We start from the raw sequence: 71,355 nt of genomic DNA on the forward strand, positions 1-71,355 counted from the left end.
TTGCTCTTTGCATTTTTTTTGTTCTTCCTCCTTCTTGTACCCTTATTTTTACAGTGCTGTACCCTGCATCTCAAAAACTTTATCTCTGTGATACTGTAATTCTTGTTCTTTGATGATATGAACGTGTAACCAGTCGAAATCTATTGAGCAGTCAGTACTGAAAACAAATGGAAAGCACAATGTTCAGGGCCATACAATTTGTTTATTATACCATATACAGCCTACAATGCACTGTGCTACAGTATACAATGAAAGTGACAAAAATCAAAGGACTAAACATGTGATCAATGGGCTTCTTCTTGTCTTTGGGCTGGGTCAGGCCAGAGCACTTCATCAACATCACATGCAATATTTTCCCTCCTGAGGCAACGGGGGAAAAAGCCTCTGGTGTGCCGTATCCAGCCCTGACATGATTCCTCACCTATATCACCACAGGCTAAATCCATGGCTTGCAGCAGATTTACTCTGGTGTAGGGCTGTCTATCATACACTTTCCATCTCCAAGAGGAGAAAAACTCCTCAATCGGATTCAGGAAAGGTGAGTATGGAGGGAGGTACAGGTTCATAAACTGCCCATTGATGGTAAACCATTCCCTCACTTGAGCAGCTCGGTGGAAGCTGACATTGTCCCACACTATTACATAGGTGGGCATGGGATCTAGCTCTTGACCCTGCTGCTCTTGACCCTGCTGCTCTTGAACCTGCTGCTCAAATAATACATCTCTTAGACTGACAAGAAATCTGAGAAGATGCTGGGTGTTATAAGGCCCCAATGTAACATGGTGATGTATAACACCATGGTTGCTGATAGCAGCACAGATTGTGACATTGCCACCTCGTTGACCAGGGACTTCAACAATGGCCCACTGTCCAATAACGTTTCGGCCTCTCCTTCTCCTCTTTTGAAGATTGAAGCCTGCTTCATCGACAAAGATGAACTCATGGGGTCTGTTCAAGGATTCCAAGTCAAATATTGTCTGTGTAGAAATACAATATACTGTATGTAGAATTGTGTAAGTTGTACAGAGACAGTGCTATGCTGTAGAGTACAATTAGGCCTAATGTATGCACTTCTGATTCATATACATTGTACTGAAGAGTAATGTCATTCACATAGTATGTGTCGACAATCTGGATTACAGTAAATGTGTCTGGATGTACACTTACTTGCACATACTGAGCTCGCAGTTCTTTCACCCTTGGTGAGTTGCGCTCAAAAGGTACTCTGTAAACTTGTTTCATTCGCATCCTGTTACGATAGAGGACACGGTCAATTGTGGAAATGCTCACACTGTCGATTCCCTGGAAGTGTGTGTTGTCTTGTATCACTCGTTCCTGGATTTCTCTGAGTCGTATTGTGTTATTTTGAAGGACCATGCCCACTATAATGGTCTCTTGCTCCTGAGTGAATATAACTGTCCTTCCACCTGCACGTGGCAGCCTTGCAATTCTATAAAAAGTAGATATGCAGTTACAAAAAACATTCATGCAGTGCAATACAGTGATGAATTTTACAAATATCTATTGGAACAGCTGCATATACTGTAGTACAGTAAATTTATAATTACAAAAATACAGTAGTATACTGTACCTGTTCTCTTCTCTGAATGTCCTTACTATGGTGGACACAGAAAATCGGCTCAAACTGGGTTGCACTCTAAGTCCTGCTTCCCTCATTGTCAGTCCATGGACAACAACATGGTCTATGATTGTTGCTCGAATTTCATCGGATATTTCCACTCTTTGTCTTCCTCTTCCTCTTCCTCTTCGTCCTCCTCTTTCTCTTTCTCATACGCACTCGTCCTCGTCCTCTCACATAAATTCTTCTATCCATTCTCACACTTTCTCATTCCCACCTTCAACAACCTGTTTGCTCTCTGAACTGGCTTATATTGGTTGTCACATCATTTGAAACAAGTGAAATCAATTTTGACTGATTGTGTTCAATCAATGACATTTCTGCTCTCTTTATATGTAATTGTTGCCACTTGTGTTTACCAGTATGGATGACATGTGCATAAGAGTGCAGAATGTGTTTTAAGAATGAGAATGTGTTTAGAGTTTTGCTAAACCATGTGAAATGGTTTAAGGTATTGACAACAGACTGAACAGTTAGCTTAATGAGTTCAAGCAACTGAGAACTTTCTTCAGCCAATGGATTTTAGTGTTTTAGCAACTGAGAAAAACTGTAATATGAACATCTGTGGGTGGTGCCCACCTGACACTCACATGATTAGGATATATCACCTGCAGTTAGAGGGATACAGTATGTTCAGATTAACCTGGATGCTGTCCTCTTTTTCTCAATGACTGATACTTTAACAAACCATCCACAACCAGAAACTCCAGATTCAAGATGTGAATGCGAGTGAAGCTTTCTGGTGACTGATATCCAGACTGTGTTGTAAGTGGCTGATAAGTGATGCCTCAGTCTACCTCATCTGTTCAGAAATTGGGGTTTATGTAGATGGCTTCTTGTACTGCTCTTTCAAAACCATTTGCCTCTGGCTAAAATGTAAACGTTTTCTTTTTTCAGCAGACGATGCTTCAAATGAAATCTTTTTATTATCAAACTTCTTTGACAATTTTATTTATACAAAGCCTTTAACAACATGTTGTACACTTTTACAATTTGTTAGTGTCACCTCTAAAGTAAGAAAGAAAAAGTTGTAATGTATATGAATTTTTCACAATATTTCTCCACAGATGTTTCAGGACAATGTCTTCTCAAGCATCGAAAAAATTACTTCCAACAAACGCTTCCCACATGTTTTGCAGCATCACAGCCTCTCACCTGTGTGAATTCTCATGTGGACAGTCATCTGTCTTCTATCGCTGAAATATTTCCCACATGTTTGGCAAGGAAAGGGTTCAACATCTGTGTGGGTTCTCATGTGGAGAGTTGCCCGATCTCTAGTACTAAAACTTTTACCACATGTTTGGCAAGGATACGGCTTTTCACCTGTGTGAGTTCTCATGTGTGCAGTCAAAGCACCACTATGACTGAAACATTTTCCACACGTTTGGCAAGGAAAGGGTTTCTCACCTGTGTGACTTCTCATGTGGACAATCAAAGGACTAACATTGCAGAACCTTTTCCCACATATGTTGCAAGAATACGGCTTCTCGCCTGTGTGAGTTCTCATGTGGTTTACCAAATTACAGTTTTGACTGAAACTTTTCCCACATGTTTTGCAAGAATACGGCTTCTCATCAGTGTGAGTTCTCACGTGGCTTTTCAAAGAAAAGCTTAGACGGAAACTTTTCCCACATGTTTTGCAAGAATACGGCTTCTCACCTGAGTGAATTCTCAGGTGGTCTTTCAAAGCACAGCTTTGACTGAAACTGTTCCCACATGTTTTGCAAGAATATGGCTTCTCACCTGTGTGAGTTCTCATGTGTTTTTTCAAAGAAGAGCTTACACTGAAACTTCTCCCACATGTTTTGCAAGAATATGGCTTCTCACCTGTGTGAGTTCTCATGTGGACAGTTAACTCACCATTTTGACAGAAACTTTTCCCACAAGTGTTACAAGCATATGGCTTCATGCCACTTTGGATCTTGTGATTATTCTTCATTTGTGACATATTTTTTGGGACGGTTCGAAAAACATCCAATTTACTGTCCGTCGGTGTAAAGTTGTTTATGTTGTTAATGTCACGTCCCATATTTGACTTCAGCTCTGCATTTCTACTCGATTCTGGATGTACGTGCTGCAGTCCTTCCTGATCCTGTTTCTCTGGAAAATTGTAATTGGCGAGGTGGTCACCACTTTGTTCTGGTTCACTGTGGTTAGTTTCCTCATAAACTGGAGTCACCATCATGGTATCAGGCTCCTCCTTCGGTACGAGCTGCTCTCCCTCTTGACTGGTGCAGATCTCCTCCTGTTCCTCTTTAATCTGTGGAGGCTCTGCTTCCTCCTGGTTCACACTGGAGTTCATCTCCTGGTTACAGAGCTGCTGGTTAGTGAGAACCTCCTCCTCCTTACAGACATGTTGTTGTGGAAAGTCTACAAGGACAAAGAGAAAGAAGGAGTTGTTTAAAATGACAGACAGCAGGTCAAGTCAGCTATAGTTAATTTATAGTAATTCTATGACTTAAAGTGACAACAGAGCAGTAAGACAAGGGGAAGCTTAGAAAAAATAAATGAAAAAAAAAAAAAAAATAGCTTTAGAGTACTTTGTTTTAGAGTAAGTTAGTCACATTTGTTATTTGGGAAAAACTAAAAGGCTGCAATGCTGTGACTGACAATATACTGTTTTACAGACAACTAAGTTTCTGTGAAGGTCTACTGGATAAATCCTTTGCATAATAAGGACCATGTCTACAGTAAGGTGTAAACAGCTTTGGGAAAAGCCCTTATGAGGTTTGCTATTATCTTTCAACCCCATTCTGGAGGACTCAAGTCAGAACTGTGCTGAAGGTTGGAATCGTGGACTGTTAAAAAAAAAAATAAAAATGGATAACATGTCGCCACTTCCTTCCATTGGTCAAACTGATGCTAGAATTCCAGGGATATGGGAAGCGCCATCTTGTAACTTTGGAGCAAGAGTCAGCACAGTAGTACTGTCTGAGAGTAGAGCCAAGTTATACTCTGCTGTGCTCTACCTCTGCCAGTTACAAAGAAATGTTGAACTATACACTGTAGCTATGTTTTCCTACTCTCACAGCGTACAAAGAGCTTCACAGAGCATTTATCACGACAACCGTTAGTGACCATGATGTCACATCCTGTTTCTGTAGTGTGCAAAACGAAACTTCCCAGAAAACACTGGATTCTTGAACACACGACAGCATTATATTAACTACCTAAAATGACAGAAACCATCGTGTACTTCAGTGTTTCAGTTTGGCCAAAGTCCCATCCACTAACATGGAAGAGGTGGAATTATGACCTATTACAGCCAGTCACCGAGGGGAGTTTCTTCGTGCTTTGGTTCAACTTTTTAGAAGCTGTCATAGCGTCCATCATTTAGTCTATGGTGGGAATCACGTCCCAAAAAGTAAAGCCAAAGATAGTTGAGCTCCCCTTGGTGGCTGGGTGAAGTATAGCATAGGTCATAAACCCCGCCCCCTCCGTGATAAATAATAGGACATGAGCCAAATTAAAAAGTCAAAACACAAGTTAACTAAATGTTTCTCAAAGATGGTTTCTGTCATTTTATGTACTACATAAAATGTCAGAAACCATCTTTGGGAAACATATGTTGTTGCAAGTCCAAGTGTTTATGGAGAACCTTTAATTCAAGTTGTTATTTGAAGCTATAATAACTGGAAGTAACATCATGATGGAACTGAGTGAAGGTTGTTTTTACGGTCTATGGCTGGAGTAATCAGGCGGACAGTGACACCTAAAGGAGAGGAGTTTGGGTGTTCGGCTTCACATACTAATGTGGAAGATGCAGCTGCCTCCTCGCTTTATTTATCCTGAGCTCTTTCATCCTATGTACAGTGTCGTGGGTAACGCGTTAGAGTAGGCTACTCTAATTACTTTTTTCGTGTAACTTGTAACGTAACGCGTTAGTTTCGTGCGTTAAGTAATCAGTAACTTCGTTATTTTTTTAAAAAAGTAATCCGTTACTTTAAGAATTTCTCCGGATAAGGAAAGAAAAATTCCGACTGCAGCCTGCTTTTTGTCAGTTTAACAAAACACCTTGTATCCAAGAAGCACCACTCCATCACCCTGGTATTGTTATCCTGCAGAGTTAATTTGGTTGGATGAATGACGTTATTCATTGTCAGCACTTCTCAGTGCATTTAAAGGAGGCTGTGTGCCTCTGAGTTGCAGCATGTGCGAGGCGCTGTAAACGGCTTTTCATTTTTGGTAACGCATGAGTACTCTTACGCGTTACTTTTATTCATAGGTAATGCTGTAACGTAACGGATTACTTTTAATTGATGGTAACGTTGTAACATAACTAACTACTTTCCAAAGTAACTATACCCAACACTGCCTATATATATATATATATATATATATATATATATTAATACGCATAGCTACAACAGCAAATCACAGCACATGCACCGAGGTCAAAGTGGAACATCCTTTCACAACGTGCAACATTCGTACGTACGCGTCTTTGTTAGCTCCCAACTACAGCTCTAGTTTCTAATCTCTGCAGTAAGTCAGCTTTTAACGTGCTTTATACATATTAGCTACTGTTTATGTTTGCTTTAAAAAGAGACGCGTTCATGTCATTTCTGTCTGAAAAGTAACTTCAGTTGAACCATCTAAGTTAGTTTATGAAGACCATTATATGTTTACATACCTATTCTGTGTAACTTTATCACGGGTTTTAAAATGGTATCCAGCAGTCTGCGTTGACGATCCATCTCTCCCTCATACTGGGCGATCATGTCTTCTGCGACTAGTAAAGAAGACAAATCAACAGCAGCAGTTCGTCTCTTCTTGGTGAACTCTCTTCTTTGCGGTTGGTAAAGTTTCTTAAAGGCGCATTACCGCCACCAACTGGACGGAGTGTGGAGCATAAACAGAAAACAAACAAAAAAACAAGGATATTTTATCTAAATTTGACTTGAAATATGATGATGTAACTTCTTGTTCGGTCATTTGTCATGTTTAAGATGCCACATGATGAAAAATCACAATGTTTAATCCTACTCAATGACTGAAATAAAATGAAGAATGACATGTTCAATGGTTTATGGTTGGCTGCAGTGTGAACACTTTCCTATACGGTGTTTCCCTCTTCTACATAATGAGTAATTTAGACCAATTTTCAGACGACCAATGATATTTTCTTCTTTTCTTTTCTCCCAAACCCCAACTTGTTTTTTGTATCTTGTAAGTGTCTTCCTGTTTTATTATTATCCCAGTGCTCCTGCCAGACTGAATGTGAATATGATTTAATTAGTGACTTTGCTCAGAACTCTGGGCTTACTGTATGCTACTTCAAAGGATGCATACAGTTCCACCGCCCTGCCCCCGCTGGGACGGTCAGATCACAACCTGGTGTTGTTAACACCTGAGCATGTTCCTGCAGCAAAGAGGCAGCCTGTCCCCACAAGGACAGTTAGGAGGTGGAGTCAGGAGGCTAGCGACGCTCTGCAGGACTGCTTAGAGACCACCAACTGGGACGTGCTCCGCCAGCCCCACGGGAATGACATAGACAGCATGATGGACTGTATCACAGACCGTAACAACTTCTGCGAGGATACAGCAATCCCTACAAGGACTGTCTGCTGTTATCCTATCAACAAGCCCTGGATCACTAGCCAGTTGAAGGATCTGCTGAACAAGAAGAAGCAGGCCTTCAGATCTGGTTAGGGACAAGTTGAAGAGGATACAGTGGCAACTCAAGGTCAAGCTGAGGGAGTGTAAGAATGCCTACAGGAGGAAGCTGGAAGCCAAGCTCCAGCAGAACAAGGCATGAAGCTGATCACCACTTTAAACAACAAAGCCAAACAGCAGGATGTCAGCCCAGACAGAGCCAACGTGCTGAATGTCTTTTTCAATAGATTCAGCACTGGACCCCCTACTGGCCCTCAACTCCCCCATCATTCCAGTCTTTACACCCCCCCAGACCGCCAATCCACAACTCACCACCGACCCCTTCCTGCCTGTCACCTCTGCTCTTCCCCCAACTCCCACCCCCACTGAGGAGGCCAGCTCTATGACTCTAGCTCTATCAGCCTCATGTTGGTGTAGTAGATGATGCAAAATAAAATAAGTAAAGACTCTGAATCTGAATGAATCTGAAAACGTCACTATTTTTCTACATTACGTGGATATGTGGTTTAAAGTTGATTATAAGAAAATGATACATATATAACAATGAAATAAATAATAAAGAACAAACGAGAATCGAACACTTGTTTCGCTAACGAAAGACCGGTGATTTCACAGTGTACCACGAACCTCATCAGTGATGCGCCTGTGTCGGTGGACCATTTTGATTACGTCACTCCTACACTCTATGAACCGTTGCTAATTTACACTAATGATTATGTCAGCGCTTACATCAGCTATTTTCATTTGCTCTTGGTATCATGGTTTAGTAGGCCTATTGTTAGAGAATATTTGTATTTGTACTGAATGCAACAGTGCCAAACCAAATCTCTCTTGACTCATTATTTGCTTCGAAGACTCATCTCATCTCTCCCGAAGAGCCGAGACAACCAAACCAGTGACAGGGTTTCTGAATGAAGCAGTGAAATGGTTCATACGTCACAAAACACGTGATTTGTCCTAACCAAAACTACACGCACTTCTGACTATATGTCTATATCTTATCTGTATCTCTCTCTCTCTAGCTTATCTATATATAACGCTATTTAGAATTATCTATGTAACTATGTCTATCTATCAATCTAGTAATAATTTATCTACCTATTTCTCTCTGAATCTTGTCTATCTACCAATCTAGTAATAATTTATCTATTTCTCTCTGAATCTTACGATCTATCTCCACAAAATACGCAACTAACTCCAACTACAGCAACAAACCAACCTACTATGCAAAGAAACATTCAAATGAGCACCACTAAATAGGGATAGGATATCCGAGATATCCCTGAACACACTCGATCCCACCAAGTGATTCACATGACAAACCGAACCCCTCAGGTGATTCGTTTGCCGCTGAAGCATTCGAAGCACTTGAACTGCTTCGAACGTCACTCAAGTGCTTCAAACGTCAGTCACGTGACCGAACCACGCCTCGGCACAGTGGTTCGATACAATTGCTTCATGAGCTACGGCGCATGTGTCGGAGCCTCGGGTGTCAGAGGGCCATCACTAGGTGTGTCTGACCACTGCACAAAGTCTTCTCCAGCACATCCCAAAGATTCTCAATGGGGTTAAGGTCTGGACTCTGTGGTGGCCAATCCATGTGTGAAAATGATGTCTCATGCTCCCTGAACCACTCTTTTACAATTTGAGCCCCATGAATCCTGGCATTGTCATCTTGGAATATGCCCGTGTCATCAGGGAAGAAAAAATCCATTGATGGAATAACCTGGTCATTCAGTATATTCAGGTAGTCAGCTGACCTCATTCTTTGGGCACATAGTGTTGCTGAACCTAGACCTGACCAACTGCAGCAACCCCAGATCATAGCACTGCCCCCACAGGCTTGTAGGCACTGGGCATGATGGGTGCATCACTTCATCTGCCTCTCTTCTTACCCTGATGCCCCCATCACTCTGGAACAGGGGAAATCTGGACTCATCAGACCACATGACCTTCTTCCATTGCTCCAGAGTCCAATCTTTATGCTCCCTGGCAAATTGAAGCCTTTTTTCTGGTTAGCCTCACTGATTAGTGGTTTTCTTAAGGTTACACAGCTGTTCAGTCCCACTCCCTTGAGTTCCCTTCACGCATGGAAATGCTCTTACTTTCACTATTAAACATAGCCCTGAGTTCTACTGTTGTTTTTCTTCTATTTGATTTCGATCACCAATCACAATCAATCCGGAATTCTCTCCAACCACATTTCTTCTTCGAAGACGATGGTTCCCCACTATTCCTCTGGTTTTTAATAATGCGTTGGACAGTTCTTAACCCAATTTTAGTAGTTTCTACAATCTCCTTAGATGTTTTCTCTGCTTGATGCATGCCAATGATTTGACCCTTCTTAAACAGACTAACATCTTTTCCACGACCACAGGATGTGTCTTTTGACATGGTTATTTGCTATTTGCTTAGTTAAATCCAGGAGGTGACTTTTTTTTTGGCCAGGCAGTTCATTTCTAAAGGTGCTACTGACATGAAATTGATACCAGATGTCAGTATGCAAAGACAACAAATTAAACCATAGATGTCCATAAAGTTATGTGTTAAAAATGGAATGACACAGCAAGAAAGTATTGAACACACTTAAATTTAATACTTCATACAAAAGCCTTTGTTGGTAATAACAGCTTCAAGATGCCTCCTGTATGGGGAAACTAGTTGCATGCATTGCTCAGGTGTGATTTTCCCATTCTTCCACACAAACAGTGTTTAAATCTTGAAGGTTCCGTCGGCCTCTTTAGTTCAGACAATGCTGATGCAAGAATCTGAACACTTAAAATCTTTACGAAGTATCCTCAAGTTTTTAGGATAAATACTGATGATTGCCATTACATCTAAAGCTCAAAGTCAAATTCAGTATAAAAATATGGGCTAAAGCGTCTCTTCATGTTTCTTGTAAAAGTGTAAAAATACAGCACATTTGACTTCAACATCATGACCAGCATGTTGAAATTCATTGTCAGGGTATTAGACATTGAGGTGCACTGAAGGTAGAAAATTCACACTATTACTGCAGAAGCACAGTCTAAAAGGACTTTAAATATGAACACTGTACTTATGGCTTAATGTACATAAATTCTTCACAGTATTTCTCCACAGATATTTCAGAACAATGTAGAAATACAGAAAATGACTACCAACATTGAAACTTCTCTCCCATGTCCGGGAAAAATAGAGCTTCGCATCTTTGTGAGTTCTCATGTGGAGAGTCTAACTATCTCTTCGACTGAAATGTTTCCCACGTTTTGCAAGAATACGGATTCTCACCAGTGTGAATTCTCATGTGGGCAGTCATATGACACCGTCGACTAAAACATTTCCCACATGTTCTGCAAGAATAAGGCCTCTCACCTGTGTGAGATCTCATGTGGACAGTCAAACAACTATTACTAATGAAACTTTTCCCACATGTTTTGCAAGAATACGGCTTCTCACCTGTGTGAGTTCTCATGTGGACAATAAAAGTAAACTTACGACTGAAACTTTTCCCACATGTTTTGCAAGGATACGGCCTCTCACCTGTGTGCGTTCTCATGTGGCCAATAATATTACCCTTACGACTGAAACATTTCCCACATGTGTTGCAAGGGTACGGCTTCTCACCTGTGTGAGTTCTCATGTGGACAATAAAAGTACCTGTATGACTGAAACTTTTCCCACATGTTTTGCAAGAATATGGCTTCTCACCTGTGTGAGATCTCATGTGGACAGTCAAATCACTATTTTTATGGAAACTTTTCCCACAAGTGTTACAAGTATATGGTTTCACACCACTTTGGATCTTGTGATTTTTCTTCATTTGAGACATATTTTTTGGGAAGGTTCGAAAAACATCCAATTTTTCTGTGTCAGTAACAAAGTTACAGTCTGTCGGTGTAAAGTTGTTTAAATTGTTAAAGTCAAGTCCCTTATTTGGCTTCAGCTCTGCATTTCTACTCGATTCTGGATGTACGTGCTGCAGTCCTTCCTGATCCTGTTTCTCTGGAGAATTGTAATAGACGAGCTGGTCACCACTTTGTTCTGGTTCACTGTGGTTAATTTCTTCATAAACTGGAGTCACCATCACGGTATCAGGCTCCTCCTTCAGTACGAGCTGCTCTCCCACTTGACTGGTGCAGAGCTCCTCCTGTTCCTCTTTAATCTGTGGAGGCTCTGCTTCCTCCTGGTTCACACTGGAGTTCATCTCCTGGTTACAGAGCTGCTGGTTAGTGAGAACCTCCTCCTCCTTACAGACATGTTGCTGTGGAAAGTCTACAAGGACAAAGACAAAGAAGGAGTTGTTTAAAATGACAGACAGCAGGTCAAGTCAGCTATTGTTAAAAAAAAAATAAAAAATGTCAGCAGGCATAACACATGACACCAAAACATAAAACAAGTAAAGGGTTAAAGTAGGCAAGAAGCTAAAACTTACATAGTTGAAAATTACAGTTGTTATTCAGGCAAAACCAGAAGGCTGCAACGCTATCATCACGTTGTTGCGTGTTCCAGTGTTCATTTTTCAGATAACTTTTGATTCAAGTAGTTATTTGAAGCTATAATAACAGGAAGTGACATCTTGATGGAACTGAGTGAAGTGAGTTGTTTTTATCGTCTGTGGCTGGAGTAACAGTGACACCTAAAGGAGTTTAGGTGATGAAGCTGCCGCCTCGCTTTATTTATCCTGAGGTCTTTCATCCTTTTTAGATAAAAATCTACTTATTTAATATACCCACAGATGAACCAGAAAATCACAGCACATGCACTGAGATCGAAGTTCAACATCCTGTCACAACGTGAAACAATACCTGTCTGTTATGTCTGTATTATCTGTATTGTCTGTCGTATACTTGCTTGTATTTTTATTTTTACTACACTGAACTTGGAGGAATGCAGTTTCCTTCTGCTGTACATTCTTGTACAATGGTCTGAATGACAATACATTTCTCGATCACTGGTCATTTTAAATAAAAAGGCACGTCGTCATTTCTAGGTTTGTGTGGTCTTTGTTAGCTCCCAGTTACAGCTCTAGTTTCTAATCTCTGCAGTAAGTCAGCTTCTAATGTGCCTCATACATACTGTGTTTAAGGTTCAACGTTTGTTTTAACAAGACATGCTTTCATGTCATTTCTGTTTGAAAAAATACCTTCAGTAGAACCACAATTTTGTTATTTTATCAAGACCATTATATGTTTACATACCTGTTCTGTGTATTTTTATCTCGGGTTTTAAGATGGTATCCAGCAGTTTGCGTTGACGATCAATCTCTCCCTCATACTGGGCGATAATTTCTTCAAAGACGACAAATATTTCTTCAGCAGCAGCAGTTAGTCTCTCCTTGGTGAATTCTCTCAGTCTTTGAACTTGAGACATGGTTACTTTAACAACTAAAATATTTAACTCGCAGGCGACTAAAGAGCTGAAGATCTCCTTCCTCCTTGTTCTCGCTTTTCTTCTTCTGATTTTTATTGGCAGTGTTTGACGCTACCTGGCGTTATTGCCCCCTGCAGGATAAAAGTAATTACTACAACCGTTGTAACCATTGATGGTGTTAGTATCTCATATTTAAGAAGGCTGCTGTTTCAGAGATAAAAGGATAAACAGGAAGTACAGCTTGGCACACATGACACATGCACTACTTTTTGCAAATATCCTTAGTATGTTAAAAAAAAAAAAAAACTATGTTAAAACTAACACAACTGGACATGTTCGAGTTTTGTCAAAGACCTTTCACCACTCGTCCAAGTGGCTTCTGCATTTTTTAATGACTGATTGAAAGTTAGGGTTTTAATATGAACATCTGTGGGTGGTGCCCACCTGAAACTCACATGATTAGGATATATCACCTGCAGTTAGAGGGATATGTTCAGATTAACCTGGATGCTGTCCTCTTTTTCTCAATGACTGATACTTTAACAAACCATCCACAACCAGAAACTCCAGATTCAAGATGTGAATGCGAGTGAAGCTTTCTGGTGACTGATATCCAGACTGTGTTGTAAGTGGCTGATAAGTGATGCCTCAGTCTACCTCATCTGTTCAGAAATTGGGGTTTATGTAGATGGCTTCTTGTACTGCTCTTTCAAAACCATTTGCCTCTGGCTAAAATGTAAACGTTTTCTTTGTTCAGCAGACGATGCTTCAAATGAAATCTTTTTATTATCAAACTTCTTTGACAATTTTATTTATACAAAGCCTTTAACAACATGTTGTACACTTTTACAATTTGTCAGTATCACCTCTAAAGTAAGAAAGAAAAAGTTGTAATGTATATGAATTTTTCACAATATTTCTCCACAGATGTTTCAGGACAATGTCTTCTCAAGCATCGAAAAAATTACTTCCAACAAACGCTTCCCACATGTTTTGCAGCATCACAGCCTCTCACCTGTGTGAATTCTCATGTGGACAGTCATCTGTCTTCTATCGCTGAAAAATTTCCCACATGTTTGGCAAGGAAAGGGTTCATCATCTGTGTGGGTTCTCATGTGGAGAGTTGCCCGATCTCTAGTACTAAAACTTTTACCACATGTTTGGCAAGGATATGGCTTTTCACCTGTGTGAGTTCTCATGTGTGCAGTCAAAGCACCACTATGACTGAAACATTTTCCACACGTTTGGCAAGGAAAGGGTTTCTCACCTGTGTGACTTCTCATGTGGACAATCAAAGGACTAACATTGCAGAACCTTTTCCCACATATGTTGCAAGAATACGGCTTCTCGCCTGTGTGAGTTCTCATGTGGTTTACCAAATTACAGCTTTGACTGAAACCTTTCCCACATGTTTTGCAAGAATACGGCTTCTCATCGGTGTGAGTTCTCACGTGGCTTTTCAAAGAAGAGCTTAGACGGAAACTTTTCCCACATGTTTTGCAAGAATACGGCTTCTCACCTGAGTGAATTCTCAGGTGGTCTTTCAAAGCACAGCTTCGAATGAAACTTTTCCCACATGTTTTGCAAGAATACGGCTTCTCACCTGAGTGAATTCTCAGGTGGTCTTTCAAAGCACAGCTTCGAATGAAACTTCTCCCACATGTTTTGCAAGAATATGGCTTCTCACCTGTGTGAGTTCTCATGTGGACAGTTAAATCACCATTTTGACAGAAACTTTTCCCACAAGTGTTACAAGCATATGGCTTCATGCCACTTTGGATCTTGTGATTATTCTTCATTTGTGACATATTTTTTGGGAAGGTTCGAAAAACATCCAATTTACTGTCCGTCAGTGTAAAGTTGTTTATGTTGTTAATGTCACGTCCCATATTTGACTTCAGCTCTGCATTTCTACTCGATTCTGGATGTACGTGCTGCAGTCCTTCCTGATCCTGTTTCTCTGGAAAATTGTAATAGGCGAGCTGGTCACCACTTTGTTCTGGTTCACTGTGGTTAGTTTCCTCATAAACTGGAGTCACCATCATGGTATCAGGCTCCTCCTTCGGTACGAGCTGCTCTCCGAGAACCTCCTCCTCCTTACAGACATGTTGCTGTGGAAAGTCTACAAGGACAAAGAGACAGAAGAAGTCATTTAAACTGACAGGCAGCAGGTCAAGTCAGCTATTGTTAACTTATAGTAATTCTATGGCTTAAGGTGACGACAGAGCAGTAAGATAAGGTGAATCTCAGAAAACTTGCTTTTAATCTAATAGCAGATTCACAGCCTCCAAAAGTAGGAGTGTTTTTTTTTTTGTTTGTTTTTTTTTAAATATGACAGAAACCATCGTGTACTTCAGTGTTTCAGTTTGGCCAAAGTCCCATCCACTAACATGGAAGAGGTGGAGCTATGACCTATTACAGCCAGACAGCGAGGGGAGTTTCTTCGTGCTTTGGTTCAACTTTTTAGAAGCTGTCATAGCGTCCGTCATTTAGTCTATGATGGGAATCGTATCCCAAAAAGTAAAGCCAAAGATAGTTGAGCTCCCCTTGGTGGCTGAGTGAAGTATAGCATAGGTCATAAACCCCGCCCCCTCCAAATAATAGGACATGAGCCAAATTAAAAAGTCGAAACACAAGTTAACTAAATGTGTTTCTCAAAGATGATTTCTGTCATTTTATGTAGTTCCCATCATGTTGTTGGACTTGCAACAACATGATGGGAACTACATAAAATGACAGAAACCATCTTTGGGAAACATATGTTGTTGCAAGTCAAAGTGTTTACTGACAACCTTTAATTCAAGTAGTTATTTGAAGCTATAATAACTGGAAGTAACATCATGATGGAACTGAGTGAAGCGGGTCGTTTTTACGGTCTATGGCTGCAGTAATCAGGCGGACAGTGACACCTAAAGGAGAGGAGCTGTGTGCTCGGCTTCACATACTAATGTGGAAGATGCAGTCTACATCTATTTATTTAAAAAAAAAGATGATTTCTTTTTAAATATAGATATTTAAAAAAAAAAAACTACATTTTTAATACGCACAGCTACAACAGCAAATCACAGCTCATGCAGGTCGAAGTAGGCTATAGGAACATCCTTTCACAACGCGCAACATTCGTACGTACGCGTCTTTGTTAGCTCCCAACTACAGCTCTAGTTTCTAATCTCTGCAGTAAGTCAGCTTTTAACGTGCTTTATACATAGCTACTGTTTAATTTAATGTTTGCTTTAAAAAGAGACGCTTTCATGTCATTTCTGTCTGAAAAATAACTTCAGCTGAACCTTCTAAGTTAGTTTACGAAGACCATTATATGTTTACATACCTATTCTGTGTAACTTTATCACGGGTTTTAAAATGGTATCCAGCAGTCTGCGTTGACGATCCATCTCTCCCTCATACTGGGCGATCATGTCTTCTACGACTAATAAAGAAGACAAATCAACAGCAGCAGCTCGTCTCTTCTTGGTGAACTCTCTTCTTTGCGGTTGGTAAAGTTTCTTAAAGGCGCATTACCGCCACCAACTGGACGGAGTGTGGAGCATAAACAGAAAACAAACAAAAAAAACAAAGATGTTTTATCTAAATTTGACTTTTTTAAAAACATGATGATGTAACTTCTTGCTCGGTCATTTGTCATGTTTAAGATGCCAGATGATGAAAAATCACAATGTTTAATCCTACTCAATGCCTGAAATAAAATGAAGAATGACATGTTCAATTGGTTGCAGTGTGAACACTTTCCTATACGGTGTTTCCCTCTTCTACATAATGAGTAATTTAGACCAATTTTCCATCGACCAGTGATATTTTCTTCTTTTCTGTTCCAGTTTACTTTTCTCCCAAACCCCAACTTGTTTTTTGTATCTTGTAAGTGTCTTCCTGTTTTATTATTATCCCAGTGCTCCTGCCAGACTGAATGTGAATATGATTTAATTAGTGACTTAGCTTCATTTGTGTTTATTAGAATTTGAAGTTCTATATTTTCATGCCTCACTGCTTGTTTAGCTAATATATCTACTTCGTCATCCCCTTCAACACCAACATGAGCATGGACCCAGATGAAGCAAGTAGATAGTAGTAGTAGTACCCTTTCTTTCCATGCTATATAATATTTGAAATATTTCAGTTATTAGATCTGTTCTGACTAATGACCTACCAGATTTGATGCTTTCAACTGCAGAGAAACTGTGTAGTGCTAACATTATTGCTAAAAGTGCTGTGGCATAAACAGATAAATCACCATTAACCCTTTTCTTTATGGAGACGGAAGATTTCTGCTCTCTTGAGGGTAGGTTAATCTTCCTGTTACCATTCACTCCATAATTTCACATAGACGAGATGTCAGGGTTATCGGCCGGTAACTTGACGGATCTGAAGGGTCTGTCTCTGGCCTCAGAATATGTATTAAAGAATGCAACAGTCCAAACACCCAGAGGCCCTCGTCGTAATTTCCATATCACCTTGGACACCGTTTTGCCCACTCTCCACCAGTTTGTTCATTGTACGACTCGAGAAAACAGAACTCTGGATTTACTGTATGCTACTTCAAAGGATGCATACAGTTCCACTGCCCTGCCCCCACTGGGACGGTCAGATCACAACCTGGTGTTGTTAACACCTGAGCATGTTCCTGCAGCAAAGAGGCAGCCTGTCCCCACAAGGACAGTTAGGAGGTGGAGTCAGGAGGCTAGCGACGCTCTGCAGGACTGCTTAGAGACCACCAACTGGGATGTGCTCCCCCAGCCCCACGGGAATGACATAGACAGCATGATGGACTGTATCATGGACTGTATCAACTCCTGAAAGGATACAGCAATCCTTACAAGGACTGTCTGCTGTTATCCTATCAACAAGCCCTGGATCACTAGCCAGTTGAAGGATCTGCTGAACAAGAAGAAGCAGGCCTTCAGATCTGGTTAGGGACAAGTTGAAGAGGATACAGTGGCAACTCAAGGTCAAGCTGAGGGAGTGTAAGAATGCCTACAGGAGGAAGCTGGAAGCCAAGCTCCAGCAGAACAAGGCATGAAGCTGATCACCACTTTAAACAACAAAGCCAAACAGCAGGATGTCAGCCCAGACAGAGCCAACGTGCTGAATGTCTTTTTCAATAGATTCAGCACTGGACCCCCTACTGGCCCTCAACTCCCCCATCATTCCAGTCTTTACACCCCCCCAGACCGCCAATCCACAACTCACCACCGACCCCTTCCTGCCTGTCACCTCTGCTCTTCCCCCAACTCCCACCCCCACTGAGGAGACCAGCTCTATGACTCTAGCTCTATCAGCCTCATGTTGGTGTAGTAGATGTTGCTAAATAAAATAAGTAAAGACTCTGAATCTGAATGGATCTGAAATAAGTATTGAAAACATAACTATTTTTTTTCAGTAAATATACACTACCTGACCAAAAAAAAGTTGCCAACAAAAAAAGGTCAAACAATCGCTTACCACCTTTAACTTTGATTCCAGCACGCATTCGCTGTGGCATTGTTTCAATAAGCTTCTGCAGCATCACAACATTTATTTCTATCCAGTGTTACATTCATTTTTCCACCAAGATCTTGTATTGATGATGGGAGAGTCTGACCACTGCGCTCCACTCCTTCTCCAGCACATCCCAAAGATTCTCATTGGGGTTAAGGTCTGGACTGTGGTGGCCAATCCATGTGTGAAAATGATGTCTCATGCTCCCTGAACCACTCTGTTACAATTTGAGCCCCATGAATCCTGGCATTGTCATCCTGGAATATGCCCGTGCCATCAGGGAAGAAATAAATCCATTGATGGAATTAACCTGGTCATTCAGTATATTCAGGTAGTCAGCTGACCTCATTCTTTGGACACATAATGTTGCTGAACCTAGACCTGAGCAACTGCAGCAACCCCAGATCATAGCACTGCCCCCACAGGCTTGTACAGTAGGCACTAGGCATGATGGGTGCATCACTTCATCTGCCTCTCTTTTTACCCTGATGCCCCCATCACTCTGGAACAGGGTAAATCTGGACTCATCAGACCACATGACCTTCTTCCATTGCTCCAGAGTCCAATCTTTATGCTCCCTAGTAAATTGAAGCCTTTTTTCTGGTTAGCCTCACTGATTAGTGGTTTTCTTAAGGCTACACAGCTGTTCAGTCAAAATCCCTTGACTTTACTTCACGTATGGAAATGCTCTTACTTTCACTATTAAACATAGCCCTGAGTTCTACTGTTGTTTTTCTTCTATTTGATTTGGATCACCGATCACAATCAATCCAGAATTCTCTCCGAACACATTTCTTCTTCGAAGACGATGGTTCCCCACTATTCCTCTGGTTTTTAATAATGAGCTGAACAGTTCTTAACCCAATTTTAGGAGTTTTTTTCAGTCTCCTTCGATGTTTTCTCTGCTTGATGCATGCCAATGATCTGACCCTTCTCAAACAGACTAACGTCTTTTCCACGACCACAGGATATGTCTTTTGACATGACTGAAGAAATGAGAAGCTACTCATTGCATCAGTTGGGATAAGTAATATGTTGCCAGCTGAAAGATAATCACCCATGCAGTAATTATCCAATAGGAGGCTCGTACCTATTTGCTTAGTTAAATCCAGGCGGTGACTTTTTTTTTTGGCCAGGCAGTTTATTTCTAAAAGTGCTACTGACATGAAATTCATATCAGATGTCGGTCACAACCCATGCGACCCACAAATGCAAAGAAATTAAACCATAGATGTCCATAAAGTTATGTATTAAAAAATGGAATGACACAGCGAAAAAGTATTGAACACACTTAAATTTAACACTTAATACAAAAGCCTTTGTTGGTAATAACAGCTTCAAGATGCCTCCTGTATGGGGAAACTAGTTGCATGCATTGCTCAGGTGTGATTTTCCCATTCTTCCACACAAACAGTGTTTAAATCTTGAAGTTCAGACAATGCTGATGCAAGAATCTCAACACTTAAAATCTTCACGAAGTATCCTCAAGTTTTTAGGATAAATACTGATTATTGCCAGTACATCTAGAGCTCAAAGGCAAATTCAGTATAAAAATATGGGCTAAAGCGTCTCTTCATGTTTCTACTAAAAGTGTACATGTCTACTAAAGTCTTCAAACATAGTTTCCAAAATCCATTATTGCCAAAAATAAAAATACAACACATTTGACTTCAACATCATGACCAGCATGTTCAAATTCATTGTCGAGGTTAACATAGATCAAAAAAAAGATTGTATTAGACACTGAGGCGCATTGAAGGTAGAAAATTCACACTATTACTGCAGAAGCACAGTCTAAACAGGAGTGTCAAACTGATCCGTGAAAGGGCCACTGTGGCCACCTGTGCTTGACACCTGTGGTCTAAAAGGACTTTAAATAAGAACACTCGACTTATGGCTTAATGTACATGAATTCTTCACAGTATTTCTCCACGGATATTTTGGGACAATGTAGAAATGCAGAATATGACTACTGTTGAAGGAAAAAACAATCAAATCTAGTTCCAAGTTTGCTGAAGTGGTGGAGGTTTATTGGAGTTCCAGGTCATGGTGAGCCTACCAACACAGAGTGGATCTGAGACCAGAGACAGGCACAGATATACCCTGTCCCTGGGTGTGGTTGCAGACAGTTCCTGATGAGATCGTATATTGGTCAGTTGAGGGCAACTTTACACAGGAGGGTGAACTCAGTAGGGGGCAGGGGTGGCTCAAAACAAAAGGACAAAAGGACAAAGGAGTGACACTCAGGTCGTATGATCAAGGCTCTGATCAGCAGGGGAGAGGAGATGGGGAGGGTAGAAAAAGGAGTATGATCAGGAAATTCTGATCGGCAGGGGAGCAGAGACAGGTGAGATCAACATATGGTTGGAATTGCCCCAGACGTGTCAATTCCAACGTCCCTTCAAAGTTTACTTCTTCACAACCAACATTGAAACTTCTCTCCCATGTCCGGGAAAAATAGAGCTTCGCATCTTTGTGAGTTCTCATGTGGAGAGTAACTATCTCTTCGACTGAAACGTTTCCCACGTTTTGCAAGAATACGGCTTCTCACCCGTGTGAATTCTCATGTGGGCAGTCATATGACACGGTCGACTAAAACATTTCCCACATGTTCTGCAAGAATACGGCCTCTCACCTGTGTGAGATCTCATGTTGACAGTCAAACAACTATTACTAGTGAAATTTTTCCGACATGTTTTCCAAGAATACGGCTTCTCACCTGTGTGAGTTCTCATGTGTACAATAAAAGTAAACTTACGACTGAAACTTTTCCCACATGTTTTGCAAGAATATGGCTTCTCACCTGTGTGAGTTCTCATGTGGCCAATAATATTACCCTTACGACTGAAACATTTCCCACATGTTTTGCAAGAATACGGCTCGAGTTCTCGAGTCAAATCACTATTTTTATGGAAACTTTTCCCACAACTGTTACAAGTATATGGTTTCACACCACTTTGGATCTTGTGATTTTTCTTCATTTGAGACATATTTTTTGGGAGGGTTCGAAAAACATCCAATTTTTCTGTGTCAGTAACAAGGTTACAGTCCGTTGATGTAAAGTTGTTTACATTGTTAAAGTCATGTCCCTTATTTGGCCCCAGCTCTGCATTTCTACTTAATTCTGGATGTACGTGCTGTAGTCCTTCCTGATCCTGTCTCTCTGGAAAACTGTAATAGGCAAGCTGGTCACCACTTTGTTCTGGTTCACTGTGGTTAATTTCCTCATAAACTGGAGTCACCATCATGGTATCAGGCTCCTCCTTCAGTACGAGCTGCTCTCCCACTTGACTGGTGCAGAGCTCCTCCTGTTCCTCTTTAATCTGTGGAGGCTCTGCTTCCTCCTGGTTCACACTGGAGTTCATCTCCTGGTTACAGAACTGCTGGTTAGTGAGAACCTCCTCCTCCTTACAGACATGTTGCTGTGGAAAGTCTACAAGGACAAAGGGACAGAAGAAGTTGTTTAAAATGACAGACAGCAGGTCAAATTCTATGGCTTAAAGTGACGACAGAGCAGTAAAACAAGATGAAGCTCGGAAAAATTGCTTTTAATCTAATAGCAGATTAAGAGACTCCAAAAGTAGTAGTGTTAAATAAAAAATGTCAGCAGGCATAACACATGACACCAAAACATGTAAAGGGTTAAGGTAGGCAAGAAGCTAAAATTTACACAGTTGAAAATCACAGTGATTATTCTGGCAAAACCAGAAGGCTGCAATGCCATAATCACGTTGTTGCATGTTCCAGTGTTCATTTTTCAGGTAACTTTTGATTCAAGTAGTTATTTGAAGCTATAATAACGGGAAGTGACATCTTGATGGAACTGAGTGAAGTGAGTTGTTTTTATTATTTATGGCTGGAGTAACAGTGACACCTAAAAGGAGAGGAGTTTAGGTGATGAAGCTGCCTCCTCGCTTTATTTATCCTGAGGTCTTTCATCCTTTTCAGATAAAAATCTACATGTTTAATATACCCACAGAAACCAGAAAATCGTAGCACATGCACGAGGTCGAAGTGCAACATCCTTTCACAACGTGGAACATTAGTCTGTCTGTTATGTCTGTATTATCTGTATTGTCTGTCGTGTACTTGCTTGTATTTTTATTTGTAAACTTAGACTTAGATAAACTTTATTCATCCACATGGGAAATTGCTTGGTCACAGTAGCAGTAACACTCTTAAGAACCACAGATAAAAGAATGATTAAATAAGATAAAATAAAATAAAATAGTATAAGCAAAATGTACAAATTAGCATATTAGTATATATAAATGTAGAAGAAATAGAGATAGAAGAATATATATTATATACACAGGGATGATAGTAAGGTGCAATAATGTCCATTACCATGACTAACACAGAGTTATCTGTTACAGAAAGGTGAGTTGTTGTACAGCTGGACTGAGAATGGTATGAAAGTAGTCCTGTAGCGTTCAGTGTGGGAGCAGAGCTGGATCAGTCTGTTCGAGAATGAGCTCCGCTGCCCCTCTATTGTCTGGTGTAGTGGATGTGACGGATTGTCCATGATGGAGAGCAGTTTGTCCAGTGTCCTCCTGTCCCTCACTGAGACAAACGTCTCCAACTGACTGCCAATGACATGATCAGCCTTTCGGATCATTTTGTCGAGCCTACTTATGTCCTTTTTGCTGGTGCTGCTCCCCCAACAAACCACAGCAAAGTGCAGGGCGCTTTACGACACTGAACTTGGAGGAAAGCAGTTTCCTTCTGCTGTACATTCTTATAATATGGTCTGAATGTCAAAACATTTCTCGATCACTGGTCATTTTAAATAAAAAGGCACGTCGTCATTTCTAGGCTTGTGTGGTCTTTGTTAGCTCCCAGTTACAGCTCTAGTTTCTAATCTCTGCAGTAAATCAGCTTCTAATGTGCCTCATTCATAGTGTTTAATGTTCAACGTTTGTTTTAACAAGACACGCTTTCATATCATTTCTGTTTGAAAAATACCTAATTTTTGTTAATTTATCATGACCATTATATGAGACATGGTTACTTTAACAACTGAAATATTTAACTGGCAGGCGACGAAAGAGCTGAAGATCTCCTTCCTCCTTGCTCTCGCTTTTCTTCTTCTGATTTTTATTGGCAGTGTTTGACGCTACTGGGCGTTATTGCCCCCTGCAGGATAAAAGTAATTACTACAACCGCACGTCAGATCTCTGTATGTGTCCATTTATCATGCAGAAAATATGTTTTATAACCAGTTACTGATTCTCATTAGGGCCACATAGCTGGTAGAATGGAAACTGATAAGGCTGCCATTAGAGGGTTTCATGGGAGGACCATATCCCCTGCACAGTCTCATGAGTTGATAGCAGACTGGGGAGGGGAGGGACACACAGCAGTAAACATTCTATATAGTAATAGCACAGAATTGCATGACCAGTAGTAGATAGGAAATTAGAGGGCAAGAGCTCTGTGCCAGAGAAAAGAAAGTGGAAGATGCGAGAGAAGAGAGAGAAGAAAGATGGAGGACATGTGTTTGGTGCATCGTCCCCCAGCAGCCTAGGCCTATAGCAGCATAACTAAGGATGGTTTAGTCCAGCCCTAACTATAAGCTTGGTCAAAAAGGAAAGTCTTATGCCTGACCTTTAAAATAGAGAGAGTGTCTGCCTCCCGAACCCAAACTGGGAGCTGGTTACACAGGAGAGGAGCCTGATAGCTGAAAGATCTACCTCCCATTCTACTTTTTGAAATTCTAGGAACCACAAGTAGGCCTGCACTTTCAGACCGAAGTGATATGTTGGGATGATATGGTACAATGAGGTCTTTAAGATATGATGGAGCTTGGCCTTTGAGGGCCTTGTATGTAAGGAGGAGGATTTTAAATTCTATTCTAGAGTTTAAAGGGAGCCTCGCCGCGGCATTTTGAATAAATTGGAGGCTTTTTAAAGAGCTATTTGGACAGCCAGACAGTAATGAATTACAGAAATCCAGTCTGGACGACACAAATGCAAGAACTACTTTTTCAGCATCAGTCTGAGACAGGATGTTCCCAATTTTGAAAATATTACGCAGGTGAAAGAAGGCAGTCCTGGTCACTTGCTTCATGTGCAATTTAAAGGACATATCCTCGTCAAATATAACACCAAGGTTTTTCACAGTAGTACTGGAGGCTAAGGTAATGCCATCCAAAGAAACTACTAGATAATGAATCTCTGAGATGCTTGGGACCAAATACAATGACTTCTGTTTTGTCTGAGTTTAAGAGTAGGAAATTACAGGTCATCCAAGCCTTTATGTCTTTAAGGCATGCTTGAGTTTAACCAGCTGATTAGTTTCATCTGGTTTCATGGATAAATATAGCTGGGTGTCGTCTGCATAGCAATGGAAGTTTATGCCAAGTTTTCTAATAATCTTGCCTAATGGCAACATGTGTAATGTGAAGAGTATTGGTCCTAGCACAGAACCCTGAGGAACTCTGTAACTTACTTTTGTATAAGTAGAAGAATCATTGTTGACATGAACAAACTGGAATCTGTCAGACAGATAGGATTCAAACCAGTCTAATGCAGTTCCTTTAATCTTGATCTCACTTTCAAGTCTCTGTAGTAAAATATTATGATCAATAGTGTCAAATGCAGCACTAGGAACTAGCAGAACAAGTATAGAGACAAGTCCACTATCTGAAGCCATGAGGAGGTCATTGGTAACTTTAACCAGAGCTGTTTCTGTACTGTGATGAACTCTAAAACCTGACTGAAACTCTTCAAACAGACCATTCCTGTTTAAGTGGTCACACAACTGACGAGCAACAACTTTTTCTAGAATTTTGGAAATAAAAGGAAGGTTGGAGATTGGTCTATAGTTGGCTAAAACATCTGGATCTAGAGTGGCTTTCTTGAGTAAGGGCTTAATTACAGCAATCTTAAAAGACTGAGGCACATATCCTGTTAATAAAGATAAATTTATCTGGTTCAATATGGAGGTGTTAATTAATGGAAAAACTTCTTTGAGCAATTTACTTGGGATTGGATCTAGAAGACAAGTTGATGGTTTAGATGGTGTAATTGTTGAAGAGAGCTCAAGAAGATCTACTGGGGAGAAGGATTCCAGATATTGATAAGGTCTTACAGAAATTTCTAATGTCACTGTACTTACATCTTTGACAGCTGTCGGAAGGATGCCTTGAATGTTTTCTCTAATGCCAACAATTTTATTAGTAAAGAAGCTCATGAAGTCATTACTACTGAGGGCTGAAGGAATAGATGGCTCAACAGAGCTGTGGCTCTTTGTCAGCCTGGCTACAGTACTGAAAAGAAATCTGGGGTTGTTCTTGTTTTCTTCTATTAATGATGAATAATATGCTGTTCTAATACTACTGAGTGCTTTTTTATAAGTTGTTAAACTTGCGAGCTTCTTCAGAATTAGCGGAATGCCAAATTCTTTCTAGCTTTCGGATAAATTCAAAAGTTATGAGGAAATGACATAAGAGGTTATGAGTAAAAACTGTTAAACCTTCAGTTTCTATGCCATATGTTAGGACAAGATCTAAGGTGTGATTAAAACAGTGAGTTGATCCGTTTAAGATGAGAAAAGCCAATTGAATCTAACAATGATGTAAATGAGGAGCTAAGGCTGTCACTGACAACATCAACATGGATGTTAAAGTCACCTACTATAATGACTTTATCTATTCTAAGTACTAAATCACATAAAAACTCAGAGAATTCAGCTAAAAACTCAGAGCAGGTGCGTGATACACCACAACAAAAAGAATTGGTTTTTGTGTTTTCCGGTCTGGATGAGCAAGACTAAGACTTTCAAATGAATTAAAGCTCTCCTTAGGTCGAGGATTAATAGATAAATCAGAGTGGAAGATTGCTGCCACTCCTCCTCCTCTACCTGTGCTTCTAGGAATGTGATAATTACTATGACTGGGTGACGTAGACTCATTTAAAATAACATATTCATCATCCTGTAGTCACGTTTCACTCAAACTAAATAGATCAATCTATCCAGATCAGTTATCAGATCATTCACTAAAAGAGATTTAGATGAGAGAGATCTGACAGTTAAAAGATCACATTTAATTTTCCTATTTTTCTGTTCTACCAATAAACTGATTTGTATAAGGTTCAAATGAGTAACTCCTCTTTTGTTGTTTTTTGGTTTAAATAATCTGGGAGAAGACAGAACATCTATGGAGTATATAGAGTTTTGGGTGTGAGATAGTCCTCGAGAAGCGGCAGAGAAGTGTGCAAGACTACAACTCCGCCTCCTGGTCTGAACTCTGGGTTGTCATGGTTTCGGGGGGTTAATAAAATCGGCCATATTCCTAGAGATGAGAGCAGCCCCCGCTAAAGTGGGGTGGATGCCATCTCACCTAATCAGACCAGGCTTTCGACAGAAAGTGTGCCAATTGTCAATGAGGGCCATGTCGTTTGCTGGACACCACTGAGATAGCCAGCGATGGAATGACGACATGCGACTAAACACGTCATCACTGGTCAGATTGGGCAGGGGACCAGAGCATTTAACAACATGTTGTATACTTTTACAGTTTATTAGTGTCACCTAAAATGCAAGAAAGAAAAAGTTGATGCAATTTCTAAATACATAAAAATATAAGATAAAAAATACAAAATATAGGCTAAAACGTGGAGTGTACATGTCAACAAAAGTCTTCAAACATAACATTTTCCAAAATCTAGTATTGTTAAAAATAAACATAAAAATACAGCACATTTGAATTCATGGCCAACATGTTCAAATTCATTGCCAAATCTGACAGATAAAAAAAAATTTTTTATTAGACATCAAACTGTATGGCAGGCAGTAAAAGTCACACTATTACTGCAGAAGCAGTCTAAAAGAACTTTAAATATGAACACTCTACATGTTACCGATTGTATATGACTTATTCACAATATTTCTCCACTGATGTTTCAGAACAATGTCTTCTCAAGCAGTGCAAACAATTACTAGCAACATTAAAACTTTTCCCACATGTGTTGTAATATTATGGCTTCTCACTTGTGTGAGTTCTCATGTGGACAGTCAAATCTTTTCTTAGACAGAAACCTTTCGCACATATTTTGCAATAATATGGCTTGGCATCTGTGTGAGTTCTCATGTGGACAGTCAAATTACCTGTCTTATAGAAACTTTTCCCACATATTTTGCAAGAATATGGCTTCTCACCTGTGTGAATTCTCATGTGGACAGTCAAATCACCCATTTGATAATAACTTTTCCCACATGTTTTGCAAGAATATGGCTTCTCACCTGTGTGAATTCTCATGTGGACAGTCAAATCACCTTTCTGACGGAAATTTTTCCCACATGTTTTGCAAAAATATGGATTATCACCTGTGTGAATCCTCATGTGACCAGTCAACGCACTTTTTTGACGATAACTTTTCCCACATATTTCACAAGAATACGGCTTCTCACCTGTGTGAGTTCTCACATGGAGAGTCATTTGATTTCTTCGAGAGAAACCTTTCCCACATATTTTACAAGGATATGGCTTCTCACCTGTGTGAGTTTTCATGTGAACAGTCAAACGAGTGACACTTTTCCCACATATTTTGCAAGTATATGGCTTCTCATCTGTGTGAGTTCTCATGTGGACAGTCAAAACACCATTTTGATGGAAACTTTTCCCACAAGTGTTACAAGTATATGGTTTCACACCACTTTGGATCTTGTGATTTTTCTTCATTTGAGACATATTTTTTGGGAGGGTTCGAAAAACATCCATTTTTTCTGTGTCAGTAACAAGGTTACAGTCTGTCGGTGTAAAGTTGTTTACATTGTTAAAGTCACGTCCCTTATTTGGCTTCAGCTCTGAATTTCTACTTGATTCTGGATGTACGTGCTGCAGTCCTTCGTTATCCTGTTTCTCTGGAGAATTGTAATAGACGAGCTGGTCACCACTTTGTTCTGGTTCACTGTGGTTAGTTTCTTCATAAACTGGAGTCACCATCATGATATCAGGCTCCTCCTTCACTACGAGCTGCTCTCCCTCTTGACTGGTGCAGATCTCCTCCTGTTCCTCTTTAATCTGTGGAGGCTCTGCTTCCTCCTGGTTCACACTGGAGTTCATCTCCTGGTTACAGAGCTGCTGGTTAGTGAGAACTTCCTCCTCCTTACAGACATGTTGCTGTGGAAAGTCTACAAGGACAAAGGGACAGAAGAAGTTGTTTAAAATGACAGACAGCAGGTCAAGTCACTTATTGTTAACTTACAGTAGTTCTATGGCTTAAAGTGACGACAGAGCAGAAAGAAAAGCTGAAGCTCAGAAAACTGCTTTTAATCCATAGCAGATTCCAGAAGTAGCAGTGATAAATAAAAGAATTTTTGAAAAAAAACTTAGTTAACAGGCTGTTGTTGCAAGTTCAAGTGTTCATTTCACCGAGAATGTTTGATTTACAGTTTTTCTCAATTGCTAAAACACAATTTCTGAAACCTTGCTCCATTTTCTCAAAACCTTAAACACAAAACCTCAGCTTCAAGCATGATTTACAAAACCTCTGACTCCTCTTGCAAAATCAAACTTTCGCCTCAAAACAGTTTTACGTGTGCCCAAAATGAAACTTTCGCCTCAAAACAGTTTTACGTGTGCCCAAAATGAAACTTTGGACTCAAAACAGTTTTACCTGTGCTCAAAATCAAACACTGCTCTCAAATAATAAACAAATTGCTCAAAATTACATACACTATCAAGCAGTCAGTAAACAATACACCAAAAAATAGAAAACACATTGTTCAAAACATATAGTTCTCAGGGAGAAGTACATTTTTAATCTCAAAACAAATTTCATATGTTTCTGTCATTATACAAAAAGCTCAAAATTGATCAGAAATTACTGTGTTTTGCTCTTTGCATTTTTTTTTGTTCTTCCTCCTTCCTGTACCCTTATTTTTACAGTGCTGTACCCTGCATCTCAAAAACTTTATCTCTGTGATACTGTAATTCTTGTTCTTTGATGATATGAACCTGTAACCAGTCGAAATCTATTGAGCAGTCAGTACTGAAAACAAATGGAAAGCACAATGTTCAGGGCCATACAATTTGTTTATTGTACCATATACAGCCAACAACATGGTCTATGATTGTTGCTCGAATTTCATCTGATATTTCCACTCTTTGTCTTCCTCTTCCTCTTCCTCTTCGTCCTCCTCTTTCTCTTTCTTGCCCTCCTCCTCTTTCTCCTCGTCCCCCACCTCGCATACGCACTCGTCCTCGTCCTCTCACATAAATTCTTCTGTCCATTCTCACACTTTCTCATTCCCACTTTCAACAACCTGTTTGCTCTCTGAACTGGCTTATATTGGTTGTCACATCATTTGAAACAAGTGAAATCAATTTTGACTGACTGTGTTCAATCAATGACATTTCTGCTCTCTTTATATGTAATTGTTGCCACTTGTGTTTACCAGTATGGATGACATGTGCACTAGAGTGCAGAATGTGTTTTAAGAATGAGAATGTGTTTAGAGTTTTGCTAAACCATGTGAAATGGTTTAAGGTATTGACAACAGACTGAACAGTTAGCTTAATGAGTTCAAGCAACTGAGAACTTTCTTCAGCCAATGGATTTTAGTGTTTTAGCAACTGAGAAAAACTGTAAGCGCAGACTGTATATAAAAGATGGACAAACCGTCCGTGACATCACCCATTGGTTTCTTAACAGCTGGACATGGCGGCTGCCATATTGGTTTTGAGAGACTCCGCCTCTCTCGGATAATCCACATGTGGCTGGAACGTCGGTGGGAGCTGGGGTGGACCAGATGATGTCTGGCTGTTAAACACGCCCATTCAACACGAGGTCAACAGCTAGTTATGGCCATTGACTGTATGGTTATGGCCACCAAGCTAGGCTAAGTGCTACTCTCTGTTGCTAGCAGCCGGCTAACCCTGAACTACGCTGCATTGCTCCCATCATCATCTAGCGGTCACAGCACCCCCGCTCGCAGTTTTCTACTAAATTAACATAAAACTAATAGTCGAATAGACTTAAAAATAATTATGTAAATGTTATTGAGATTAGACCACAGGAGTTTAAAAGCGCTATATATATAGTTTACATTATTGTGGTACGTTGGTCAAATAGCAGTTGTACAAATTCACATTTTGGTTCTTTGAGTGTCACAGTTAACAATACTGTTTAACTTCAACGACTAACGTTTCAAAATCTAGACTAAAGTTATGTCTGAATCCATGCTGTAATATAACATTAATATTTTAATATAACTGAACACGGCTCAAAACTGTTAATCAAACCGAACCAAGTCTGTCATCAACGTTGTTACCATAACATTGGTCGTTTAGAAAAAGTTACATCAACGAACAAAGGCTTTCCAAAGTCCCGTCTCTGTTATTCTTACATTTCTACTGGACTGAACTACTGGATAATGGACAGTCATTCTCCACTCTCAAAGTGTATTTGGCCGCTATAACGACCAGCACCCTCTAGTTTGTCAATTCATGAGAGGAGAGCGATGCCCCAGCTTCCAATTACTGATTGGAAGTTGAGGCTTTAATATGAATATCTATAACTCCAGATTCAAGATGTGAATGTGAGTGAAGCTTTCTGGGGACAGATTCCCACACTGTGTTGTAAGTGGCTGACAAGTACCTCGTCTGTTGAGAGGATTTCTTATACAGCTCTTTCAAAACTTTTCTGGCTAAAATGTGTACGTTGTTTTCTTCTTTGACAATTTTATTTATACAATGGCTGTGAGATACCTCAACGAATGTTGAAAGAGAACTTTAAGTTAAGGAATTAACTTGAAACATGAGTGAGGCATCTCACCAGACCACCCTCCTTGCTGTACTTGCTTGTATTTTTTAGTTTTTCTACGCTGAACTTGGAGGAATGCAGTTTCCTTCTGCTGTACATTCTTATAATTTGGTCTGAATGGCAAAACATTTCTCGATCACTGGTCATTTTAAATAAAAAGGCACGTCGTCATTTCTAGGTTTGTGTGGTCTTTGTTAGCTCCCAGTTACAGCTCTAGTTTCTAATCTCTGCAGTAAATCAGCTTCTAATGTGCCTCATACTGTGTTTAATGTTGAATGTTTGCTTTAAAAAGAGACGCGTTCATGCCATTTCTGTTCGAAAAAAATTCTACTGAACCTTAATTTTCTAAGTTCATCAAGACCATTATGTTTACATACCTGTTCTGTGTAACTTTATCTGGGGTTTTAAGATGGTATCCAGCAGTTTGCGTTGACGATCAATCTCTCCCTCATACTGGGCGATAATTTCTTCAAAGACTACAAATATTTCTTCAGCAGCAGCAGTTAGTGTCTGTTTGGTGAACTCTCTAAATCTTTGAACTTGAGACATGGTTACATTAACAACTAAAATATTTAACTGGCAGGCGACTAAAGAGCTGAAGATCTCCTTCCTCCTTGCGCTCGCTTTTCTTCTTCTGATTTTTATTGGCAGTGTTTGACGCTACTGGGCGTTATTGCCTCCTGCAGGATAAAAGTAATTACTACAACCGCACGTCAGATCTCAGTATGTGTCTTTGTATGGGAGGGAAGGGACTCACAGCAGTAAACATTCTATACAGTAATAGCACAGAATTGCATGACTAGTAGTAGATAGGAAATTAGAGGGCAAGAGCTCTGTGCCAGAGAAAAGAGTGGAGGATGCGAGAGAAGAGAGAGAAGAAAGAAGGAGGACATGTGTTTGGTGCATCGTCCCCCAGCAGCCTAGGCCTATAGCAGCATAACTAAGGGATGGTTTAGTCCAGCCCTAACTATAAGCTTGGTCAAAAAGGAAAGTCTTAAGCCTGACCTTAAAAATAGAGAGAGTGTCTGCCTCCCGAACCCAAACTGGGAGCTGGTTACACAGGAGAGGAGCCTGATAGCTGAAAGATCTACCTCCCATTCTACTTTTTGAAATTCTAGGAACCACAAGTAGGCCTGCACTTTCAGACCGAAGTGATATGTTGGGATGATATGGTACAATGAGGTCTTTAAGATATGATGGAGCTTGGCCTTTGAGGGCCTTGTATGTAAAGAGGAGGATTTTAAATTCTATTCTAGACTTTAAAGGGAGCCTCGCCGCGGCATTTTGAATCAATTGGAGGCTTTTTAAGGAGCTATTTGGACAGCCAGACAGTAATGAATTACAGTAATCCAGTCTGGATGACACAAATGCATGAACTACTTTTTCAGCATCACTCTGAGACAGGATGTTCCTAATTTTGACGATATTACGCAGGTGAAAGAAGGCAGTCCTGGTCACTTGCTTCATGTGCAATTTAAAGGACATATCCTCGTCAAATATAACACCAAGGTTTTTCACTGTAGTACTGGAGGCCAAGGTAATGCCATCCAAAGAAACCACGTGATTAGATAATGAATCTCTGAGATGCTTGGGACCAAATACAATGACTTCTGTTTTGTCTGAGTTTAAGAGTAGGAAATTACAGGTCATCCAAGCCTTTATGTCTTTAAGGCATGCTTGAGTTTAACCAGCTGATTAGTTTCATCTGGTTTCATGGATAAATATAGCTGGGTGTCGTCTGCATAGCAATGGAAGTTTATGCCATGTTTTCTAATAATCTTGCCTAATGGAAACATGTGTAACGTGAAGAGTATTGGTCCTAGCACAGAACCCCGAGGAACTCCGTAACTTATTTTTGTATAAGTAGAAGAATCATTGTTGACATGAACAAACTGGAATCTGTCAGACAGATAGGATTCAAACCAGTCTAATGCAGTTCCTTTAATCTTGATCTCACTTTCAAGTCTCTGTAGTAAAATATTATGATCAATAGTGTCAAATGCAGCACTAGGAACTAGCAGAACAAGCATAGAGACAAGTCCACTATCTGAAGCCATGAGGAGGTCATTGGTAACTTTAACCAGAGCTGTTTCTGTACTGTGATGAACTCTAAAACCTGACTGAAACTCTTCAAACAGACCATTCCTGTTTAAGTGGTCACACAACTGACGAGCAACAACTTTTTCTAGAATTTTGGAAATAAAAGGAAGGTTGGAGATTGGTCTATAGTTGGCTAAAACATCTGGATCTAGAGTGGCTTTCTTGAGTAAGGGCTTAATTACAGCAATCTTAAAAGACTGAGGCACATATCCTGTTAATAAAGATAAATTTATCTGGTTCAATATGGAGGTGTTAATTAATGGAAAAACTTCTTTGAGCAATTTACTTGGGATTGGATCTAGAAGACAAATTGATGGTTTAGATGGTGTAATTGTTGAAGAGAGCTCAAGAAGATCTACTGGGGAGAAGGATTCCAGATATTGATAAGGTCTTACAGAAATTTCTAATGTCACTGTACTTACATCTTTGACAGCTGTCGGAAGGATGCCTTGAATGTTTTCTCTAATGCCAACAATTTTATTAGTAAAGAAGCTCATGAAGTCATTACTACTGAGGGCTGAAGGAATAGATGGCTCAACAGAGCTGTGGCTCTTTGTCAGCCTGGCTACAGTACTGAAAAGAAATCTGGGGTTGTTCTTGTTTTCTTCTATTAATGATGAATAATATGCTGTTCTAATACTACTGAGTGCTTTTTTATAAGTTGTTAAACTTGCGAGCTTCTTCAGAATTAGCGGAATGCCAAATTCTTTCTAGCTTTCGGACTGCCTGTTTTGAACAGTGTAACTGTGAATTATACCAGGGAGCTAGCCTCCTCCGATTCATGACCTTTTTCAGAGGAGGAACTAAGTTTAGCGTTGTACTAAGCAGTGCTGCAGTGCCATCGACAAAATAATCTATGAGTGCAGGAGTTAAATTGTGGTTGCTGTCGTCCACATCATTGGCACATGGCACGGAGGTAAATAAAGAAGGAATTAATTCTTCATATGTAGTCATCAGGTAAACATCTACTGTAATGAAATGTCTTTTCAGTTCCTGTGTAATCCACTACTGTAAATTCAAAAGTTATGAGAAAATGACATAAGAGGGTTATGAGTAAATACTGTTAAACCTTCAGTTTCTATGCCGTATGTTAGGACAAGATCTAAGGTGTGATTAAAACAGTGAGTTGATCCATTTACATTCTGAGAAAAGCCAATTGAATCTAATAATGATATAAATGAGGAGCTAAGGCTGTCACTGACAACATCAACATGGATGTTAAAGTCACTATAATGACTTTATCTATTCTAAGTACTAAATCACATAAAAACTCAGAGAATTCGGCTAAAAACTCAGAGTTAGGAGCAGGTGGGCGATACACCACAACAAAAAGAATTGGTTTTTGTGTTTTCCGGTCTGGATGAGCAAGACTAAGAGTAAGACTTTCAAATGAATTAAAGCTCTCCTTAGGTCTAGGATTAATAGATAAATCAGAGTGGAAGATTGCTGCCACTCCTCCTCCTCTACCTGTGCTTCTAGGAATGTGATAATTACTATGACTGGGTGGTGTAGACTCATTTAAAATAACATATTCATCATCCTGTAGCCACGTTTCAGTCAAACTAAATAGATCAATCTGATGATCAGTTATCAGATCATTCACTAAAAGAGATTTAGATGAGAGAGATCTGACATTTAAAAGACCACATTTAATTTTCCTATTTTTCTGTTCTACCAATGAACTTGTACTGATTTGTATAAGGTTCAAATGAGTAACTCCTCTTTTGTTGTTTTTTGGTTTAAATAATCTGGGAGTAGACAGAACATCTATGGAGTATATAGAGTTTTGGGTGTGAGATAGTCCTCGAGAAGCGGCAGAGAAGTGTTTAAGACTACAACTCCACCTCCTGATCTGACCTCTGGGTTGTCATGGTTTCGGGGGGTTAATAAAATCGGCCATATTCCTAGAGATGAGAGCAGCACCCGCTAAAGTGGGGTGGATGCCATCTCACCTAATCAGACCAGGCTTTCGACAGAAAGTGTGCCAATTGTCAATGAAGGCCACGTCGTTTGCTGGACACCACCTAGATAACCAGCGATGGAATGACGACATGCGACTAAACATGTCATCACTGGTCAGATTGGGCAGGGGACCAGAGCCTTTAACAACATGTTGTATAACCCCTGGCAAAAATTATGCAATCACCAGTCTTGAAGGATGTTCATTCAGTTGTTTAATTTTGTAGAAAAAAAGCAGATCACAGATATGACACAAAACTAAAGTCATTTCAAATGGCAACTTTCTGGCTTTAAGAAACACTAAAAGAAATCAAGAAAAAAAATTGTGGTAGTCAGTAACAGTTACTTTTTTAGATCAAGCAGAGGGAAAAAACTCAATTCTGAGGAAAAAATTATGGAATCACCCTGTAAATTTTCTTTCTCAAAACTAACACCTGCATCAGATTAGATCTGCTTGTTCGTCTGCAGTTAAAAAGGAGTGATCACACCTTGGAGAGCTGTTGCACCAAGTGGACTGACATGAATCATGGTTCCAACACGAGAGATGTCAATTGAAACAAAGGAGAGGATTATCAAACTCCTTAAAGAGGTTAAATCATCACGCAATGTTGAAAAAGATGTTGCTTGTTCACAGTCAGCTGTGTCTAAAATCTTTTCCAAGTACAAACAACATGGGAAGGTTGTTAAAGGCAAGCATACTGGTAGACCAAGGAAGACATCAAAGCGTCAAGATAGAAAACTTAAGGCAATATGTCTTGAAAACAGAAAATGCACAGCAAAACAAATGAGGAACAAATGGGAGGAAACTGGAGTCAACGTCTGTGACCGAACTGTAATGTAGGATATCCTACACCTTTTAAATGTCTCGTTAGGGCACCACCTCCTGTTATCGTAAGGAAGAACACGGTTTAAATCAATTCATCAGTCTCAGTTAAATTTGCATATCTGAAGGAGTGAATCCTTTACTACAATTTGTACCAGTCGTTCTCTGCCGTAAAACAACATCACAAACAACTTCTTAAGTGTGAACAAATATTTATTTAATGAAGTGACAACTATGAATAAATGAGGGACTAATAGAATATAGGAGTGTAATCAAATGAACGAATATAATAAGGTATGAAATAGTTCATTTCTGGAGCGATGGTGAGAGATGGAGATGTTTAAGTCCTAAACTAAAGGGAATAGATTTGATATCTACTCTAATCAATCTTCTCTAAAAGATGTTAGTAGGGACTTTCAAAGTAGTGACACCAACTCTTTGTCTTAAGCGGTAGGAACGATTCAAGCCTACTTTTCCGTAGAGTCTTCTCGGCGTCGGTGATGGCGGAGCGTCGGTGTGACGAGATGGTGACGAAGCGGCACAGCTGATGCAGGTCTCTCTGGGACCGGTAGACAGGACTCGTTGCTTGATCTGCAACTCCAACACCCAGCTTTGCTTGAGAGCGCTGTAGGTGTTCAGTCGAAGGCAGGAGATGACACTTGGCAATGTCTTTACGTTTGAAGAAAGAAACTGGATCGTCACGTCTTCCTGATGTCGTTGCTATGGCAACAGCTTCTTGATTTCTTGATCCGTCGAAGAGATTGGGTCTTTCTCTGATATTCTATCCAGTCTGACGACTACGCTGGCTAACTTATAAACGATGTTGGTTAGTACTTCGGTTCGTAGAGTATAAAAATGAATAAAGCTAGAAAAATATTTAAGTCACTATAAAAATCGTATGTCGGGAAAAACATCCGACGAGAAACAAACAGAGCTTGAAAAGAATCGGATCGTCAATTCAAGTTGTTCTGAAGTTACTAAGTATAAACGTGACTAAGTACGTAAAGAAGAAGACTAAAATAAAAGTAAAACGTGAATGGAAAGTGGAAAGTGCAAAAGTCCGGAGAAAGTGCGGCGAAAGAGCCGAGAAAAAGTGGCGGGAAAAGCGGAGAAGAAGGAGCGTCTCCCTTTATGAGTTAATTATTCAGGGCGTGTTTGGATCGGGTTTGCAGAATCTTCGCGCGGAAAGAGAAGGGCACGCCTATTTCTTTGTTTCGAGATGTCTTATTGCCTGATCTTCTTAACCTATTTTATATTATTTAATTTAATCATTCCATCACTCATCATGGCTCGTTAGCAATGTTTTTTGTATGCGACAACACTCAACATTACAACATGACAAGATGACGTATCAGAATGACCACATCAAAGTAACTCAAAAGCATCAATAAATTAATAAACTCAAGTTCTCTTTACATTGACATTTTGCTAATAATAAAAGGTTGAGGTTTCTAAAATAACGATTCCAACAGTTATGATTTCAACTAATAGCTACTATTAGTATAAGAACATATCTAAGGTTCTACATTCTTTAACTTCAATTGATTAAAAGAGAGAAAACACTTTTAAAGATAGCCACTTGATGGCAATGTTGATCCATCCTTACTGTGACAAATTATGTGAATTTGGGCTAGCTTTATCGTACAAGGATCAAAATCGTCTCATTGTGATCGTAAGCACTTCCTGAACAATAATATATAACTTACCAGGTTATTACATTTTCGATAGTCATATTATCAAACTTAGGCTCTTTTTAGAGAGGAGAAATGCAGATCAGAGTCTGGTTCTGGGGAAAGGAAGTTATTTACGACCTTCTTATCTGTGTTCCTCTCCCTCGGTCACTCTCGGAGAGGGGGGAGAGCAAAAACCTGTGAAAAGCATGTTTGCATGTATCTCTGAAAAAGAAAATGAGTACATCACAAGTTTAAAACATAATTGAACATCACATTAAGGCTTCTAGACTTTCTCCTTGGGAAGTCAAAAGGAGTCAATTCATTCTTTGTAGTTCCTGATATCGTGTTGGTGTTCTTTCGATTCAGAACTAATTAGTCCAGAAACAAGAGTGGGAAATTCCACAAGAAGTGTAAATCTGTCTTTTTGGCTCAGATTGCGTCCTCAGCATCAGGGAGTTCCGATAGCGTGGGTCTGTTCAGTGTTTGGACATGGCACCTTTATGGCTAAGGTGTAAAAGGTTGATCTGTTAGAAGAGTTCTTCTGCAAAACAACTTCGTAAATTTAAATTCCAGAGAGGGGAGAATTGAGAGGACCACAGGTTCCTACAGTAAGAATCGCCTAAAGGAAATGGGATTTGCATACAGAAAAGCTAAACGAAAGCCATCATTAACGCCTAAACAGAAAAAAACAAGGTTACAATGGGCTAAGGAAAAGCAATCGTGGCCTGTGGATGACTGGATGAAAGTCATATTCAGTGATTAATCGCGAATCTGCATTGGGCAAGGTGATGATGCTGGAACTTTTGTTTGGTGCCGTTCCAGTGAGATTTATGAAGACGACTGCCTGAAGAAAACATGCAAATTTCCACAGTCATTGATGATTCGGGGCTGCATGTCAAGTAAAGGCACGAGGGAGATGGCTGTCATTACATCTTCAAAAAATGCACAAGTTTACATTGACATTTTGGACACTTTTCTTATCCCATCAACTGAAAGCATGTTTGGGGATGATGAAATCATTTTTCAAGATGATAATGCAATATTGCCATACAGCAAAAACTGTGAAAACATTCCTTGAAGAAAGACACGTAAGGTCAATGTCATGGCCTGCAAATAGTCCGGATCTCAATCCAATTGAAAATCTGTGGTGGAAGTTGTAGAAAATGGTCCATGACAAGGCTCCAACCTGCAAACAGAAAGGTAACCAGAAGGGGAAGTAAGAAGGGTGGCGTTAAAGCCAGGCTCAAACGGGAGACATGTAAACAACGAGCGCTCCCGTCCATCATTTTAGCCAATGTGCGCTTCCTCCACAGTAAGATCGACGAGCTGCAGGCCAGCGTCAACCACTTTTACATCCACCCCAGAGCCAACGCAGCTACAGCGACTGAGGAGATCACCAGCACGCTCAATAAACTAGAACAGATATCACCGGACTCCTGGGAGATTTCAGCCACTGCTCTCCAGACAAGTCTCTCAAAGGTTTCCAGCAATATATAACATGCACCACTCGTCAGGGGAAGACTTTGGACAAATGTTATGGTTCTGTGCCAGATGCATACAGAGCTCTCCCCCTCCCCCTCTCAGGTCTGCTGATCACCACACCATCCTGCTTGCTCCAGCATATACACCAGTCATCAGGAGGCCGAAGAAGATTGTCAAGAGAATCAAACAGTTGATAGTGGAAAGCATTCAAACTCTACAGGGATGCTTTGAAACTACAGACTGGGACAGTCTTCTCTCCCCCTCCAATAACGACATCAACGAGCAAGTAGACACTGTTTCATCATCTCCTTCTGTGTCGAACACTGCTGCTACCATCCCCAGAAACATCCAGGTGGAAGGCTGCAGCCCCACATCCCTCTCTGACGACCTCAATTCCTTCTACACCAGATTCGAAACAGACAACACCATCCAGCTTGAGAGTGTAACATCTACATTCAACCCTGGTGGCTCTGCATTCACCTTCAACTCACAGGACGTGGTGAGAGCCCTCAGGGAAACCAGAGAGAACAGCTCACCTGGCTCAGACAACATCAGTGGCCGGGTCCTAAGGAACTGCGCTCAGCAGCTAGGGGACGTGTTCCAGACCCTGTTCCAGAGCTCCATGGACAGTAGCACCATCCCTCATCTTTGGAAACACTCCACTGTCAACCCTATCCCCAAAATAAGTAAATCAAAAGCCCTGAATGACCTTCGACCCGTAGCTCTCACCTCCCTAGTGATGAAAGCCATGGAGAGGATCATAAAACACCACGTCATCAGAGCAACGGACTCCCTGATTGACCCATTCCAGTTTGCATGTCGCGCAGGCAAAGGCGTCGATGATGCAAAGACATTCATTATGGACAGTATCCACAAATACCTGGAGCACCCCGCTTCTTCTGCCAGACTACTGTTTGCTGATTTCTCCTCGGCATTCAACACCCTGCAGCCCCACATCCTGGCCACAAATCTTTCCTCCCACTTCCACCTAGGCAACCAGTTAATTCTCTGGATCCTGGACTTTCTCACCAACAGATTCCAGAGAGTACTGGTCAACAACACCTTCTCAGACCTCCGTTTCACCTCGACTGGCTCCCCCCAGGGCTGCGTGCTATCACCCCTGCTCTTCATCCTGTACACCGATGACTGCAGATCCACACAGCCCAACTGCCACCTGGTCAAGTACGCTGGTGACGACACAGTTCTCCTGTCTCTGCTGTCGGGACCCTCATATCACCACGGACCAGCTCTTCAGGAGTTCATAGAGTGGTGCGACAGCTCACGCCTGGAACTGAATGTCAGTAAAACCAAGGAGATGGTGGTGACTTATTCCAAGAAGCAGAGGGACCTGACTACAGCAGCCACCACCATCATCCATGGGAAGCCAGTGGAGCTGGTCGAGGAGTTCAGATATCTGGGCACCATCTTTGACAACCTGCTGAAATTCTCCTCCAACACTGAAGAGACTCTCAGAAGGTGCCAGCAACGTCTCTACCTCCTGAGGAAACTCAGCTCCTTTGGAGTCAGCAGAGACATTCTACAGACTTTTTATTACAGTTTTACTGAGAGCATCATCACCTTCTCAATAACCTGCTGGTTCCACTCCATCAGCCTCCACAACGGAAACCGACTGCAGAGCACTGTTTCGGTCTACTCTAAGATCATCGGCCTGCCTGTAAGAACTCTTACTCACATTCATGACCAACCGACGCTCAACTTGGCAGTAAAAATCACCAAAGACCCCTCACACATTCTCCACTCAGCGTTTCAGTGGCTCCCCTCTGGACGGCGGCTCCACTGCCCCGCCTGCAGAACTCACAGGAGAAAAGCCACCTTCGTCCCCAAAGCCATCCTCCTCCTCAACTCCTCCCCACACACACACTCTCTCTCTCGCTCTCTCTGACTCTTCTCCAGCTCACACACAGCCATAGTACAGTCAACCTCCCCCTGCCCCACATCCCCATACTCACATACCAGAGACTCTTGGTTGTTTTTATTTATTATCCATTTTATTTATTACCCATTCTACCTCGGCTATAACTTGTAAATACATATTCCCTGTAACTACTGTTTACTGTTTACATCTGCACTTTAGTCACTTTACTTATACAGTCTGTTTACATTCTCCAAGGATTTTTTGGATAGTCATAACATTTATGGCATGGTAACTTGTATATACTTTGTATTTCATATCTTGTTCTGTTTCTGTTTTTTTTGCACCTTAAAATGTCTGTACTTGCACGTTAAGCTGCTCACTTGTGCCTTAAATTTCCCCCCCGGGGACAAATAAAGTTTTCTGAACCTGAATCTGAATCTGAAAAGCTGATCTGGCAACAGCAATCAGAGAAAGTTGGAGCCAGATTGATGAAGAGTACTGTTTGTCACTCACTCATTAAGTCCATGCCTCAGAGACTGCAAGCTGTTAAAAAAGCCAGAGGTGGTGCAATACTAGTGGTGTGTTGAAGTGTTCTTTTGTTTGTTTTTCATGATGGAATAATTTTTTCCCTCTGCTAGGTCTAAAACAGTAACTGTTACGAACTACCACAATTTTGTGTCATGTCTGTGATCTGCTTTTTTTCTACAAAATTAAACAACTGAATGAACATCCTCCAACACTGGTGATTCCATAATTTTTGCCAGGGGTTGTATACTTTTACAGTTTATTAGTGTCACATAAAATTCAAGAAAGAAAAGGTTGATGCAATTTCTAAATGCATAAAAATATAAGATAAAAAATACAAAATATAGGCTAAAACGTGGAGTGTACATGTCAACAAAAATCTTCAAACATAACATTTTCCAAAATCCAATATTGTTAAAAATAAACATAAAAATACAGCACATTTGAATTCATGGCCAACACATTCAAATTCATTGTCAAATCTGACAGATAAAAAAAAATTGTATTAGACATTGAACTGTATGGCAGGCAGTAAAAGTCACACTATTACTGCAGAAGCAGTCTAAAAGGACTTTAAAAATAAACACCGACTGTTACCGACTGTATATGACTTATTCACAATACTTCTACAAAGATATTTCAGAACAATGTCTTCTCAAGCAGCGCAAACAATTAGCAACATTGAAACTTTTCCCACATATATTGCATTATGGCTTCTCACTGGTGTGAGTTTTCATGTGGACAGTCAAATCTTTTCTTAGACAGAAACCTTTCGCACATATTTTGCAATAATATGGTTTGGCATCTGTGTGAGTTCTCATGTGGACAGTCAAATGACCTGTCTGATGGAAACTTTTCCCACATATTTTGCAAGAATATGGCTTCTCACCTGTGTGAGTTCTCGTGTGGACAGTCAAATCACCCATTTGATGATAACTTTTCCCACATATTTTGCAAGAATATGGCTTCTCACCTGTGTGAATTCTCATGTGGACAGTCAAATCACCTTTTTGACGGAAATGTTTCCCACATGTTTTGCAAAAATATGGATTCTCACCTGTGTGAATCCTCATGTGACCAGTCAACTCACTATTTTGACGATAACTTTTCCCACATATTTTACAAGAATACGGCTTCTCACCTGTGTGAGTTCTCACATGGAGAGTCATTTGATTTCTTCGAGAGAAACCTTTCCCACATATTTTACAAGGATACGGCTTCTCACCTGTGTGAGTTTTCATGTGAACAGTCAAATGAGTGACACTTTTCCCACATATTTTGCAGGTATATGGCTTCTCATCTGTGTGAGTTCTCATGTGAACAGTCAAAGTACTATTAGTGCTGAAAGATTTCCCACATGTTATGCAAGAGTACGGCTTCTCACCTGTGTGAATTCTCATGTGTTGAGTCAAATGATTTGCTCGACTGAGACTTTTCCCACATACTTTGCAAGAATATGGCTTGTCACCTGTGTGAGTTCTCATGTGGACATTCAATTGACTTTGTTGACAGAAACATTTACCACATATTCTGCAAGTATATGGCTTCTCACCAGTGTGAGTTCTCATGTGAACAGTCAAAGTACTATTACTGCTGAAAGATTTCCCACATGTTTTGCAAGAAAATGGCTTCTCACCTGTGTGAGTTCTCATGTGTTCAGTCAAATGAGTGACACTTTTCCCACATATTTTGCAAGTATATGGCTTCTCACCTGTGTGAGTTCTCATGTGAACAGTCAAAACACCATTTTGATGGAAACTTTTCCCACAAGTGTTACAAGTATATGATTTCACGCCACTTTGGATCTTGGGATTTTTCTTCATTTGAGACATTTTTTTTCTGAGGGTTCGAAAAACATACAATTTTTCTGTGTCAGTAACAAGGTTACAGTCTGTCGGTGTAAAGTTGTTAACATTGTTAAAGTCACGTCCCTTATTTGGCTTCAGCTCTAAACTTCTACTTGACTCTGGATGTACGTGCTGCAGTCCTTCCTGATCCTGTTTCTCTGGAGAATTGTAATAGATGAGCTGGTCACCACTTTTTTCTGGTTCACTGTGGTTAGTTTCCTCATAAACTGGAGTCACCATCATGGTATCAGGCTCCTCCTTCAGTACGAGCTGCTCTCCCTCTTGACTGGTGCAGAGCTCCTCCTGTTCCTCTTTAATCTGTGGAGGCTCTGCTTCCTCCTGGTTCACACTGGAGTTCATCTCCTGGTTACAGAGCTGCTGGTTAGTGAGAACCTCCTCCTCCTTACAGACATGTTGCTGTGGAAAGTCTACAAGGACAAAGAGAAAGAAGGAGTTGTTTAAAATGACAGACAGCAGGTCAAATCAGCTATTGTTAACTTACAGTAGTTCTACGGCTTAAAGTGACGACAGAGACTCTGCCTCTCTCGGATAATCCACATGTGGCTGGAACGTCGGTGGGAGCTGGGGTGGACCAGATGATGTCTGGCTGTTAAACACGCCCGCTCAACACGAGGTCAACAGCTAGTTATGGCCACCAAGCTAGGCTAAGTGCTACTCTCTGTTGCTAGCAGCCGGCTAACCCTGAACTACGCTGCATTGCTCCCATCATCATCTAGCGGTCACAGCACCCCCGCTCGCAGTTTTCTACTAAATTAACACAAAACTAATAGTCGAATAGACTTAAAAACAATTATGTAAATGTTATTGAGATTAGACCACATAAGTTTAAAAGCGCTATATTTATATATAGTTTACATTATTGTGGTACGTTGGTCAAACAGCAGTTGTACAAATTCACATTTTGGTTCCTTGAGTGTAACTTCAACGACTAACATTTCAAAATCTAGACTAAAGTTATGTCTGAATCCATGCTGTAATATAACATTAATATTTTAATATAACTGAACACGGCTCAAAACTGTTAATCAAACCGAACCAAGTCTGTCATCAATGTTGTTACCATAACATTGGTCGTTTAGAAAAAGTTACATCAACGAACAAAGGCTTTCCAAAGTCCCGTCTCTGTTATTCTTACATTTCTACTGGACTGAACTACTGGATAATGGACAGTCATTCTCCACTCTCAAAGTGTATTTGGCTGCTATAACGACCAGCACCCTCTAGTTTGTCAATGAGAGGAGAGCGATGCCCCAGCTTCCAATTACTGATTGGAAGTTGAGGCTTTAATATGAATATCTATAACTCCAGATTCAAGATGTGAATGTGAGTGAAGCTTTCTGGGGACAGATTCCCACACTGTGTTGTAAGTGGCTGATAAGTACCTCGTCTGTTGAGAGGATTTCTTATACAGCTCTTTCAAAACCATCAGTCTTTTCTGGCTAAAATGTGTACGTTGTTTTCTTCTTTGACAGTTTTATTTATACAATGGCTGTGAGATACCTCAACGAATGTTGAAAGAGAACTTTAGGTTAAGGAATTAACCTGAAACATGAGTGAGGCATCTCACCAGACCACCCTCCTTGCTGTACTTGCTTGTATTTTTTTAGTTTTTCTACGCTGAACTTGGAGGAATGCAGTTTCCTTCTGCTGTACATTCTTATAATATGGTCTGAATGGCAATACATTTCTCGATCACTGGTCATTTTAAATAAAAAGGCACGTCGTCATTTCTAGGTTTGTGTGGTCTTTGTTAGCTCCCAGTTACAGCTCTAGTTTCTAATCTCTGCAGTAAGTCAGCTTCTAATGTGCCTCATACATACTGTGTTTAAGGTTCCACGTTTGTTTTAACAAGACACGCTTTCATGTCATTTCTGTTTGAAAAATACCTTCAGTAGAACCACAATTTTTGTTAATTTATCAAGACCAATTATATGTTTACATACCTGTTCTGTGTAACTTTATCTGGGGTTTTAAGATGGTATCCAGCAGTTTGCGTTGACAATCAATCTCTCCCTCATACTGGGCGATCATTTCTTCAAAGACTACAAATATTTCTTCAGCAGCAGCAGTTAGTCTCTCCTTGGTGAACTCTCTAAATCTTTGAACTTGAGACATGGTTACTTTAACAACTGAAATGTTTAACTGGCAGGCGACTAAAGAGCTGAAGATCTCCTTCCTCCTTGCTCTCGCTTTTCTTCTTCTGATTTTTATTGGCAGTGTTTGACGCTACTGGGCGTTATTGCCCCCTGCAGGATAAAAGCAATTACTACAACCGCACGTCAGATCTCTGTATCCTTGTATCATGCAGAAAATATGTTTTACAACCAGTTAGTGGTTCTCATTAGGGCCACACAGAGCCATAGAGAGAGAGAGTCGCGACACTCCCATAGACCTCCGTTGTAAAAAAAAAAATGGCGGCGCTTTTAACCGCCTACTTCCGGGATTTGAAAATCGGATTTGTTCCAGAGGTAAGTTGCTGAAATATCGACCTCTTTTGAATTGTCAACTGTCTATATTGTATCAGAGGCTCTTTGCGATGCTTATACTGGTCTTCATTTGTATATGCACAGCGTAATTATTTATATTTTATCTTGGTTGTTTCAACCAATTTAATAGCATTGCCTGCTAGCTAATTAGCCAGCGCGACTTCCCCTGCTGTGAAGGTAGTTCATTGCTACCACCTTTATTGCAACTTTTATTTAATTGAATTTTGGGATATACTAACTTTTCATTATGTGACGTGTTGGCTGTACTTAATTTGTTGTACTGCTCCGTGTTCATTTGAGTGAGGGTTATAATTAGGAATGGTGGGAATTTCAATTAGGACTGGCGAGTTTGACTGGTGAAGGCTGCGCGTCGAGTTCCAGAGGTAAGTTGCTGAAATATCGACCTCTTTTGAATTGTCAACTCTATATTGTATCAGAGACCCTTTGCGATGCTTATACTGATCTTCATTTTGTACATGCACAGCGTAATTATTTATATTTTATGTTGGTTGTTTCAACATTTTGTTCCAAAATGGTTAGGCTCTGGGATACCCTAGAGTTCTGGATTGCTTTTTTGTAAATAGTTGTATGCCCTACAACTTAAATTTGATAAATAAAAATCTTTCTACTGACATAGCTGAAATATTTTTATTTTATGTCGTATTATTTTGTTTTGTTGTGTAACACCCTCTTCTCTCCTTTTCCATTCTGAGTTGCTCCATTAGGTCCTCTATGGCTCCTGGCAGTCTGGTCGCTGGATCACTCGCCTCCCCCTGGCAAAGTGGCCTCGTCATTTTTATTTTTCTTGTTGACAAACCTGTTTTTGTTGCCCTTGGTTCAATGGGTGTTTCTGTAAATAGTTGTAATATAGAGCCATAGAGAAAAATCTTCGCTCTGCACTTACCTATAGACCCAAACATAAAAGCGTAAATTCATTTTTATTCTGTTGTAGTTTTGATAATATGTGCATGGCTTAATCTTAAAATATACATTCTTAGTCTTAACATGATCATGTTCCATGTTGTGGTCCTGGGGGTGGCCACTCATCAGAAGAAGTGAGCTAACTTCTAGGCGAATTCTTAACGGACCGCCATGGCAGACCTCTTTGCGTTATCACGAAGGTAGGCTAATAGCTGAATCGGTATTTATAAGCAAAATCATGGGAATCAATAGCCTAATACAGCCCAGTTGTGCTCAAATGAATATCATGAGACGTCTACCATCAGATGAATGACATGGAAAAGTTAAGTTAGAGCCTCTAAAGCCAGTGCTACTACCCATGCGAACATGAACACTAAGCTTTTCCCTCCAAAAATGTAGCCTAAAACTTATCTAAGTAATATAAGTTTTTCGTTGTCACCCTGCCTCTCTAAATGCAAAACTGATATTAACAAAAATGCAATAATGTAATAACAGCTGAAAAAGTACTTGTGTGTGTGTTTTATTTTATATTTAATATTAATATATATATATATTTCAATAATGCAATCGCTGCTGTCTGTCCCATAGAAGAACATGACAGCCAGCATATGTTTAGGAACTAATTGGGTTTACATGAACCACGTGACAGCCATAGCGGCCACATCAAAGAGTGTCGCAACTCTCTCTCTCTATGACTCTGGGCCCACATAGCTGGTAGAATGAAAACTGATAAGGCTGCCATTAGAGACTTTCATGGGAGGACCATATCCCCTGCACAGTCTCCTCTCTTGATGCGATTGGTAACATAGATGGCTTCTTATACAGCTCTTTCAAAACCATCACTCTTCTGTGGCTAAAATGTGTACGTTGTTTTCTTCTTTGATAATTTTATGCATACAATGCCTTTCACAACATGTTGTATACTTTTACAGTGTGTTAGTGTTGCCTCAAATGCAAGAAGGAAAAAGTTGATGCAATTCCTAAACACAGAAAAGTACAAGATAAAATAAAAAATGTAGCTAAACCGTGGAGCGTACATGTTAAGAAAAGTCTGCAGACATGACATTTTCCAAAATCCAATACTGTTAAAAGTAAACATAAAACTACAGCACATTTGTGTAGGGGCCTCTGCTGCCCTATCAATCTCTCCCCCTCTCTGGAAAGTACATTTAAGAAGGCTGCCCTGCAGAAGAACCCTTCTAATGGACTAATCTTTACACCTTAGCCATAAAAGTGCCAATCTGATGCTGGACAGACCCATGCAAAGGGTCTCTCTGAACTCTGGACCTCGACTGAGGGCCCGTCCACACGGAAACGCAAAAACGCCGAAACGCATAAGTTTTTCATCGTTTTGGCCTTTCGTCCACACGTATCCTGTAAACGCATAGCCCTAAAACGCACTTTTCTGAAAACGGGTCCCAGGGTGGAGAAATTCGAAAACGCAGCTCTTGCGTTTTCATGTGGACGGCGAAAACGGGGAAAACGGGGAAAACGATGACGTCATCGCCACACTCCCGAGCAGCCTTCCACATCCCGCGAGACGTCTCGTAACAACATCAACAACAATGGCGGACTATCCTAGTTTTCCTGCTAGAGACGATATTGAGCCTATTAGGGTTACTAGGGCAAAATATCATGCTCCTGTGCCACCACGCTGAGCAAAAAAGGCGATTTGTAAACAGCGCTCAAGATTTGTGCGCATGCTCCGCCTCTTCCTCTCTGTTTTTGGTGAATTTCTGAAACTGAAACAGCGCCACCTATAGGCCTGGAATATGAAGTAGCGTTTTCGGTCGTGCTGAAACGGATCCGTGTGGACGCGGATATTTCTTGAAACGATGATCGAAAACGGAGAGGGAAAAGATCGTCTTCGTACGTGTGGACGAGAGTCAAAGAACACAGATTTACAGTCCTGTGGAATTTCCCACTCTCTTTTTCTGATCTAATAAGTCTTGAATTGAAAGAACATCAAGACAATCTCAGGAACTAAACGGGCAGATCAGAAGAGTTATCTCTCCATCTTCATAAGGACAGAATCTAGAATCCTTAATGTTATATTCCATAAGGTTTTAAGTCTGTTATTCTTCCCTTTCAGAGATACACACATGCATGCTGGACACTTTCTTTCTCCCCCTCCCCCAGAGTGACGAGGGGAGTAAAAACAGATGAAGGTCGTAAATTCTTTACCTCCCTGAGCAAAATCTAGGTCTTCACTTCTCTGTAAAAACAAACAAAAAAAAGTTTCATACTATGTCTTTCAAAATTGTAATCATGTGGTAAGTCATATGTTGTTTGTCAGGAAGTCCAAAGGATAATAATGAGACAATTTTGATCCTTGTATGATAAAATTTACACGATCTAGCCAAATTCATTTAAATGTTTCACAAGTAAGATGGATCAACAGTGTCCTCAGGCTTCTATCCCTAAAAACATTTTTCTTTCTTTTAAACCATTGTTAAAATTCAAGTGTTGAACCTCATGTATGTTCCTATAGCTATTAGTTGAAATTGTAGTATGAAGTTGTTGTCTTAGAAACCACAGCAAAATATCACCTACAAGAAGGAACCTGATGTTATTAATTTGCTGATGCTTTGGGGTTTTTTGATTTGGTCATTCAGATATGCCATCTTGTAATGATGAATGTTGCTGCATAGGCAGAAACATTGCTAACGAGCCATGGTGAATGGTGGAATGATTAAATTAGTTCATATAAAGTAGGTCAATAAGATATCTTTAGACATAGAACTGTAGGCGTTCCCTTCTCTTTCCTCGCAAATTTGGAAACCCGATCCAAAACACGCCCTGAATAATTAACACATAAAACCAGAGGGACACGTTCTTTTAATTTTTACCTTTTTACTTCACTTCGTTTTACTTCAACTTTTTTTTTTTAACTCTAGTCTTAGTTTTTGTTTTCTTCTTCTTTGCACATTTATTCGCATTTTATACCCCCAACTTGGAATCAGTCTGCCAAACGTTTCCCAAGCTTGTTTCTCGTCGGACCCTTTTTCCCGACGCACACTTTTCGTAGTAAACTTACATTTTTAAGTTTATTCATTTATTTTATTTTATTTTATTTTTTTATTCTTCGCCCCATGACGTACTAATTAAGAAAGCCAACTTCGGGTTTTCTCTTAGTGAGCGTAGTCAGCTGGGATATCAGAATAAGACCCAATCTCTTCCACCGATAAAGAAACCAAGAGGCTGTCACCATAGCAACGAAACAGTTTCAGAGAAGCCGTGACGATCCGGCTTACTCCTTCACCTACAAAGACATTCCAAAGTTGCAATCTACTGCATTCTGCTGTACACCTACAACGCTCTCAATCGAAGCATGCAATTAATAACTTTACTCAATCATGATATGCTACCGTCAGTGTTAGCAGCCAGCTTTATAGTGCTAGTTAACGTTAGCTAACTTGGTAAGCTAGTAAGCTTCATTTTAAACAATCAAATTTGACTCATTCCTTAATTTCACACAAAATTATGCTACTATTGCTAAGAAATGGGTTGAAAATTGCTTATGAGTGTACTAACACATTGAAAAATGCACCAACAAGTTATTAAGTTTTGGCTAAAATCTTCTAGTGTTGTTCTAATATTGTGTCTCTTTAAAATTAAATTAAAGAGTATGGTCTAGACCTGCTCTATGTGTAAAGTGCCTTGAGATGACTGTTGTTGTGATTTGGCGCTATATAAAGGTTGATTGATTGATATATTGGTGAATGTTTTTCATTCAGTAATCTTCTATGCAGGATAAAACCAGGTGATCTGGGACCACACTTAATCTGCCAGTGACATATCTAGTCTACTCTTTCTACATGTCACTTTGAAAAATATGAATTAATCTATTAATATAAAAAAATATTTTAAGTGTATGTTTAATGAAAACATGGTATTGATTATTTATATGATGGTGTTTGTTTTTTCTTTGCAGAGGAAACATCCATCAAAGATGAAAGTCTACACTGACCTCGTAGTAGCATGGAAGCGGACCCTGGAACCAGAAAAAAACCCACACAAGCAAGCAAAAATATCTGACTTGGTGGTGGTGGGTGGAACCACACGTGTGCCGCAAACAAAAGTTGACGCGGTTCTGATTAACTTAATTTGTGAAGGCCTTCATCCGTTTTCTGTGGTTGAACAACCTGCTTTTAAAGAAGAGAGGAACTGTAATCTGGATCTATCTGTGATCTATGTGTTTTCTTTAATAAAAAAGTGAGTTTGAGCTTTGTGTATGTTTTTGTACTTTTTTATTGCATGGGGAGAGATTATACACCCCGCCTAAGAAGTAACTAAGTAACTTTTACTCTGAGTACATTTTAAATGAGATACTTTTTACTTTTACTTTAGATTTTTACACCAGTACTTTTACTTAAGTAAAATTTCATCAAGGTAACAGTACTTTTACTTGAGTAGATTTTTTTGGTACTGTTTCCACCCCTGGTAAAGATATAATACATCTCCATTTCTCACCATCGTTCTACAAATCGGTTGTTTCACGTCTCATCATATCCATTCTATTTGATTACACACACATATGCATATATTCTATTAGTACCTCATTTATTCATAGTTGTCACTTTAATAAATCAATATTTATTCACACTTAAGAAGTTGTTTGTGGCATTGTTTTATGGCAGAGAATTTATGGTATAAATTGTGAAAAGAATTCATTCCTTCAGTTCGGAAATATATTAATCGAAACTGATAAATTGACTTAAACCATGCCCTTACGAGACATTTAAAAGGTGTAACAAACCCTACACGTTAATTCATAATTCCCAGACAACACGTTCAAATTCATTGTCAAATCTGACAGACAAAAAAATATTGTATTAGACATTGAGCTGTATGGCAGGCAGTAAATTCACACTATTACTGTAGAAACACAGTCTAAAAGGGATTTAAACATAAACACATGTTACTGATTGTATTTGAATTATTCACAATATTTCTCCACAGATATTTCAGAACATTGTCTTCTCAAGCAGCACAAACAATTACGAGCAACACTGAAACTTTTCCCACATGTTTTGCAAGAGTACGGCTTCTCACCTGTGTGAGTTCTCATGTGGACGGTCAAATGACTATTTTGACGGAAACCTTTCCCACGTTTTGCAAAAATATGGCCTCTCACCTGTGTGAGTTCTCATGTGAACAGTCAACGCACCATTACGGCTGAAAGATTTACCACATGTTTTGCAAGAATATGGCTTCTCACCTGTGTGAGTTCTCATGTGGAGAGTCAAATTACTATTTTGACAGAAACTTTTCCCACATGTTTTGCAAGAATACGGCTTCTCACCTGTGTGAGTTCTCATGTGAACAGTCAAATTACAATTAATGCTGAAAGATTTCCAACATGTTTTGCAAGAGTACGGCTTCTCACCTGTGTGAGTTCTCATGTGCACAGTCAAATCACTATTTTGACAGAAACTTTTCCCACATGTTTTGCAAGAATACAGCTTCTCACCTGTGTGAGTTCTCATGTGAACAGTCAAATTACGATTACTGCTGAAAGATTTCTGACATGTTTTGCAAGAGTACGTCTTCTCACCTGTGTGAGTTCTCATGTGGATTTTCAATTGACTTTGATGAAAGAAACATTTCCCACATATTTTGCAAATATATGGCTTGTCACCTGTGTGAGTTCTCATGTGAACATTCAAGGTACCACTAATGCTGAAAGATTTCCCACATGTTTTGCAAGAATACGGCCTCTCACCTGTGTGAGTTCTCATGTGGATGGTCAAATAACTATTTTGACGGAAACTTTTCCCACATGTTTTGCAAGAATATGGATTCTCACCTGTGTGAGTTCTCATGTGGATATTCAATTGACTTTGATGGAAGAAACATTTCCCACATATTTTGCAAATATATGGCTTGTCGCCTGTGTGAGTTCTCATGTGAACAGTCAAAGTACTACTAATGCTGAAAGATTTCCCACATGTTTTGCAAGAATACGGCCTCTCACCTGTGTGAGTTCTCATGTGGATGGTCAAACAACTATTTTGACGGAAACTTTTCCCACATGTTTTGCAAGAATACGGCCTCTCACCTGTGTGAGTTCTCATGTGGACGGTCAAATCACTATTTTCACGGAAACTTTTCCCACATGTTTTGCAAGAATACGGCCTCTCACCTGTGTGAGTTCTCATGTGGACGGTGAAATCACGATTTTGACGGAAACCTTTCCCACATATTTTGCAAGAATATGGCTTCTCACCTGTGTGAGTTCTCATGTGGACGGTCAAATCACTATTTTGACGGAAACTTTTCCCACATATTTTGCAAGAATATGGCTTCTCACATGTGTGAGTTTTCATGTGGACAGTCAACAGACTTATTTTACAGAAACTTTTCCCACATGTTTTGCAAGAATATGGCTTCTCACCTGTGTGAGTTCTCATATGAACAATCAAAGTACCACTTTCTCTGAAACATTTCCCACAAACTTTGCAAGGATACGGCTTCTCACCTGTGTGAATTCTCATGTGTTGAGTCAAATAATTGCTTCGACTGAAAGTTTTCCCACATATTTTGCAAGTATACGGCTTCTCACCTGTGTGAATTCTCATGTGTTGAGTCAAATAATTGCTTCGACTGAAACTTTTCCCACATATTTTACAAGAATACGGCTTCTCACCTGTGTGAGTTCTCATGTGTTCAGTCAAATGAGTGACACTTTTCCCACATGTTTTGCAAGAATATGGCTTCTCACCTGTGTGAGTTCTCATGTGGACGGTCAAATTACTATTTTGACGGAAACTTTTCCCACATGTTTTGCAAGGATATGGATTCTCACCTGTGTGAGTTCTCATGTGGACGGTCAAATTATTATTTTCACGGAAACTTTTCCCACATGTTTTGCAAGAATATGGCTTCTCACCTGTGTGAGTTCTCATGTGGACGGTCAAATTACTATTTTGACGGAAACTTTTCCCACATGTTTTGCAAGAATATGGCTTCTCACCTGTGTGAGATCTCATGTGGATAGTCAAATTACCTGTTTGACTGAAACTTTTCCCACATGTTTTGCAAGAATACGGCTTCTCACCTGTGTGAGTTCTCATGTGGAGAGTCAAAACACAATTTTGGTGGAAACTTTTCCCACAAGTGTTACAAATATATGGTTTCACACCACTTTGGATCTTGTGATTTTTCTTCATTTGAGACATATTTTTTGGGAGCGTTCGAAAAACATCCAATTTTTCTGTGTCAGTAACAAGGTTACAGTCCGTCGATGTAAAGTTGTTAACATTGTTAAAGTCACATCCCTTATTTGGCCTCAGCTGTGCATTTCTACTTGATTCTGGATGTACGTGCTGCAGTCCTTCCTTATCCTGTTTCTCTGGAGAATTGTAATAGATGAGCTGGTCACCACTTTTTTCTGGTTCACTGTGGTTAGTTTCCTCATAAACTGGAGTCACCATCATGGTATCAGGCTCCTCCTTCAGTACGAGCTGCTCTCCCTCTTGACTGGAGCAGAGCTCCTCCTGTTCCTCTTTAATCTGTGGAGGCTCTGCTTCCTCCTGGTTCACACTGGAGTTCATCTCCTGGTTACAGAGCTGCTGGTTAGTGAGAACCTCCTCCTCCTTACAGACATGTTGCTGTGGAAAGTCTACAAGGACAAAGAGAAAGAAGGAGTTGTTTATAATGACAGACAACAGGTCAAGTCAGCTATTGTTAACTTACAGTAGTTCTGTGGCTTAAAGCACATGTGTCAAACTGATCCGTAAAAGGGCCACTGTGGCTGCAGGTTTTCATTCTAACCATGCAACAGCACACCTGACTTGGCTTAATCAATCAACTGAACTGCCTTCACACAGTCACTTCAGGTGTTCTCTTGCTTGATTGGAACAAAAACTTGCCAGCCACACCCACTGCATGGGTGTTGCATGGTTGGAATGAAAACCTGCAGCCACAGTGGCCCTTCCACGGATCAGTTTGACACCCCTGGCTTAAAGTGACGACAGAGCAGTAAGAGAAGATGAAGCTCAGAAAACTGCTTTTAATCCAGAAGTAGTAGTGATGAATAAATTTAAAAAAAACTTAGTTAACAGGCTGTTGTTGCACGTTCAAGTGTTCATTTCACTGAGAATGTTTGATTCAAGTGCAGACTGTATATAATAGATGGACAAACCGTCCGTGACATCACCCATTGGCAGTGGTGGACAGTAACGAAGTAAATTTACTTGACTACAGTTTTTGAGTATCTGTACTTTACTTGAGTATTATTTTTGGGGGATACTTTTACTTTCACTCCACTACATTTGAAGTCCAAATATTGTACTTTTTACTCCACTACATTTCTGTTGATGCTCTTGTTACTCGCTACTTTTGAGCTTACGTCAGCTGATTAATTTTTTGTTTTCTTCAAAATTCTGAGAAGATTAACTGTTTCTGCTGATTCGCATATGGTTTGTTTTAGTCGTATTGCTATACCTGTACGTCATGCCATAAAATCCATACACTGCAGGAAGAAACTGGAGAAACACCTGGAGAAACTCCCACGAGCACCCGTGGCCTTATCTAATGTAAAGTAGCTACTGACGTTAGCTACCTTAATGTTTGTTAAATTGCTGATGAACATTTTAAACGTAATTGTATGGGCTTGTAGTGAGAGAGAGAGATGGAGAGGGAGAGAGAGAGAGAGGGAGAGAGAGAGGGAGAGAAAGGCTGTCTGCAAGAGAAAGAGTGAGGCTGTGGATTGTAGAGTGGATTGTATAATGACAATAAAGCTACTTTTCTGTATTTCCTGAGATACTTTTTGAATACTTTTACTTAAGTATTTTTTTAAGCCAATACTTTAGTACTTTACTGAAGTAATATTTTGACCAAGCTACTTTTACTTGTATTGGAGTAATATTTGACAAGGAGTATCTGTACTTTTACTCAAGTAGTGAAGGTGTGTACTCTGTCCACCTCTGCCCATTGGTTTCTTAACAGCTGGACATGGCGGCTGCCATATTGGTTTTGAGAGACTCCGCCTCTCTCGGATAACCCACATGTGGCTGGAACGTCGGTGGGAGCTGGGGTGGACCGTATAGAGAGGCGAAGTCCCGCCCCCCTACTTCCGGGTTATGGGACCTATCTTTCGAAAAAATATGAACGGCAGTCTATGGAGAGATAATAATTATTTTTTGGTCCCGATCGAATTGTGGCATGAATTTCACATATGATGTGTGTGAATTTAAAAGATAATTTTTCACGTCAAGAGATAAATTATTTGACGTAAATAAGCTGAACAACATTAGGTTTTGTATGAGATCGCTTAGTGAACTACATCTCTCTAGTCTAGAGATCCCTAGAGAACTATGGCTGTCTCCTTGTTGAGCTTTACCGTCTTCTTCCAGGACGAAGGCAGAAGCATCAAACGAGGTGAAAATCATTATAAATCGGGTCATGTCGAGAGCTGTAGTTACACGAAGGGAGTTTTGGTCGGTTCCGTACGCGCCAGCATGCGGGACTTGTAGTTCATTTAATTACGTATTTTCCATAGCGTTTTACTTAACTATCTTGCGACAAACTGTGACATTCTTGACATGTAAAATCATTTTTTATTCTGAAAAACAACATATGTATAATCCAAGGCACAAGTCGATCGGGACCAGAAAATAATTTATCTTTCGCCATAGACTGCCGTTCATATTTTTTCGAAAGATAGGTCCCATAACCCGGAAGTAGAGGGGGCGGGACTTCGGCTCTCTATCCGGGCAAGATTTAGATTTTCCCGGTTCAGACCAGACGCTCGCTGAGAAAAGGGACTGTCACATCGAGTCACATCCTAGTATATACAGTCAATGGTCACATCTCATTCATTACAAAACTTCCGGGTCACGTAAACCCGACCAATTAAATATTTAAATCAGTCCTGTGTCCCGTTCTTCCATTTCATATTTTTGATCTGAGCCTAAAATTGAAATATTTTTTTCGCTTTGTATAAGATTAAAAAACAAATGACAAATAACCAATTACTTTTTAATTTTTGATTGCCATTTGAAAATGGAAAGAACGACTGATAGGCCTACACCAATTGTAAGTCATCTCATCATTTTTGTTGCTGGGGAATATTGTGTCCAGGCAGCTGATACTCAGTAATGTTAGCGGTTGACCAGTGCGTGAACTAGCCTAGCTAGCCAGTTGAATCCCGGTTAGTTTCAGCAGCTGTTCTGACACTTGTTTTTTAGTCTTAGTTCAGGACACATTATTCACATAGCTTTTCTCTTAGGCCACCGCTTAGTTTTTTCTTAACGTTATTCACAAAGCAGTTGAGACCAACTTCTAGGAAGGACATTACCAATTTAAGATGAGATTTGAAAAAAAAGCTCTGCTTTGCTTGAAGGCTCATGCAGGATCTAGCTTGCATTCACCTCGCTCCGTGATAGGCTGATGAATGCTGCATATATTTGACTCGGTTGCAGAAATATCTTTCCCAGGGGGCTAAATTATGTAATACCATTGATAAGCTCAGACATTATCAGACACACACACACCTGCACTAAGAAATGCTGAATTAAATAAATATTTTTATTTGTGCAAATTTATGTGTCATTTATCAGATCAAAGCCCCATCCCCACCCCAACCAAATTCCTGCCGTCGCCGCCATAATTTCACCCTGAACTCAGTTCAGACTTGAGAGCCCTACTGTTTAACTTAAACGACTAACATTTCAAAATCTAGACTAAAGTTATGTCTGAATCCATGCTGTAATATAACATTAATATTTTAATATAACTGAACACAGCTCAAAATTGTTAATCAAACCGAACCAAGTCTGTCATCAACGTTGTTACCATAACATTGGTCGTTTAGAAAAAGTTACATCAACGAACAAAGGCTTTCCAAAGTCCCGTCTCTGTTATTCTTACATTTCTACTGGACTGAACTACTGGATAATGGACAGTCATTCTCCACTCTCAAAAGTGTATTTGGCCGCTATAACGACCAGCACCCTCTAGTTTGTCAATTCATGAGAGGAGAGCGATGCCCTATGGAATGAATTTACTATCATAATGCAAGAGCATTTTAAATTGATTCGAGGGCAGGATTTATCGATTTCATTCTCAGATTTTGTGATATTATCTCTCAAAACTCTGCTCTCGCTCTCAAATTTGCTCTGCGCTCTCAAATTTGCTCTGCGCGTGCTCAAATTGTGTCCACACACTCGGTTACGATGCTGCTCGCGCAGATTTCCTGCGCTCACTCTCCAGCTCTCTCTCTTGCTCTCACGGAACATGTGCGCTCACGAAACTCTGCTCTGCTCGCGGATCTTTGGTGTATCAACGCTGTCAACCAATAGAAGGCCGGCTGGTAGTGACCAATCAGATGATCCCTGTTTGTATACGGTGCGTTGGCTGTTTTTCAAAGAGCGTCGCATACGGGCGGGCACTCTTTCAACAGGTTTTATCCACTCCCTACCCCCGGGGCAGTAATAAATGTGATTTCTTTTATTTGTTGGACCACTGTTCGAATAAAATATCATTCAACACATACACTATATTACCAAAAGTATTCGCTCACCTGCCTTTACTCATTCTATGAACTGAAGTGCCATCCCATTCCTAACTCATAGAATTCAATATGATGTCGGTCCACCTTTTGCAGCTATTACAGCTTCAACTCTTCTGGGAAGACTGTCCACAAGGTTGAGGAGAGTGTTTATAGGAATTTTTGACCATTCTTCCAAAAGCGCATTGGTGAGGTCACACACTGATGTTGGTCGAGAAGGCCTGGCTCTCAGTCTCCGCTCTAATTCATCCCAAAGGTGTTCTATCGGGTTCAGGTCAGGACTCTGTGCAGGCCAGTCAAGTTCATCCACACCAGACTCTGTCATCCACGTCTTTATGGACCTTGCTTTGTGCACTGGTGCACAGTCATGTTGGAAGAGGAAGGGGCCCGCTCCAAACTGTTCCCACAAGGTTGGGAGCATGGAATTGTCCAAAATGTTTTGGTATCCTGAAGCATTCAATGTTCCTTTCACTGGAACTAAGGGGCCAAGCCCAGCTCCTGAAAAACAACCCCATACCATAATTCCTCCTCCACCAAATTTCACAGTTGGCACAATGCAATCTGAAATGTACCGTTCTCCTGGCAACCTCCAAACCCAGACTCGTCCATCAGATTGCCAGATGGAAAAGCGTGATTCATCACTCCAGAGAACGCGTCTCCACTGCTCTAGAGGCCAGTGGCGGCGTGCTTTACACCATTGCATCCGACGCCTTGCATTGCACTTGGTGATGTGTGGCTTGGCTGCAGCTGCTCGGCCATGGAAACCCATTCCATGAAGCTCTCTGCGTACTGTACTTGGGCTAATCTGAAGGTCACATGAAGTTTGTAGCTCTGTAGCAATTGACTGTGCAGAAAGTCGGCGACCTCTTTGCACTATGCGCTTCAGCATCCGCTGACCCCTCTCCGTCACTTTACGTGGCCTACCACTTCGTGGCTGAGTTGCTGTTTTTCCCAAACGCTTCCATTTTGTTATAATAGAGCTGACAGTTGACTGTGGAATATTTAGGAGCGAGGAAATTTCACGACTGGATTTGTTGCACAAGTGGCATCCTATGACAGTTCCACGCTGGAATTCACTGAGCTCCTGAGAGCGGCCCATTCTTTCACAAATGTCTTGTTTCACAGTCTGCATGCCTGAGTGCTTGAATTTATACACCTGGGGCCAGGCCAAGTGATTAGAACACCTGATTCTGATCATTTGAATGGGTGAGCGAATACTTTTGGTAATATAGTGTACAAGAGCGTCCGAGCTTCTCATTAAAATGGCTATATTGTATAATAATAGCCGCATCGAACACTGTTCTTTGCGGTGTGCTGGTGCAGAAAACAATGTCACCATCCTGAAGCTAGCGGGACGGACAAAATGGATCGGCGGCAAAGCCAAAGTGCTCAGGCAAGTTATTTTTAAATTCATTTTGATGAAAACTGTAAACAGTTTATTTGCTCATATACCTGGTATTAAACATGCATGGACACCATACGAAATATATTTAGATAACCCAAACATCATGCTTATTAATGACTTAGCCAGTGACTTATACTTACAAACTATGTTAAGTGGATGCTATATCCTCATCAGGAAGTGATGAGGATATATGATCAAATAAACTGTTTACAGTTTTCATCAAAATTAATTTAAAAATAACTTGCCTGAGCACTTTGGCTTTGCCGCCGATCCATTTTGTCCGTCCCGCTAGCTTCAGGATGGTGACATTGTTTTCTGCACCAGCACACCGCAAAGAACAGTGTTCGATGCGGCTATTATTATACAATATAGCCATTTTAATGAGAAGCTCGGACGCTCTTGTATGTGTTGAATGATATTTTATTCGAACAGTGGTCCAACAAATAAAAGAAATCACATTTATTACTGCCCCGGAGGTAGGGAGTGAATGAAACCTGTTGAAAGAGTGCCCGCCCGTATGCGACGCTCTTTGAAAAACAGCCAACGCACCGTATACAAACAGGGATCATCTGATTGGTCACTACCAGCCGGCCTTCTATTGGTTGACAGCGTTGATACACCAAAGATCCGCGAGCAGAGCAGAGTTTCGTGAGCGCACATGTTCCGTGAGAGCAAGAGAGAGAGCTGGAGAGTGAGCGCAGGAAATCTGCGCGAGCAGCATCGTAACCGAGTGTGTGGACACAGTTTGAGCACGCGCAGAGCAAATTTGAGAGCGCAGAGCAAATTTGAGAGCGAGAGCAGAGTTTTGAGAGATAATATCACAAAATCTGAGAATGAAATCGATAAATCCTGCCCTCGAATCAATTTAAAATGCTCTTGCATTATGATAGTAAATTCATTCCATAATGCCCCAGCTTCCAATTACTGATTGGAAGTTGAGGCTTTAATATGAATATCTGTAACTCCAGATTCAAGATGTGAATGTGAGTGAAGCTTTCTGGGGACAGATTCCCACACTGTGTTGTAGAGCCCGACCGATTTATCGGCAGGCCGATATTATCGGCCGATATTAGGCATTTTCCAAACTATCGGTATCGGCATTTATAATGGCCGATAAATGAATATTTCAAAAATAAAATAAAAACGAAACACCCTTCAACCATGTCATGAGTGTTGGCGTTGTATAGTTTGTCCACCAGAGGGCACTCGACTGTCCCTGTTGGCAACACTCGTGTATTACGCGCCACACATCCTGCAACCTGCTGATCCAGCCAGAGTCGGGCAGAGAGAACCAGTTATCCGCGAGTAAGATCATCGGTGAAGTGCAGGGGCGGAGTGGCAATCGGGACGACCGGGACTTTTCCCGGTCGGCCGGCCGAAGTATTTACGCAGCGGATCACAAATTGAGCGGCCGCGAGGCGAACGCGACCGGCCTGACCTTATCAGAATCATTGACGTTACTAAATTCTCCGGGAATAGCGGCCGGTGCGGTCAGAATTTTTCCAGTGGATTTTAGTGCCCCACTCCGCCCCTGGTGAAGTGTGTTCATGGTGTGTTCAAAGAACATCCCCATCAGTTCTCTTAACTCAAATAAGCATGACAAAATTCGTGACTATCATGTCCAGTTTTGCTGCTGTTAAATAAGCCGAGAGTGAAGCGGAATTAGCTAATTACGTTACGTTGTTACAGTGTAGTTGACTGACTGTCCTTTTAACTTTTGACAATGTGACTGAAGTATTTCTTTAATAGCGTGACAGTTATAGCAATGAGACGTATCATCTCTCCTTGGCCTGTTATATTGAAAATGTATGTTTTACAATTTGCAGTATGACGTTATCCATTGCTAAATTATGGCTCATCATAGACTAGTTAACCACAAAGCTAGCTAATGCCACTATCAGTGGAAGACCGCTAACGTTAAGAACTTTAATATGTTTTGATGTTCCTCTGTTCTGTTGTGACAATAAAAGAAACAAGTTTCTTTTTAAAATGCATTATCATATTATTTTAGTTAAAACTCATAAATAACTACAAATAACTAATGTTAGGGAAATATGTTAATGTTTTGTTGCGCGTTTCTGAAATTAAAAAAAAAATTAAATAAATATCGGCCGATATATCGGAATATCGGATTTTAAAACCAACAAATATTTGTATCGGTATCGGCCTTCAAAATCCTTTATCGGTCGGGCTCTACTGTGTTGTAAGTGGCTGATAAGTACCTCGTCTGTTGAGAAGATTTCTTATACAGCTCTTTCAAAACCATCAGTCTTTTCTGGCTAAAATGTGTACGTTGTTTTCTTCTTTGACAGTTTTCTTTATACAATGGCTGTGAGATACCTCAACGAATGTTGAAAGAGAACTTTAGGTTAAGGAATTAACCTGAAACATGAGTGAGGTATCTCACCAGACCACCCTCCTTGCTGTACTTGCTTGTATTTTTTAGTTTTTCTACGCTGAACTGGGAGGAATGCAGTTTCCTTCTGCTGTACATTCTTATAATTTGGTCTGAATGGCAAAACATTTCTCGATCACTGGTCATTTTAAATAAAAAGGCACGTCGTCATTTCTAGGTTTGTGTGGTCTTTGTTACCTCCCAGTTACAGCTCTAGTTTCTAATCTCTGCAGTAAATCAGCTTCTAATGTGCCTCATACATACTGTGTTTGAGGTTCCACGTTTGTTTTAACAAGACACGCTTTCATGTGATTTCTGTTTGAAAAATACCTTCAGTAGAACCACAATTTTTGTTAATTTATCAAGACCATTATATGTTTACATACCTATTCTGTGTAACTTTATCTCGGGTTTTAAGATGGTATCCAGCAGTTTGCGTTGACGATCAATCTCTCCCTCATACTGGGCGATCATTTCTTCAAAGACTACAAATATTTCTTCAGCAGCAGCAGTTAGTCTCTCCTTGGTGAACTCTCTAAATCTTTGAACTTAAGACATGGTTACTTTAACAACTGAAATATTTAACTGGCAGACGACAAAAGACCTGAAGATCTCCTTGCTCTCGCTTTTCTTCTTCTGATTTCTATTGGCAGTGTTTGACGCTACCTGGCGTTATTGCCCCCTGCAGGATAAAAGTAATTACTACAGCCGCACGTCAGATCTCCTCATGTATCCTTGTATCATGCAGAAAATATGTTTTACAACCAGTTAGTGGTTCTCATTAGGGCCACATAGCTGGTAGAATGAAAACTGATAAGGCTGCCATTAGAGGCTTTCATGGGAGGACCATATCCCCTGCACAGTCTCTTCTCTTGATGCATTGATTGGTAACATAGATGGCTTCTTATACAGCTCTTTCAAAACCATCACTCTTCTGTGGCTAAAATGTGTACGTTGTTTTATTCTGTGATAATTTTATTCATACAATGCCTTTCACAGCATGTTGTATACTTTTACAATGTGTTAGTGTTGCCTCAAATGCAAGAAAGAAAAAGTTGATGCAATTCCTAAACACAGAAAAGTACAAGATAAAATAAAAAATATAGGCTAAACCGTGGAGCGTACCTGTTAGAAAAGTCTGCATACATGACATTTTCCAAAATCCAATACTGTTAAAAGTAAACATTAAACTACAGCACATTTGTGTAGGGGCCTCTGCTGTCCTATCAATCTCTCCCCCTCTCTGGAAAGTAAATTTAAGAAGGCTGCCCTGCAGAAGGACCCTTCTAATGGACTAATCTTTACACCTTAGCCGTAAAGGTGCTAATCTGATGCTGGACAGACCCATGCAAAGGGTCTCTCTGTTATTCATCCCTTTCAGAGATACACACATGCATGCTGGACACTTTCTTTCTCCCTCTCCCCCAGAGTGACTAGGGGAGTAAAAACAGATGAAGGTCGTAAATTCTTTACCTCCCTGAGCAAAATCTAGGTCTTCACTTCTCTGTAAAAACAAACAAAGAAAAAGTTTCATACCATGTCTCAAAATTGTAATCATCTGGTAAGTCATATATTGTTTGTCAGGAAGTCCAAAGGATAATAATGAGACAATTTTGATCCTTGTATGATAAAATTTACACGATCTAGCCAAATTCAGTTAAATGTTTCACAAGTAAGATGGATCAACAGTGCCCTCAGGCGGCTATCCCTAAAAACATTTTTCTTTCTTTTAAACCAGGGCTATTCAATTAATTGGGAATAGGGGTCAGTTCATTAAACTGAGGCAAACTAAGGGGCCAGAGAATAAAAGTAATCACGTTAACAAAGAAAGAAATTACAGCAATATACTGAAGGAGTCAAAGTATTGTATTTTGTAAATGCAGAACAACATATAAAGGGTTGACAACTCCCTGAAAAATAAATAAGGGACACCTCATTGTCAGGGCCAGCCGACCCGATTGCCTTCACCCTTCCCGGCGTGGTGATTTTTTATTTATTTATTTTTTTTTTTTAGCTTTTTTGTGTGTGTGTGTGTGTGAAACGATTTTTGAACTATTTGACTCGAATCCGAATTAAATTAGATGCATAGTTTTGAGTGATATGAACACGTGCAAAACAAATTATTATTCAACAATTTATTTTTAATACAAAATAACAAAATTAACAGAAAGCTATCCTGCTTAACTTAAAACTGTAAAAATATAAAACAATAGAAAGCAGAGCATTCCTCTTGTAAAAGTGCAATAAGAAAAGTTCAAACAGAAAGTGCGAGTAAAAGTAGAAAGTGTGAGTAAAAGTTGTTGCCTTTATCTTCTTCCCAAATAACAGTAGCCTACCTCAACAAATGAGATGAGCGGGATTCCCGCTGTCAGCTCATGGGAATAAGTTTACCGTAAATTTTCACATAAAGCGCCCTGTTGTTCATTCATTCCATTGACATTTTTCTCACTATTTTTGATTCTCATGGTAATACGGGACAAAGTGCGTCCCGTTTCAGATCAATACTGGACGCGTAGCCTACTTTTGTTTCTAAATACGGAACGGTTCTGTTTTTCAAGGGACGGTTGGCAACCCTCTTAATCTAGACAACTAGGCTACTGAACTCATTTTTATTATTATTATTATTATTTATTTATTTATTTATTTTAAAGTAGAGAGAGATCCCACTAAACATTAGACGTCTGATTGACGTGCAGATCAGGTCTATATTGCGTCCGTCGGTCCATGACCAATTCTGAACGTCTACACGACGTGCAAACTAGGTCCGCTATTTCGACGTCTAACCATGACCCCATTTAGACCTCAATATGCCGTTCAACATTTGATCGTCAGACTAGATAACTTTTCTGGAGGTCATATGGACGTCTAAGACAGGTGCAGGAAATTGACGAATGTATTTTTTTTTTTTATTTAAGATAAATATCAAACTTGTTGTTATCAACATGATTAATCAGTATGAATGATTAATAATTTATATTCATATTCATTGTTGATTGTTGATTTGCGATTAAAAAATATTTATTATTTATTTATTGTATAGCCTACATAATATTTTGTTATTTTACATTTTCTTATTTTTCCTACTGGTTTATTTAAGGGTCTCTGGACCGTAGTTTGTGCAACTAATCCGGTCTGGCTAAATTTAACTGAGTTCTGCGCCTCAATCATATCAGGCGAAATGTGTGCGAATTCGCGACTCTAACTGGCTGCGGCATTGTGTCATCACATACACCGTAAGAGCCACTCCGATTGGCCCAGGTGTTCCTCTTCTGTGGAAGCAATGGCCGAGTCTGCACCGTAGGCTACGACCTCTACTACAGCTGGTCTAAATCATCGTTCACTAAATAGCAGGTAAGTTCGGTCAACCCATACTGCCTAGTTAACTTTATGTTCATTTATAGTGTTTGCTGTTTTAGCTTTGTCGTATTAATCTAAACAGTTGTTGCTACAGTTAGCATTGCATCTTTTCCCATCAGCTCGTTAGCTTTTGAACACAACCACCGTGCTAACGTTTAGAGACGCTTTAACGTGAACAATTGTAGACATTAAAGCGTTTATTAGACGTCGAAATGTTTGCAGGGAACACTGCAAACAACAGTTGTTCGGTCGCTATCATTATCAGAGCGACAGTAGTTATTCCTGTGTGAGACTTTGGCTGGCCGCCATTGTTGGGATAACTGTTCTTGTTGTTGTTTTTTTCCGGCAATACAGACGCATTCTAAAAAAGCTGGCGGTGTTAACTGGCGTTTCGATCGCTAATCATTTGTCTTTTTCTACTTGTGCAGATGGAGTCATCCTGTTTGATAGTGATGGGTAGATGAGGCCTCGTGAAGCGTTGCGGCACATTACCAAACCTATCGATACTGTGTCGGTACTGTGTCACTCAATAGGGACACCTGCTGGACCATAAACATTATTGCAGGCAACCTAGTTGAGACTCCACTGACATAGTGATTGAATGACCTAGTATATACACAATATCATTTGTTATTGTTGTTTATATTGTGTTATTTTATATCTTAATCTAAGTGTAAAAAATCTTTGATATCTTTAAAATGTGGTCAATAAATAATATGAACATGTGAAAATTATAGTGAATGTGTGAATGTGCTTATGTACTTGTCTTTGAGGCAGGGAGGTTTTTTTTTATTTTTTTATTTTATTTTTATTTTACAAATTTTTATTCAAAAAAACAAGCTTTTCCAGGGTTTTCGCATTTAGTCGATTTCGTTTTTTCGATGCAAGTTCTCCAGCTTTGGAGAACACCCGCTCGCATGGGACTGAAGAAGCTGGGGTGCATAAAAACTGTAGTGACAGCCGGAAGAGGTGTGGATAATTATACTTCTGGCTGGCCCAGTACAGTAAAGGATCCTGGGATCTGGGGAGGTTGCCCTCAGCAAGGTACCGCTGCACCTCAATAATTGAGTCCGCTGTGACATTACTCGTCTGCCTGCCAACGTCCTCATCGAGCTGCTTCCAGAGGTTATCTAAAAAACAACAAATTGGCATTTTAGTTTGAGTCATCAATTACAAGCCTGTGCATGTTTTGTAAGCAAATACATGCACAAATAAACTGATAAAACTGAACATAACATGCCTGCAGTGGGTGCCGATAGCTGTTGTGAAGACGGTCCAGGCTGTGGCTCGGTTGCTACGCGCCCAATTACAGCTGCACATTCCGATTTTAACCTGTTCACTGCTTCACAGCATTTGGAGGAACTCCGAAATCCGAGTGACTTAAATCTGGGGTCTAGAAGTGTGGATAGGGTCAGCACACTCAATGACTCCAGATTGGAAGCAGTGTCTGTGACTCGTCGCCAAAGGTGTTGGTGTAGGTGCATGGCTGCCTGTGTGTGCAAAGCTGAAGCATTACGCTCAAGTGCATGACATGGCATTTTCATCATCGGAATGACCTTTGACCCCGAAACTCTCTTCTCCTCAGACAACTCCACTGTGGCTTGATGGAAAGGAGCAAGCACAAGAAGTGCTTCTCCTATGATGTTAAACTCATCAGCCGTTAGTGGAGTTATGTCTGTTGGTAGTGAGGCCAGAGATACCCACACTGGTTCCTTCTCATCATGTAGCCTCACCAGCATCTGATATGTGCTGTTCCAACGTGTTGGTACCTCATTGAGAAGTTTCAGGGTTGGCCGTCCCATCTGTTGCTGCACTTGAGCAAGCTTCTCTTTGACTGTGGTGCTTGATCTGAAGTATGTTACAATTTGCCTACATTTATGTCTGATTGCTGTAAATGCTGGGATTTGATCACATGATTTTTTTACTATTAAATTTAGACTATGTGCAATGCAAACCGAATGCCGAATCTGGAGCTGTTTTGTGGATGCAATCATGTTTGGTGCTGCGTCGGTCACGAGACACTTTACTTTATGAGTTATGGCCCAGTCATTCATCATGCCCCTTTTGACTTGGGCCAAATTGTCTGCAGTGTGACTTTGCGGAAAGTGTTGCACTCCCAGCACAGATGTACACAGCTGCATATTGTCATTAATATAGTGACAGGTTAGAGCCAAGTAAGCATCCATATTCACAGATGTCCACATGTCAGCTGTTATACTCACTGCCACAGCTTGCTGTACTTCCATTTTCACTCGTTCTCGTTCCTCCTCATATTTTTTGGCCACCATTTCTTGGACAGTCTGAAAATTAAACCAAGTTGAGCCAAAAGCACGTCAATATATTTAAATTCTATACCACATTAATTAAATATAATTACTTCTGTAGACCTTTTCTATACAAACCTTTCTGGTTGGCAAAACATATGATGGCTCCAGGACCTGAAGCAGTTCCCTGAAGCCCAAAAATGAAATAATAAAAACAATATATGTATTCATTAATAACAAAAGCGACCATGAGGAAGTTGTAAAATGTCTGTTTATGCCTGTTTAGGCCTACCTGTGTTTATTGCAGGTGTATGTGTGGCCTCCTCATTTTCGTGCCTAGCTCTATAATGTCTTAGCATTGAGGAGGTGCTTTTATTTATATACGATAGTTCCGTATAACAAATGCGGCATTTAACCTGCAGAAAATAAAATGAGTAATTTAAACTAAGAGTCACTTTGATTTGAATTCTGATAGATCAAGTGGAAACTAAGAGCAATTGGATGAAATAAAAACAAATACCTTATTTGCCGATATAAGAGCAAAATGGTCCCACACGGCGGAGACCTTTCTCTTTCTTTGGGGTTCCATATTTCAACTTGATTTGATTCCACAGTTCCAGGGTTTTTTTTGGCAAACATCATCCCGTTGACAGATGCGCTTCCTTATAAACACAGTTTGGCGCCTCGGTGACGAACGAAACAGCGTCTGTATCGGTCACGTGACTTTTTCTTAACGCGATACGCGCACCGAAACGGGGTTTCGGTCTACGAGCTCGACACATGCGCCGACGCATCAGTGTTGCCGGACCCATCACTACTGTTTGATAATCGGGCAGCTGAAGACTTCATAAGGGCACTTTTTTTTTTACTTTTATTTTTATTATTATGTTATTGTTCTATTTGTATTATATTTGTAGGCTATTGTTACATTTTTATTCACAGACCGAAGGTAATTTTATTTATTGTATTTTACCACTTTTTCACAAATTGTACTGCATTTTATGCTGTCTAAGACTGACGTTTGCAATAAAGATTGGGGAAAAAACTGTCGGGATTGGATTGTGATTTATTGTAGACCTGACTGTAGTCTAAAATGAGTTTAAGTTTAACGTAGAAACGACGTCTAGAAGACCACATTCGGACTACAACTGGCTCCTATACGGAGGTCCTGTGGACGTCGGTAACGGACGTTCACTCGACGTCGGGAAAAGACGTCGTCTGTTGTAACAGTCTGCACCTTCAGAGGACCAAACTTCGACGTGCAAAAACGACGTTGAAAAGACGTTATTTGAACGTGTCTTTGCGCAGTGGGATATTTTGTCTTAAAGTCAACCTTCGTGCTTGAAAGAAAGAAGTCAGAGCGGTCAGAGCCAGACTTACAGTCAGCGCTCAGAGCGTTGCACTCGAGCGCGAACGGCGAACGGCGACTTTGATTGGTCATGTGCGGTCCCCAAAATATAGGTCCGACTTAAACGTGCGCATACCAGCCTGCTGCACGACAGAATGTACAATTAGCCACACTCATGCACTGTATTAGACTATCCATATGTAATACGACACTTTAAGGGCCGGTACAAAATTCCTCAGGGGCCGGACCCGGCCCGGGGGCCGCCAATTGAATAGCCCGGTTTTAAACCATTGTTAAAATTAAAGTGTTGAACCTCATGTATGTTCCTATACAGTAGCGGTTTTAAGCACGGGCGAAACGGGCACTCGCCCGTGGCGGTATTTTTTCATGACACAAGGCGGGCGACACGAGTAGGCTACTTGAATAAAAGGTATGCTATGTTCTCTCTGTATGATTACAGTATCCATGTCATGAATGAAGGGCTAATGTTAACTGGTGGTATACGTTTGTTAGCCTTTTTCCTATGATGCTTGCAATGCTTAGTAATTCGTCTTAACAAACACCAGATGTAATTTCACCCTAAGATTGTGCTTTGCAGCAAAACTGTTACAAGTTCAGTTAGCCTATTATTTAGTTCCATCACGTTGGGTCCTGTAATTAGCCAACGGAATTTTCATATCTGTAGGTAGTTTCAAAGATGAACATTTGCCATTTGCTACAACTCTATTTCGTGTCAAAACATAGAATTGGCAGTAGCCTAACCAAGGAGCTAATTGTTGCTCCCTGAAAGATGTAGTATAAAGTTGTTATCTTAGAAACCACAGCCTTTCCGAGCAAAATATCACCTACAAGAAGGAACCTGATGTTATTAATTGGCTGATGCTTTTGGGTTTTTTGATTTGGTCATTCAGATATGCCATCTTGGAAACCCGATCCAAAACACGCCCTGAATAATTAACACATAAAACCGGAGGGATACGTTCTTTTAATTTTTACCTTTTTACTTCAACTTATTTTTTAACTCTAGTCTTTAACTTAGTTTTGTTTTCTTCCTCGCCTTCTTCTTTGCACATTTATTCGCATTTTATACCCCCAACTTGGAATCAGTCTGCCAAACGTTTCCCAAGCTTGTTTCTCGTTGGACCCTTTTTCCCGACGCACACTTTTCGTAGTAAACTTACATTTTTAAGTTTATTCATTCTTTTTTTTTATTCTGCGCCCCATGACGTACTAATTAAGAAAGCCAACTTCGGGTTTTCTCTTAGTGAGCGTAGTCAGCTGGGATATCAGAATAAGACCCAATCTCTTCCACCGATAAAGAAACCAAGGCTGCGTTCAGACTGCAGACGGATCTGATTCAAATCTGATTCCTTCTCATATCCGATTTTTAGGGCTGACTGTTCACACTGCCTTTAGCAAGTGTCCAAATCGGATATGGTTCTGTTCAGACTGGGCCACATTCTTCACCGGTCTGATAGGTTGCTGTAGCAACGAGCGGAAGCGTCATTCAGCACGTGTATTTGTCAGACGTCATATAATTGCGACAGCGACAAGCAAAACAACAACAAACAACACGATGGATGTACGTCACGTCAGTGTAAAGATTTATAAGGCATGCAGTTTCTTCCTCTGTCCAAGGCGAATTGTTTTCAAAGTCCTCCTCCATTGTGATAGCTGTAATATCACTGTCCGTGGCCGTAACGTGGCTCCTCCACAACGGAAATAGGCACGCGGTCTGGCGCATTGGTTCTGGCCTGGCATCGCGTAAGTGACGTCACGGACAGTCAAAACCCATCTGAGTGTTGGGAGCTGTTCAGACTGAGACGCATCTGTCCATATCCGATACGAATGCGATATGAAACTACCTCTGGATGTGGTTTGCAACCGTTTGGCAAAAATCGGATTTCATGTGATCTGTCACTGTTCAGACTTCAAAATCGAGATCCGATTCAAATCTGAATGGGCTAAAAATCGGATTTTGGCTGGCAGTCTGAACGCAGCCCAAGAGGCTGTCACCATAGCAACGAAACAGTTTCAGAGAAGCCGTGACGATCCGGCTTACTCCTTCACCTACAAAGACATTCCAAAGTTGCAATCTACTGCCTTCTGCTGTACACCTACAACGCTCTCAATCGAAGCTGGGTGTTGGAGTGGAGACCACGCAACAAGTACCTGTCTACCGGTCCCAGTCGGACCTGCATCAGCTGTTCCAGCTTAAGATCAAGAGTTGGTGTCATTACTTTGAAACTCTCCATTAACATGAATCAGATTAGTTACCACAGTTCATCCACTCCCGTTAGTAAAGATATAATACATCTCCATTTCTCAACATGGTTCTACAAATCGGTTGTTTCACGTCTCATCATATCCATTCTATTTGATTACACACACATATGCATATATTCTATTAGTACCTCATTTATTCATAGTTGTCACTTCAATAAATAAATATTTATTCACACTTAAGAAGTTGTTTGTGGCGTTGTTTTAT

General features: G+C 40.3%; 6 protein-coding genes across 6 annotated transcripts; all 6 read right to left on the minus strand.

Annotated features, from left to right (window-relative positions):
* Window positions 1-1,618: 1,618 nt before the first annotated feature.
* On the minus strand, window positions 1,619-6,431 carry LOC311495772 (uncharacterized protein). The gene is made up of 2 exons (XM_084555359.1): window positions 6,273-6,431; window positions 1,619-4,009 (listed from the first exon to the last, which is right to left on the minus strand). Exons 1-2 carry the CDS (start codon window positions 6,358-6,360, stop codon window positions 2,781-2,783), a joined length of 1,317 nt encoding a protein of 438 aa, XP_084411485.1. The 5' UTR covers window positions 6,361-6,431; the 3' UTR covers window positions 1,619-2,780.
* Window positions 6,432-9,851: 3,420 nt separating this feature from the next.
* LOC311495773 (uncharacterized protein) lies at window positions 9,852-13,453 on the minus strand. The gene is made up of 2 exons (XM_084555360.1): window positions 12,436-13,453; window positions 9,852-11,509 (listed from the first exon to the last, which is right to left on the minus strand). The coding sequence occupies exons 1-2, from the start codon at window positions 12,605-12,607 to the stop codon at window positions 10,473-10,475; spliced, it is 1,209 nt and encodes a 402-aa protein (XP_084411486.1). The 5' UTR covers window positions 12,608-13,453; the 3' UTR covers window positions 9,852-10,472.
* Window positions 13,447-16,056, minus strand: LOC311495774 (uncharacterized protein). Its single transcript, XM_084555361.1, has 2 exons — window positions 15,936-16,056; window positions 13,447-14,729 (listed from the first exon to the last, which is right to left on the minus strand). Exons 1-2 carry the CDS (start codon window positions 16,021-16,023, stop codon window positions 13,609-13,611), a joined length of 1,209 nt encoding a protein of 402 aa, XP_084411487.1. The 5' UTR covers window positions 16,024-16,056; the 3' UTR covers window positions 13,447-13,608.
* Window positions 16,057-26,033: 9,977 nt separating this feature from the next.
* Window positions 26,034-31,473, minus strand: LOC311495633 (uncharacterized protein). The gene is made up of 2 exons (XM_084555155.1): window positions 31,245-31,473; window positions 26,034-28,234 (listed from the first exon to the last, which is right to left on the minus strand). The coding sequence occupies exons 1-2, from the start codon at window positions 31,414-31,416 to the stop codon at window positions 27,078-27,080; spliced, it is 1,329 nt and encodes a 442-aa protein (XP_084411281.1). The 5' UTR covers window positions 31,417-31,473; the 3' UTR covers window positions 26,034-27,077.
* Window positions 31,474-41,550: 10,077 nt separating this feature from the next.
* On the minus strand, window positions 41,551-45,347 carry LOC311495295 (uncharacterized protein). The gene is made up of 2 exons (XM_084554690.1): window positions 45,117-45,347; window positions 41,551-43,580 (listed from the first exon to the last, which is right to left on the minus strand). Exons 1-2 carry the CDS (start codon window positions 45,286-45,288, stop codon window positions 42,013-42,015), a joined length of 1,740 nt encoding a protein of 579 aa, XP_084410816.1. The 5' UTR covers window positions 45,289-45,347; the 3' UTR covers window positions 41,551-42,012.
* A 5,771-nt stretch (window positions 45,348-51,118) lies between these two features.
* LOC311495954 (uncharacterized protein) lies at window positions 51,119-63,670 on the minus strand. Its single transcript, XM_084555637.1, has 2 exons — window positions 62,282-63,670; window positions 51,119-54,204 (listed from the first exon to the last, which is right to left on the minus strand). Exons 1-2 carry the CDS (start codon window positions 62,367-62,369, stop codon window positions 51,668-51,670), a joined length of 2,625 nt encoding a protein of 874 aa, XP_084411763.1. The 5' UTR covers window positions 62,370-63,670; the 3' UTR covers window positions 51,119-51,667.
* Window positions 63,671-71,355: the final 7,685 nt, after the last annotated feature.

The sequence above is a fragment of the Chelon labrosus genome (assembly GCF_963514085.1).
Source record: "Chelon labrosus genome assembly, chromosome: 11".
Lineage (NCBI taxonomy): Eukaryota > Metazoa > Chordata > Actinopteri > Mugiliformes > Mugilidae > Chelon > Chelon labrosus.

Bases quoted from the DNA above. Each gene is read 5' to 3' on its own strand.
- LOC311495772 (XM_084555359.1), bottom strand. From the start codon at position 6,360: ATGATCGCCCAGTATGAGGGAGAGATGGATCGTCAACGCAGACTGCTG. The intron at 4,010-6,272 runs GTATGTAAACAT...TTGTCCTTGTAG, and splicing joins GATAAAGTTACACAGAATAG to ACTTTCCACAACAACATGTC.
- LOC311495773 (XM_084555360.1), bottom strand. From the start codon at position 12,607: ATGTCTCAAGTTCAAAGACTGAGAGAATTCACCAAGGAGAGACTAACT. The intron at 11,510-12,435 runs GTATGTAAACAT...TTGTCCTTGTAG, and splicing joins GATAAAAATACACAGAACAG to ACTTTCCACAGCAACATGTC.
- LOC311495774 (XM_084555361.1), bottom strand. From the start codon at position 16,023: ATGATCGCCCAGTATGAGGGAGAGATGGATCGTCAACGCAGACTGCTG. The intron at 14,730-15,935 runs GTATGTAAACAT...TTGTCCTTGTAG, and splicing joins GATAAAGTTACACAGAATAG to ACTTTCCACAGCAACATGTC.
- LOC311495633 (XM_084555155.1), bottom strand. From the start codon at position 31,416: ATGTCTCAAGTTCAAAGATTTAGAGAGTTCACCAAACAGACACTAACT. The intron at 28,235-31,244 runs GTATGTAAACAT...TTGTCCTTGTAG, and splicing joins GATAAAGTTACACAGAACAG to ACTTTCCACAGCAACATGTC.
- LOC311495295 (XM_084554690.1), bottom strand. From the start codon at position 45,288: ATGTCTCAAGTTCAAAGATTTAGAGAGTTCACCAAGGAGAGACTAACT. The intron at 43,581-45,116 runs GTATGTAAACAT...TTGTCCTTGTAG, and splicing joins GATAAAGTTACACAGAACAG to ACTTTCCACAGCAACATGTC.
- LOC311495954 (XM_084555637.1), bottom strand. From the start codon at position 62,369: ATGATCGCCCAGTATGAGGGAGAGATTGATCGTCAACGCAAACTGCTG. The intron at 54,205-62,281 runs GTATGTAAACAT...TTGTCCTTGTAG, and splicing joins GATAAAGTTACACAGAATAG to ACTTTCCACAGCAACATGTC.